General features: G+C 42.9%; 1 protein-coding gene across 3 annotated transcripts; it reads right to left on the reverse strand.

The window, feature by feature from the left end:
- Positions 1 to 25,485: 25,485 nt before the first annotated feature.
- Positions 25,486 to 38,899, reverse strand: LOC104154961 (annexin A8-like). 3 transcript variants are annotated; one of them, XM_009706442.1, is made up of 12 exons: positions 38,866 to 38,899; positions 34,645 to 34,735; positions 34,284 to 34,378; positions 33,034 to 33,147; positions 32,092 to 32,182; positions 31,391 to 31,470; positions 30,714 to 30,773; positions 30,082 to 30,175; positions 28,206 to 28,301; positions 27,901 to 27,959; positions 26,934 to 27,056; positions 25,486 to 25,542 (listed from the first exon to the last, which is right to left on the reverse strand). In XM_009706442.1, the coding sequence occupies exons 1-12, from the start codon at positions 38,884 to 38,886 to the stop codon at positions 25,486 to 25,488; spliced, it is 981 nt and encodes a 326-aa protein (XP_009704744.1). In that variant the 5' UTR covers positions 38,887 to 38,899. The 3 variants fall into 3 exon arrangements, with proteins under 3 accessions (XP_009704744.1, XP_009704746.1, XP_009704745.1); XM_009706444.1 differs by lacking the exons at positions 34,284 to 34,378; positions 34,645 to 34,735 and having other exon boundaries at positions 38,866 to 38,886; XM_009706443.1 differs by lacking the exons at positions 31,391 to 31,470; positions 32,092 to 32,182 and having other exon boundaries at positions 38,866 to 38,886.
- Positions 38,900 to 61,447: the final 22,548 nt, after the last annotated feature.

Below are 61,447 nucleotides of genomic sequence, written 5' to 3' on the forward strand. Positions count from 1 at the left end.
TATCCATCTACTTACATCGTTGCTTTGAGGCTTTAATGAAGCTGGGGGGAGATATGCTTTTTGGTCCCAGCAGAGGGAACAGGGCAGAAATAGCTTACATACATCTTATCCATTTGTAAATAACAAATAAGGTTCATATTTAAGAGGGATCAGGCATTTTTGTGTTCATTGTATACAGTGACGCTTTTGAGTATGCTCTTTATAAAGTTCTGCAACTGGGTTACAAAAGCAATGTTGGGGAAATATGCAGGAGTTGTGCAAACCATGAGTTCATACAGTTCTAAGACCTTATCCTACCTTTTTTTAAAGCTTTTTATAATCCCGCCTCTTGTGACATATTGTAAGATGATAGTGAGGTTTTAAGAGCAAGAAAAAAACCTGTTGTTGCGATATAAGAGGCACGCTATGGAGAGTCTAATAACAACAAATAAAATAATATTGCCTATGTTACTTCAATTCTCTGTGCCTGCTTCTGTAAAATGGCATAATAATATTCCAGTATAAGTATATAAGATTTAGTTCTCAACTAGTGTTTATCAAGAGAAAACAAGTTATACTGTATGATAAAAACCATTGATATATGAAAGATTAACAGCTTGATGCATTATTCCTAAGGACAGACAATGCTGCAGTCCAGCCAACTGAGGAGGAAAGGATAGGCTAAGTATCAAAAATTCAACATGGGACATTGGAATATTCCTATGCCAGGACTCTGCTCATCTTCACAGACTTCCCAGACTGCACAGGAAACAGGGTCCTGCATGGCATCTGTCCTGAACCCTGACCAGAACCACAACTGGAAAGTAACTGAGACTCCTGAGATGAAAACTAATGGGGGACATTTATCAAAATTTTATTGAACTTCAGAAATGCTTTGACTGGGTTAAAAGAATTGGTAAATTTCTCTGACCTGGGTTACCTGCCTTGACAGAAAGTAAACCAAGGTACTAGAGATGACTATATGTTGTGCTATAACCAGGTTATGTTTATTACATTTACACACACAAGGAAGAGTGTAATAACAGTATCTGCTACCTGTCTGGTATGTTGTTATACGTCATAAGTGTGATGTAATCATCAACAGGGGTTGGTAAGGATATTGTGATAGCAGTCAGTCAGGGGCTATTTGCAAATGCAGTGTACACACACATATAAAGCATGACAGTTTAAGAGAGCTTATTGTAAACTGAGACACCACATCCTAAGGACCCCTTAAGGGATTCTTTTACTTTGGTCCGTGTGTCTTCTCACAAGATCACCTGACATTTCTTCTATAGGCAATTCTCTTCAAATTTCTAAATTATTATATACTGGCCTGATTTTCAGTATTGATTTCAACTGAAATTGCTGTTGATTAGCACCATAGGGAATCAGGGTTTACATTTTATGAGCATCAACATCCACATAGCTTTTACCACTTTCCCTCACTTTCTCAGTTTGCTTTACAAAGTCACTTTGAACTCAGGAAGTAATAAGTAGAAGCAGCTTGAGATTTATAGGTTTGTATAATGCCTTTTCCTGCCAGATAATGCTCATTAGGCCTCAGTCAGAATTAGTTTGTTGTCCTTCCGATAAACACTTAGTAAACATGAAGCCCAGTACCAGCAGAGAGATTATATGATGGAAACCTGGGATGAACTTGAATTCCAGAGATTATCTTTTCTTAGAACTTAAATTGGTGAGACCCTACCACCCATTCATAAAAAATGCTCTCTTAAATAGTGCTATAGTATTCATTCCATATGACAGTTGCTATTGAACAGAGTATTTTCTATAATACAGATTACCAACCATAATACTAAAAAAATTTAGTCATAGTACACAGAAAATATAGCACTGCACATTTTTTTTCTACCTATTGGCAAAATATGATGGGTTATGTTAAACATGGTGACATAATAACAATAGTATAAGTATTTTTTTAGAATATCACAAATGCAAATACAGCCTAATTTTATTTGGCTCAAGATACAACCTCTGGCAGTAGAAAGATAGATTTTTGTCAGTCAGAAGCTATGATGACATACAGAACATGAAACTTGCATTTTAATTCTTAAAAATAGGGCTAAGCTTTGTCCTTAAACTCCCAGATAAAAATTTGTGTCCTTTGAATATAATAATTTTAGCTCATGAATTACTGTGTCCCTTATCCAGTCTATAAGAATACAAACTCTGTTGGCAGCTAGTGGACAAATACTACTTCATAATTCACAAATATTTGTCTTGATTTTATTTTATTACAAGGTGACTGCATGTAGAATGTGCTTGTCCCATACATGTCTGTAGTAAGGTAATGAACATTGATTCATCTAGTTGATAGGCTGACTTAATGACTAAAAGCAACTACATGTACCATGTATTTCTTTAATTTCAGGACAGATTGTAGAAAATTTCCTCATGTCCTAAAGACCAATGTAAGCACTTTCTGAAACACACTGCATTCTCAGTATTTTTCAACTGTCTGCTGTGAAGTTCTGGTCTCTTCAGCATGTATGTTAAACTCACAGGAGTTAATATAGTCAAGCAGAGATTGTTGTTTAAACTAATGATAAATACACAGACTGCTTCAGGAGCATAATGTACATGTAACATCTAGGCCTCTATTTTGGGAAGGCTCACAGGATTCAAAGATAGCAGAAGCTCGCTGGCACTGCTGTTAAGAATTTTAAAGCTGATGAAATCATCTAATGCCATCAGTTCCATTTAAAATTCAGTGTGTACTCAACTCCATTCGTCAGAAATACAGCTATACTGTCGCAAATTGTGAAGTGTCCTTTCATAATAACCCACACGTCCGCAAGCCACCACAGAAGTCCCACATGGCACATGACACAGCTTCACATCAAGCAAGTTAATCCTCACTAGCAGACCAAAAGGTCTGCTATTAAACCTACAAACTGCTAATATAGTTCCTTTCCCTCAGTAACAGTCTATGAAACACATGTCTTAATAGGATGAATATATTTCCCATGCATTGCAAGGGAAAGCTTCACAGCAGTGTAGTTGCATTTGTGTTTGGGTGAGTTGTTTACAGACAGCAGGGCAGAGAGGTCCTAAATAAGTAGTATCTTACTATGTGCAGGAAGGAAGCAGGGAATTATTTGTCTGAAACAAGAGGAAGTGTTCTACCTGTACTCAGAGCAACAGGCAATATATTTGCAAACAAACCCCTGATCCAGCACATGTTCAGTTCTTTGCACTGCAAAATGAATATGTTACATTCCAGAATTGCAAATTAATCTTTAAGTGAAGACTATATGAGGATTTATGCTTCAAGACATTTTCAATGATCAGTTTTCCACAAACCACAATCAGTTAGAACAACAATATGCAAAGCATTCCAGGATTAAAATATATTTAAAATTAATCATAATCTCACATAATCTCCCAGGATCTAGGCCGTGAAACAAGGTACACTATACATTTTTAAAATAATTCATTAAGAAAATCCCCTTTTTTATTTTGACAATTTCCAAGCAACAACTTACAAGGATGAAAACGGTCCCTCATTCTGCAAACAGGTTGAACGCGTTAAAAAAGTTGTTTACTTGAAATTATGTCAGGAGCAGAAGTAGCTTGGATTTAGACTTCCTACTCTGCAGTACTTTCTAGATTCACTTCACTAGAAAGAACATAAAGAAACAGCACAGTAATGATAAACACTGTAAAGTGCACATGAATGCACTGTTGTGACTGGACTATAAGTAAATGGTATGATTTGCTGCAGTACAGAACAGCTAATAGATTCTCTTAAGTATAGTAAGAAGGAATGTGTCTTTATTTCAACCAGCTTAACTCAGTATCACCTTTTACAAACAGAATTCACATGAAAGAGGTAGTAGCAGGCATCTCTGTGTACAGAGATAGTATTTAAGCATAAGGAACAGATTTGAGACATTAACTTTAATCCTCTTGTATCTAGGCGATTACCTGAAGTATTTATTAGTTTTTTTAGACCTGAAAACAAATCAATTGATGCTGTTGCTACGATTCAGCCATCAGTTGGACTGGCTGCATTCATTTTTGTCCCCATAGTCCGTTATTATAGTTAGAGAACAAAAATAACCACTGTGATGCTTATTTTAAGTGTGCTTATAAGTGGCAATCTCCTATTTTATACTAAAAGCATGATGTTTAATATTTCCTTTTATAACTAAATACAAATTAATAAGAAGTATGGGGCCAATAAGTAGTACCAGCTTCTAGGAACATCCATTCTTCAAACATTTTTTCTTAAAATAGCTTTTAGAATATCTATTCAGAAAAACACTGTCAGATGTTTTAACAGAGGTTTACAAATCACTGCCCTGTTAGGAAAGAATATCTGTGTTGCATCCTCTGTTAACATGCCTTAATTTTGAATAACTACCAGCAGCATCTGCTACAATGAGTTCCAGGCCTCCCAGTGCCATCATGGTACACAGAAATTAAGTGTAGGCAGCTACAGAGAACTTGATTTCCAGCTGCAGGAGTACACTGACTTGGACACCACTGGATGTTTTCCTACATGCCACAAGCACGTGCATGGGTACACACACACATTCAGGGCTGCGGGCACAGCCACAGAGCACTTGCTCTTTGCCACATGAGACAGCAATTATATGCAGATAATTAACTCCTGGGAACAGAATACACTGACAAATTAAATGGGTTTACACTTTACCTTTCCCTTTTCAGGGCCTTGAAGACACAGGTAGATAATTTGGCTTATCTACCTGTGCTACAGATACAGCTCTCTGCTACTGCAGAAGCTGTGCAGGGAAGAGGGGTCTCACATACACTGCCTATACATCAGCTACTCAGCAGTCACACGAGAGCATAGGTGAAGGGTATGGCCTTGCCTAAGCTGCTGATGCATACCTAATGGAGCAGGCCTCTGGGGAAGCACAGGTTGTGCAGCACCTCCTCTGCAAAGAGCAGCAGGGACTGGGAAGGTGAACAGCTCATTGGTGACATGACTAAGGACATTATGGACATAGCCAGAGCAGGATTTCAGGTGGACAAGGGAAGTAGCACAAAGCAGAGGTCTAAGGTTAGGAAGAGCTTTGAGGATACCATTTTGGAATTTGGTGACAGTCAGCATGGCTTCAGGAAGAGCAAATCCTGCCTAATAAATTTGGTGGCCTTCCATGACAGGGTTACAGTGTTGGTGGATAAGGGAAGAGCAACTGACTCCATCTACCTGGACTCGTGCAAAGCATTTGGCACTGTCCTGCACAACAGCCTTGTCTCTAAAATGAAGAGACAAAGATTTGACAGATGGACCACTTGATGGATAAGGAATTGGCTGCATGGTCACACTCAAAGAGTTGCAGTCAACAGCTCAATGCCCAAGCAGAGACCGGTGATGAGTGGCATTCCTCAGTGGTCAGTATTGAGACCAATGCTGTTTAACATCTTTGTTGGCAATATGGACAGCGGGATTGAGTGCAACCTCAGCAAATTTGCTGATGACACCAATCTGTGTCATGCAGTCGACATGGAGGGAAGGGATGCCATCAGGCATGAAAGGTGGGCCTGTGTGAACCTCATGAAGTTCAAGGTCCTGCACGTGGGTCAGGGCAATCCCAAGCACAAATAGAGGCTGGGAGCTTAAGGAGCAGGACTTGGAGGTGTTCGTTGATAAGCTGAACATGACCTGGCAGTGCATACTTGCAGCCCAGAAAGCCAACAGTATTCTGGGCTGCATCAAAAGAAGTGTGACCAGCAGGTCAAGGAAGGTGATTCTCCCCCTCTACTCCACTCTCATGAGACACCCCGCCCCCCATAATGCCTTCAGCTCTGGGGCCCCAACACAAGAAGGACATTGACCTGTTGGAGCAAGTCCAGAGGAGGGCTATGAAGATGATCAGAGGGCTGGTGCACCTGCACCTCTCCTATGAAGAGAGGCTGAGAGAATTTGTGCTGTTCAGCCTGGAGAAAAGAAGTCCCTGGGGAGACCTTATAGCTGCCTTCCAATACCTAAAATGGGCATACAAAAAAGCTGGAAAGGGGCTTTTTACAAAGGTGTGTAGTGATAAGACAAGGGGCAATGGCTTTAAACTGGAAGGGGGAAGATTCAGATTAGATACTAGGAAGAAATTCTTCACTGTGAGGGTGGTAAGGCAGCGGAAGAGGTTGCCCAGAGCAGTTGTGGATGCCTCATCCCTGGAACTGTTCAAGGCCAGGTTGGGTGGGGCTTGGAGCAACCTGGTCTAGTGGAAGGTGTCCCTGCCCATGGAAGGGGTGTTTGGGACTAGGTGATCTTTAAGGTCCCTTCCAACCAAACCATTGTATGATTCTATGAATATAGATGCCTAAGTTCCATCTAAATCTAATAGTAAGTTCAGCTCCAAAGTGACATGACAAAGTCATGCAGGGAGTTCATAGCTGAGCAGATGTTGAACTCAGTTCTACACCAACATGCTAATCAATAATCCACTTCCACCTTAACCATAGTTGACTCTCTGAAAACTGCAGCTCCAGCATCTTCAATCCAGAATAGACTTGGGGAGTAAGAGCACTGAAAAGGAGAAGGAGCTGTACAAGGTGACCTGAATAAAGATCAGCAGTCACAATTAGAACAATTCCCCTTCTTGGGGAGTCACTTGATTTTGTAATTAACTTAGTTTGAATGAGTTCATTTCTTGCAGGCTCTGTAGTACTAATGAGCCATCCAGCCCCTGAGACACATACCTGTGCAGAACTTGCTGGATATACTTTCATGAAACTTTAATTCTTATTTGGTTACCCATTAGACCTCCTCAACTGCACCTAAAGAAAGTGTACCTGGTTTTGTATGTTCTGGCTATCCTTGTAAGAGTACTCAAAAGACACAGTCAACTGAAGACAGAGGCCAGATTTTTCTAGTTAACATCAGGTAACCGGTATTCCTGCTTTCAGCAAGAAACAGTGTAAATCAGTGTGCAATTATACAATATGTTGGATCCAGGCATCATGCTGATCTCTTCCCAGCTTACTCCCTATCCACTTGTTAATCATTCCACATGCTGTGACAGTACATCACAGCAGAGCTGGGAACTGCATAGCTGAGTTGACATGCATTTTAAAATAACACTCAGTAAAACATTAAAAAAGAAAATTTGCTATTTTTAACCTTGTCTTATCATTGATAGTTAACGCTGCAACCTTATAAATAGTTTTATGACCATAAGTAAACAAACAGTGACCTTGCAGCATGGGAAAAAAAAACAGAGGAGCAGAAAAAAAGCCAGGATTTCTTAAGCCAGCTTCAAAGTCAACATTGTGCCTAACTAAACCCTCTGTATCTGGATTTGTTCTTTAACCATACTTACAGGAGCATGGTCAGAACATTCACAGAATCACAGAGCAGCTGAGGTTGGAAGGGACCTTTTGAGGTCATCTTGTCACAACCCCTGAGCTCAAGCAGGGTCACCATAAGCAAGTTACCCAGGACTATGTCCAAATGGTTTTGAATATCTCCATGGATGGAAATTCCACAACCTCTCTGGGCAACCTTGTTCAAGTGCTGCCACCTTGCACAAGCAAATGTATCACTGCTTAATCTCACTGTCTAAGCTACAATCTTCATCACATGAAGATCAGTATGTCTGCACCAATCATGATGGGATGTCACTGATTTAGATCAACTGGAAGTCTGTCCCTTACTTGGTTTTGTTTCACTCCAAGTTTCTCACTAGCATTTGAATTGCAAGTTCAGCCCTAGTTCAGCTGCAGACTCATATTGCCCATCTGGGGTCATGTTAGCTCACTGTCCAGGATGGAGTCTTAGGTTTGATCAGAGAAGGTGGTGCCTTTGAACTCCTTATTGAAGTTTAAGCCTAACTTGCATGATTTTATGTTTCCTTACCACAGGAGTTTTTGTTTAGTGGTGGTATCTCATTGGGCAATGCTGACTGTATAGCCTCAATGACATTAGCTTCAGAACCTAAGATAGAACAAATAGATTTTTTTACTAAAATATGAACAAAAGCTCAATGGCAAACATTTTCATTGGGAATCTCTATTTGAACAGCTCTCCTTTCAAGACCTGTTACTTGTCACTTTATTTCATATCCTTGCAAATACCTTCATGAAAAATGTGGTGATATTTTCTGCTTTGCCATTTATTTTGAGATATTCTTTTTCCCCCCCTGTTGAGTTCAATATGAAGTTCATGGGTCTCATTTGCCAGGGTATTCTGGTGTAAGGACACAGCAGCCAACAACAGGAGTGAAGGTCATATCTGGTACTTTCACAACAAAAGGATCATGCTTGTTTTCTGTTACATTAAGGAGATCAACCCTGCAGCTGCTTGAGCAGTGCTCCAATCCAGACCTTTAGGGAATGGACTGGATGCATGAGACAGCAAAATGTCAGCTTATCTTTTCCTCTGCTGGGGTCTTACTTTTTAAAAGCAAATTTTTTCCTAAGCTGCCTCAATTAAATAGTACTAATAACATTAAGCTAAATTGGTTCCTTGGGAGATGTCCCAATTAAATGGCTATCCTAATTAAGCACATCCTGATTAAGCAGAAGATCCTATAATTATAATAATAGCATGTAATAAAAACTGGTCCATAGTTTTGTTCAGACAGAAAGCATTTTGCAAGCCTTATTTACAGGAACCACTTTATCCAGAATTGAAACCCAAGCAGTTCTTGGGTGAAATGCTACATCTGTTTAACAGCGTTCAGTAGAACTAAACAGTCTTTCAAGAGCAGGAAATGAAAAATTCTGCACCATACTGAAAATGCAGACAATGTAATAATGCAGAAGGTACTCTAGCAAGTAATTTGAACAAAGTATTTTGACTATTCTTAGCAGAATTGCTGCAGTATTTACAATTGCTGCAAGTGATCACAAGGACATCCAAAAATGCATTTTATAGAAGCTTCTAACACAAAGGTTTAAATTCCATATTAAATGAGAGAAAGTATCCTATGCTGAACTTTTGCCTTCTAAGTTCTGAAAAAATATCTCATTTCTATGTTGACACCATGGACTTTCCTCAGCTTACAATACTGAGGAGAGTGCAGCACAAAACACCAGGTACAGTCTAGTAGAGGTACTAATGAGAATAAATTAGCAAGTCTGTTTTCTGTAATGAGCTGTAAAGCTGAGATCCTGACCTTCTGTAGTTATCACAGATATATGGCATGTTTTTTGAGTGCTACTGTGCCAGAGGGAATTCCTACTGTGTGTTTTGGATGCTGTTCATGTCCCCGTTTTCATAATTGTATTCAGCTGGCTCAGTTCCTTTTTGGATCACAGTGGAGTACAACAGCCTTATATTCAGTTCATCCTACGCAACACTGCAGAGAAGATGTTAAGTAACTCTCAAGTAAGTAACGACAGTTGCATAAACAAATCCGAACAAACATATTTAGTTATTAAAGTTTCCTTTTTTTTTTGCCCTTTAGTGACAAAAGAGCAGAAACAATGAGTCAACATGAAGCTCCAATGCTCAGAAACATCAGCTGATAGAAGTTGAGTGAATACATATGTAAGCAGCCACGAGCTGATAAATTATCATCAAACAAAAAAATTGCTAAAGTCCACCACAAATCATTATTCCCAGGAGCAACTCTCTACATCTCTCCTAATTGTCCTGCCATTGTCATGTCTGAGCACTTGAGTGCAATAGAGATATTGCAGTATTTGTTTATTCAATATTAGTTCAATGTTGTGTGGATGTGAAGTCTTTAAGCTATGCATTATAACCCTGAGGAGCAAAGTCTGATCCCTGCACAGACTCAGGTATATTTATAACACAAATGCACAAGGTGCGTTGTGGTGGTGCTCTCCACAACATCAAGGTCGATGCCTGAGTCGGTCTTCTGAGGTACCATTATAAGATACTATGGTGTCCTTTGAAGAAAGCAATGGTTGCTGGTACTGCTAGACCCTGACATAGTGCTGCCCTTCCAACATTATAGTGATCTCATAACATGAGTCAGCTGTGAGAAGTGCAAATGCAATCCAAGGATGCATAGAGCAATATAATTGCAATACCTGACAAAAGTATCATTGTGCAAGGACCTCATGCAGAATAGAGACCCCCACTGAGGAAAGATCTACAGAAACCAGAACAAGCTGCAAAATAAGATTACTAGCATCAGAGAAACAGCCAATCTATATACCAAAAATGACTAAAAGACCTTTGTTATTCAGGCTGCAATTGCCATTTGTATCTGCATCTGGCAAATGAAAACAGAAAGAAAGAAAAAGGCAGTTCAGGTAAAGGGGCAGTGTTAGCATGAAAACAAGCTAATGTAGGGCTTGAAACTGGAAGGCTTTCATTGAGGTACCTCCTAACCATATTACCTTTAAGAGTAAAGCCTGGTTAGCCAGTAAACAAGCTTACCTGGTGCTGTAGCAGATGATAACTGTGGATCAGCTCTTACAGTCCTGTGCTCTGCTGCCAGGTAGCTGTGATATCAGATGGACCATTGCAGTCTCAACGCCAACCTTGCTTGAAGTCTCCTTTCTTTATCCGAGCCTGCCAAGTCACTACCCTCTCCATGCCTTGATACATTTTTCTGTGATGCACAGTAAAAAAAATAACAACTTTGCAGAAGCTAACTGTGGACAAACTTCCCCAAGATGGTAGGTTAGCCTCCCTTTTCAGGAACTAGCATAAATCTTTCAGCAGTTCACAGCAGTACAACAATCACTCCTCGTTCCCTTCAGGTAAGGGCAGGAAATTTTTCTTTTTGGATAAAAATACACCTTGAAGCTTCCAGATCACCAGATTAATATTTCTATAAGTAACAAGTGTCTCAGAATAGGATATCTAAAAAAGCCCAAACAAACAAAAAAACAAAACACAAAACCAGTAAAATCTTTTAATTAAAGCTCCAACAATAATTACTCTATGGGGAAATACACTAGGCTTCAGCAGTAAAGGCTATACTAGTTTTCTAATTCTTTTCAGACTCATCTTCCCCAGTAACTCAGCTGATAACCCCATGTCCAGCCTCTTAAATAGCATAAACGAAGGACAAGGCTTCTAGGCCCCTCCCTAGCAATTAACCCTCATTCAGTTATCTTAGATTGGAATTACATGAAGTTTGATTTTCTCACCTCTCCATGCCCTGATGTCCCAGGTGTTCCCAATAAACTGCAATCACTGTGTTTTCTGATTTTATGACCTCCTTTCAGTATGGAAGATAGTAAAAGTGAATCATACTTAAAAAGCTACTTTCTGCGAAATATAGGGCAATTTTTTGTAAGCACTGATAAAGCCTCACAACAATTGAAAGCAGGGCAAAGGTTATGATAAATGAAGCAGCAGCTACCCCAATAGGGGAGGTTGGAATAGTGTTTTATTTTCTAAAGCCTATTTCCAGGCAGTCAGGACTTGCTCCACCTTTGGGAATTAACATCTGGTTGAATTAAAACCAGGTTTTCAGGTGCTGTAAAGCAGCAGAACACCATCAGAGTCAGTGAAACAGGCTTCACTTGTGTGAATGGAAATGGTTTCTGCAACTCTACAAAGTCATTATCATGGGGGGAGCTGGGCCAAAGCTCAGTCCCATCCAGGCCTATCCAATTTTGAACAATCCTGACGTACACTTATTTAGCAGATTATTTCATTTTTTGTTTCGTTGAGGCATCCTGAATTGGGAGCTTAGGCATGAACAAACAGGTTATTTTTTCCACATATACATCATTGAGTGCATCTGTGTTAGGAATTATTTTTTTTCTATTAAAATAGTGATCCTTTTCCACCTACTGTAAGTTAAGATCTGCCCAGATTTCCGTTCCTAAGTCATTCTGTGATTGCTGAGAATTTTGTCCTGAAATCAGGATTTTGTTTTCAAAGGGACCTCATAATTTGGAATTAACCTTAATAGTCCTCTCCACTATTCATGTGAACCTGCTGGTTTTTTCTCCAAACAAGATTTTGTCTCACAGTCAAAAGGTCAAAGTTTGCTCCTAACAGCACCACTCTTGTAGGATGGGCAAAGGCTAATGTTTCCATTATTATATTACAAAAGACATTGGGCAGGCCCTGTTTTCTTCAACAGGCCTTCTATTAAATTGTAAGAGCTTCAAAATTTGAGGTGAATTTTCCTGCCTGCCTTGCACACTTTTGGAAAATGGGGCCCCGTTCCTCGATGCACGGTGACAAAAATATTATTACAGTGGTTGTATTGGGAAGAGACATGAAAGACTAGAAGAGGCTTTACTTCTGAACTGAAACCTCAGCCAGCAAGAACTGGGCTTTCTATTTGTTTTCCAGTGACCTGGGTTCAGATTTTGGGAGGTCTGATGCTAAGCGTGCTACAAGACGCAAAGCTGGCTTTGTGCTCATGGTTCTGCTCTTCTGCTCATGCAGACTGAGTGACTGGGTGCTGCTTTAGTTTAACTGTCTTCAACTCGTGTCATCTCTGTGGATAATCTCTGCCAGGAGGAGTGAGAGACATACAGAGTTTATGAACTAGTCACAGTATGTACATTACCAGTATTACCAATCTCACAAATGAGACTCTAAGACACACTTAATTAATTTATTCGTTTTAAAAAAATAATCTGGTGTACCCAGACAATGCCAAAGTCTTCTGATCACATAGCCTGGGCTGTGTTAGAGCAGAAGTAGAAGCAGACTTCATACTGCATAACAGTCCAGCCTTTGCCCTAAACAATAACACACAGGAACCACAAACAGGAGAATCTGAGCTCTCAGAGCATGGTCAAGACTGCAGAGTGGGAAATCACCCTTAGGACTATGTCCTGGTATTCACATGCAAATCATTTAGGCCTTTAGAAATAAAAATAGTGTTACATATGTTTATAGGGCAGACATATAACACAATCTATAGGAAAAGCAGGAGCTAGGTAGTGATCTGCCAGAGCTTGCACTAGCAGATCCTTCTGGAGGGTCCCTTCACGTTGCTGTGATTCAGCATCTACTTCTGTCCACTTACTATGACAAACACTTTATACACATACATTTATTTATTATTAGAGGTGTTTAGCCCCCACACCTCTTATTAAAGTCAATGGGAAAAGAAATTTTTGTGCAGCTCTCTGCTCCAACCATAGGTCACGATCTTGAGAAGATGTCAATTGGACCTCAGCAATCCAAGAGAACTGCAACAAAATCCATAGTGCTTAGTCCTAGCGTTCAATCTGTCCAGACAAATCAGCTACCAGGATTAGAGCCCAGACAAGCTGGGATGTTAATAAATCCTTTTAACGTGAGCTACTTCTAGGGTAAGGTTTCAATTTCCTTTGCGCACAACATCAAGGTCTCATTGATAGCCACATGCTAAAATTAACAAGAAACACGTGTGTGTTTTTTCAACTGGCTTATTCTAGAGGAAAATGGGAATAATTTTAAGAGCTATTCTGAAAGTTCAGTTTGAATTTCTTGACTCCTGGGATTATTTAGCCTTAAGCCTGGATGTCATAATTTCACCCTGCCCTCAAGACAGAAATGTTGTTGTGCTTGGCAGGATGTCCGTCTCAGCACAAACTTTTGAGACTTCAGAATATAGTATCTCCACTGATCATCAGGTGAGGGAAGTGTCATAACAATGATTAGTGGGCCAACCTCCCTCGTTAAACCGACTCACAAACAAGTATTTTTAAAAATAATTTTGGCTTCTCTTTAAAAGGCTGGTGGGTCTTGCAAAGTAGAACGTGTAGTGGTGTTAAATCCTCAGTTCCTCGCCTAGCAAGTCACAAAACCTGGAGGTTATATGCAGACATACAGCTATTTAACTGGTGTGTGGGAGGGAGGACTTGCAGGTTATTTGTTATATTGCCATCACATCAGGTAGCTTCACAAGTCAGGTCCTTACAGGTCACCTTTGCACAGGAGGAAAACAGTAAGCATAACTAACTTTGTTTATACATTATACACAAGTCCTTGAAAAGGTTTGGTTACAAACACAGATGATTGAGAGTTATGTGAGACAGTCCAAACATCAAAACTCAGTTCCCAGAAAGCAACAAGCCTCAAGAGCTGCTTCCAAGTAGACAGAAAGGCAAATCATGCCACAGTTCTATCCAACAGGGGGGCAGGTTCCTTTAGAGCTCAAACTCCATTGCCTGGTTCAGGGAGCATCATAAACCAAAGCAAGCTGTACCACAGGGTGAATTCTGCCCTGTATGTTTTATAAAAACTGCTTACCTTTCAGCAGACTTGGTGTCTGTCAAAACCTCCAGTTCTAGGAAGTGAGGCTTTCAATTTACCCAGAATACAAAAACCACAGGGAGAGTGACAGCATGAACTTCCACTTTCCTGACATTGCTGCTGTTCTTACTCTGGGAATGGGACATAGACCTACCTTTTCTTGGTCCCTTTGACACTCAAGTCACCTTAGGAGTGACTCTGATGAAAGTTGTTTAAAGACTGCAAATATTTACCTGGATCCACAATAAAAGAGGGAGATGCAGTTGGCAGAGTAGCAGCCTTGGACCCAGGAAGATGCGATTTTGTTCCTTGCAGCATCACAGGTTTCCTGTGTGACAACAAGCACAGCCAAGCCCTGCTGTAGGGAGTAGCAATGGTCCCCATATTCACTCAGTTCTATACTCTAAAACAAAGGTGAAATATAACACGATTTTACACACACAAAGAAGTATTCAGACACCACAATAAAGGTGTTGTGTAAATACCTCCAAGTGACAGCAACAGATGTTTGTTGTGCATGATTATCATGACATCTAAAACTCACTCTCCCAGATTTATTTATCAGCAAGACACAATCATAAATACATGATGTCTTTCAAGCACTGTGACATTCCCTTCCTGCAGATGGCTGGAAATGTTCTTAGATACAATATTTGCAATTAGCTTGCTGATGAAATTAGTGCTCTGAAATGGTTAGTTTTATAGATGCCCATGTTGCTCCCTCTGTGGCTATTACTGCTTTAACCTCTTTGAGACCTTGGCTGAGAGCACGTTCTCGGTACTGCAATATTGAGAGTGCAGGCTAGAAAGAAACATAGCCCAGCAAAAGCAAAGGGAAGAGGTGGAGTCCCAGGTGGGTGATTTGCCTGGGGCTCTGATGAGCTGCATCCTAATCCCTGCTCCACTACTGACTCGACACTCACCTGTGTTTCTGCCTCAGCAACATAACAGTGTTGCTTACTGCCTTCCAGCCCTCCTGCCCCTGGCAGAGGACATGCCATGGTAGAGCTCAGAGTCATCAGCATTTCCAGTGGTCAGTTCTGGAGCCTCCTTTTGTGTGTGTAATCATTATTCCTGACGTGTGCTGCCCTACTCCTCTCATTTACCTAGCAGGAGGGTTTGGGGCACGTCCTGGTGCACACATGGCTGAGGACACCTGCCCTTTGCCTGCAGACTGGAAGCACATCAGTGATGGAAAAGATTCATTAGGAATACAGGGACTTCATAGGTTACATTAGGGATCTTGGGGGAGTTCCATACATCCAGGGCACAGTTGCTTCAAACTACTTTGCCACTGTTCACTGCTTTGTGCCATTGGGATGTGTGAGAGCAGAGTTTCTTCCATAGGAAGCAACCAGGAAACTCAGAATTTAATGAAGCTTGGATTCCTACTGTCTTTGCACCTAAGCCCATAAATGTCTTGGACTGCTTTTCACCTTTCACTGACAATAATTTGCTCATGACAAACAGCTTCTCATCTGAAAGAGGACTGGCATGAATCCTAGTGGAGGCATGAATCAAAGAGGACTGGCATGAAAAGCTCATGCTCATTTTTGAACACTGCATTATTCCCTGATTAACTGGCAGTGGCTTATGGCTCTATCAATAGGACAAACTCCCTGGAAGAATGACACATTTCCGAGAAATCCTTAACAGACCTAAGCATGTATTATTGATGAGCTAGGAGAAAATCATCTGGGTCTTGTTACAAATCTGAGGTTTAAATCAGTTTTGCTGGAAGGTCTGCCAGTCTTTTTGATCATGACTTCCCTCTGAAATGAAGTTAATTTCCCCTGAGGCAAAGGATTTAGTTATGGCACTAGCCTGCAGCTCAGAAGACCTCTACTCTCCCCTTGGTTCTGCTTCAGATACCATGGGTCACCCTGGACAAGACAGGTTGAAAAGGTTTCCTATGCCTGCTGAGCTGGGGTCCCATTTTTAAAAGCACCTATATGGGTGCAACGTCAAAACTCAAGAAAGGCAAGCCAGTGGGCTGACTGGCATGACCCTCCCCTCCCCACTGTCTACTCCACCAGCTGCCCTGTAGTGGTACTGACAGTCTGATGATCCAACCAGGGCAGGAAAGGAAGGAGGCAGGTTTGTTATTACCAAGCTGAAGTAAGAGCTGCCTGCCCACCAAAGGGGATTTCTCCCTTGCCTTGGCTATGATCTAAAGCTATGCTGATGCAATTCTCTTTCTAGGCAAAGAAGTCCTAAGCTAGTTTTTTTCTGTTAGGGCTGGCATGTGGTCAGACAAGGCCTGGGACCAGCGACAGGCAAGAGTACGTAGTTGGGAGCAGGGAAGAGGGAATGGAATAGCTTCCTTTCGCCATCAGTGAGTGTTTCCTTTGGTTCAGGCAACCCCTTGAAACAAATTTACAGGCTCAGGCTACAAATACTAAGGTAGGTTCTCTGCTGATTTGTCACCAGAACCAGCTCATCATCAAGTCAAGTAAATGCCAGAGTAAAGGAAGTACATCAGGTCTGCTAGGGCAGCACAGCCCTAGCTAACCTGTGTCATTAAACCACATTTTGCCCTTGGCTAGATTTACCACCTGTCCCATATGTTGTGTGATTTTTCTGTTTAAACTCAGCCTTTGAGCAGGAGCTTCCCCTTAACATGCACTTGTGCAATGCCTAGCACCATGGGGATCCGATCTTAATTGTGTGCCTAGAGATCATAACTACTCTTTAAGTAATCTCACAAAAAATGAAAAGATTTCAACTGCTGCCAATGATCCTGGCTATCCAGTAGCACTCCCTCTTCACTGCAGTATTTGCAGACCTACTTTGGAGAACTTTTCCGTCTTCTCCTGCTTCCTGCAGGGGTATTATCTGTGCTTGTGAGGATTCAATTAATGTCATTGATGTGGAATGTTGTTCCATTCATCACTGACCACTGCACCTAATGAATGGGATAATCTAATTCTCTCCAAATAAATATGACACCAAATTAAAAGAGTCCATAAACAGCCTCCAAAATGGAGTGAGTTTGTTTCAATTTATTGCCATTTAAATTACACTGGATCCCTCAAGTATCAACCTAGCTATAAACAATTCAGTGACTGAGTTTGAAAGTTTATTATCACTAATGCTTACCTTTATTTATACTAGAATTGAGTATTAGTATTAGCTGGAAGAACAGCAAAAGGAAGGTCATCCAAATGCCAACATTTTTAACCACAATTTTCCTAAACTAGTGAGAGAGCTTTAAGGCACAATGTATTCTAGACAATTATTTTTGCTGTGTTTACTATCACTGAAACATTTAACAAAGTGGTTATGACCTATCTTTAGAACCATGTGGAAAGTTCACCAGGAAGCCAGAAAAAAGTAGTAATGCCTACTAGGTACTTGGCTAGTTTAAGAAGAGACTAGTCTCCCTATCTTCCACCAAAAACCAAACCAACAGTTCTTCCAACTTTTTGCCTGGTATAATTTTATTTGGGAATCACCTGTTAGACAAATGATAATGCACATGAGGCCAGATGATCTTGTCAAGCTCTTCTTTGAATTTAGCCTAGTGTTCAGTATCGTAGGTTGTCTGATCAGCCTTTCCAGAATACTTGGCAGGAAAAGAGGTAATTAGTGTGGCTGTGGATTTCTTACAGGATGATCTAGATGAAAGAGGAAGAGAAAGGAACTACAGACTTAGTGTGGTGCTTACAAAGTATATCATATTGGATCACCAGTTTAACTGTGGACAATATGTGTTGCTTCAGAAGAAAGTGATCTTGTCCTTTACTGCTTGAAAACTCTATTTATTTAACAGATTCTGTCATGGAATCTGAACAATTTCCTGAAATTAATTAATTTAGCCTCATTACAAACAGTCCTAGGAAGTAAAGATCTATCTCTAGCTGGCTTTTACAGTTAGCACATTACTCATGGTAACACAGCTCTGGCTTAGAAATCCGCAAAGCAAAAAACTACCTTGTGCAGGGATTTTGTTTCAGTCCCAGGAGCATGACAAGCAGTGAGGAATAAGTGGATTTATCATAGAATCATAGAAAGGTTTGGGTTGGAAGGGACCTTTAAAGGTCATCTAGTCCAACCCCACCCCACTCCCCCCCTCAATAAGCAGGGACATCTTCAAGCGGATCAGGTTGCTCGGAGTCCCTGACCTTGAATGTTTCCAGGGATGGGGCATCTACCACCTCTCTGGGCAACTTGTTCCAGTGTTTCACCACACTCATTGTAAACAGTTTCTTCCTTATATCTAGCCTAAATCTACCCTCTTTTTCTTTAAAACCATTACCCCTTGTCCTATCGCGACAGGTCCTACTAAAAAGTTTGTCCCTGTCTTTCTTGTAAGCCTCCTTTAAATGTTGAAAGACTGCAATAAGGTCTCCCCAGAGCCTTCTCTTTTATATAATGATTTTCAAAGACTGCAGGATATTTTCATTTCAGCCCTAGACTCACCTTTTAATACTTCATGTGTGTGGCAGGGACTCTGAAACCTTTTTCTGCCTTGCCTGCAAGGACAGAGATAAGGCTGAGCTGGTGACTGCATGGGGATAACTATGCAATCCTGTTGTATTTAAGCAGTAATTTCTTGAATTAATATGAATGATTGATATGATCTTAGGGAAAGCAGTAGCTCTTTTTATTTAGTAAGGCATCTTTTTTTTTTTTTTGAATCTAGCATACCAGAGTATTGAATGAGTATTCTAGTATTTTAGGTTAGGGAAAAAGAATTCTAAATAGCTAGTAGACTTCTTAACAATAAGCTGTGTTTGGAATTATTCAGCACAGAGTGTGAGTAAGTTTCTGCACCTTGCTTTTGCTACTTTTCTGCGGCAAACTAGAAAGTTGACCATGACTTAGCATTTCTTACAAAGATGTTTTACGTTCATGTGTCATAGTTGCTTCCTAGCAAAGTAACGAAGTAAGGTCAAGGTGAAACCCTGGAAACTGTGGAAAGGAAAGGCTAAGTGACTAATACTAAAGGTAGCAAAGCTGTTGGGTGATTCTGATATGCTTCATAAGCTTTGAACAGGAAGTTCTGGCAAGGTTAGAAGTTGACATCAGCTGTAGTCTTCCTATTTCTTCTTGTCTAGACCTTTGGGATTTGTTTAAACTCAGAATTTAGCCCCCCCAACACTGATCCTTTCTGATGGAGAAGATTGCTAGTGACATGTAAAGCAATGACTCTTCCCTCCCTTTTGAAGAACATCAGCCTTTGTTATGGCTAAAATAACAAGGGATCTTTCAGCTCAGTAGCTAAACCAAGGAACTGGAAGGGAAACTGTGGTTCTTTGGCTTAAACTAAAATAAAAATTTAGGATGTTTTGGAAAGTGAAAAAAAAATATTCTGAGGCCAACTTAAATATTCAACTTTCTTCCTTTCAAAATGTCATGTTTCAGCTTCAGATTAATGAAACCTTTCAATAATTGTTTTTCAGCTTGAAACAGTTTTAAATAGAAAGTTGCCATTTTAAAATCAATCCATGAAAATATTGACTTTCATTTTTTTCCCTATTTTTCTGCTTGACATTCATTTATAAGCTCAGTTAGATTTCATTTATGTCCACCAAATGCTATTTTTCAGTGAATATACTACTGTCAATAACATTTTGCCTAGTGCTGACTGTGATTCTATGCTTCCCTAGAACATTACCTCACATGACTCAGTTCCTGCTTGGACTGTAACTCAATTTCAGAGCTCACTGCCATCTATAACTCCAAAGAGCAATTTCAGCTGAAATCCTAAATTGAATTACAGATTCATACTGCATTGCTCACTATTTATTAATAATATTGTGCCTACAACATATCCTGTTTTTCATTACCACAGAGAGAACAGTACTGGTTCTTCTGTGTGATCCAGAGCTATTTATTTCTCCAAATGTTAGATTCCTGCATCTACAGAATCTACAGACATGTGCATTTCTTTAGTAATAAGTACTTTTATCTAGCCAGTAGTACAGAAAAGGTTTCTCAGGAGTATAAAACCACTTGGATATACCCATGATTTATATGTCATAGAAAAATATCACCATATGCATTCTTCTAGTTTCAAAGAAATACTAAGTATTACGAGATGAAGTCCCTGGGAGCTTTGAACTCCCATACTAATGACACCTTTAAGTGTCGGACATACAACTTTTGGTCAGAAATGCCAGTCCTAAGCCTTCAACAGACACGAGCAGTCCAAGGCATGATGCTGACACACCATAACTAATTGAGATTTGGAACAGGAAGGGATATTGGGAAAACAGAAGCACAGCTTGAACAAATCATACTTTCCTCCAAACAGACAGGAGCCCAGGTCCTCAGGGCTGACTGTTTCTGTCATCTTCTGGGAGGACAGTCAGATATAAAAGCTAAAGTATGATTTTTTTTTCCTGCAGCCTAACATAAAGTTTTTAGTAAATAACAAATTCTCTACTTGTAATTTCTTAGAACCTTAGGGATGAGTCCTTTGGGTTCAAATGGGCGACACCAGAAAACTGAACAACAACTACTTACAAGGCCAGTATTGTTTGTAGTAATGGGAGTGATGGAGAATTAGAGTGACTTTCTTGTTTACATGTGGTCTGAGGAGAAGAGCTCAGTGCACTGTGTCAAACAAAACATCTCCGTGCTGCTGCAGTATCCCAGGCACAGGGATATGCTGCACTTATTGACTCCAGCCACTGAAGAAGTGAAGAGTCTTTGGAGTCAGCTGAGTCATCCCTTTGTACTCTGCGCTGGTGAGGCTGCACCTCGAATACTGTGTTCAGTTTTGGGCCCCTCACTACAAGAAGGACATTGAGCTGCTGGAGTGTGTCCAGAGAAGAGCAACAAAACTGGTGAAGGGCCTGAAGAACAAGTCTTATGAGAAGCGGCTGAGGGAGCTGGGGCTGTTCAGCCTGGAGAAATGGAGGCTGAGAGGAGACCTTATCGCCCTCTACAACTACCTGAAAGGAGGTTGTAGTGAGGTGGGGGTTGGTCTCTTCTCCCCGGTAACTAGCGATATGACAAGAGGAAACGGTCTCAAGTTGCACCAGGGGAGGTTCAGGTTGGACATTAGGAAGAACTTCTTCACTGTAAGAGTCATTAGGCATTGGAACGGGCTCCCCAGGGAGATGGTGGAGTCATCGTCCCTGGAGGTGTTCAAAAAACGTTTAGATGTGGCACTTCAAGACACAGTTTAGCGGGCATGGTGGCATCGGGTATACAGTTGGACTTGATGATCTTTGAGGTCTCTTCCAACCATAATGATTCTATGAATCTATGATTCGGGTTCAGGGCAGAAGTTGAAGGAAAACCTGTTATGTCTTTGGCACAGTCCCATCTTAACATCTTACAGTTTGGTATGATCTTCCCTGCAAGGTAGATACCAACCAATAGGTCCCAAGTAAGGTCTACAATTTCATCATCAAATGGCCACTTTGCCAGCAAAACAGGCTCCTTCAAGAAAGCCAGTCAATAAGCTACAACACTAGGAGACTCCATTATCCCATCTGGATGCCTGTAGCAGGCAGTATTTCCTCACCACGGCACATTACATTAACAAATCAACACTAATTTACCATTAATTTATTAATTTAAGAATAAAAAATAATCAGCAGTTTCCATTCAGAAAGGCTGCCATCTGCCCAGCAGTAAGGATGCTCTCCCCTCAAGCCTCCCTTCAGCACCCTTCCAGAGCAACTAACGGGGCCATCCATGCTAGCAGGACGCACCTCCCGTTCCCCCCTCCTCGGCCACACACTGTGCTGTCCTGTGTTTTGGTGAACCTACCCTCTGCTCTGAAGAGAAGTGCTGCCTGGGCTGCCTCACAGATGCCCCAGTGCCAGCTCTGGTGCCTCAGGCAAGGCTCATTCCCTGCCTCAGTCCAGCCCCAGCTCAACAGCCTACACCACCCAGGAGTGCCTCTGTACACTGCTCGGGAGACCATAGGGAACCAGGAAGATCAAACACCCTTCTCAGATGATTTCCTCCCCCTTAAAAAACATTTGTAAGCATGGGAAGATGGGAAAGAGATCTCCCCCTTTGCCCAACTAAGATATTTGCTGTTCTCTTCTTCCACTTTGCAACAGGAACAATATTCTTTTTAACCTTAGTTTGAACGCTTAAATGTATTTTATCCAAAAATTACTCCAAACTGTTGCAAAACAGAAATGCAAGTGAAGCCAGACCCATCCAATCTTTTCTTCTTCTCTCCAGAAGTTGCAGTGATGAGATACGTCATGAGCAGAGCCTTTGCCTGCCTGTAGCTGGCCTCTGACTGGGAATCCTGCGGTCAGCCTTCTGGGTTTCAGGCCACATCAGCACTGGGGTCCTAGGAGAATTAAGCAACACTATATAAAGTCATCTTTCTCTGGAATGGGAGCCTTCAGGTGTTAAACATGGTTTATGTGCATTGGCATCATAGATTTTTGTTAGTTTTCCCGGATGTCAGGAACAGAGCTAGTAGCTGGAGTTGAATATTCCTATGTACACCTGGGTGTGAGTTGAGCAGAGCACTAAAGTACCTACACGCCATCGTGCTGCCAGTTAGCACAGCTCCTGCCATGTGTGTGCTGAGTCCAAGGACACAGAGCAGCCACCCAGGGAGGGACAGCGAGGTGGCATTAATGCAGTTCCTGGAGAGTCTGCACACACAGGTCTTCCCACAGCACAGGGGGTGGAAAAGGCTGGCACACAAGCAGCAGAAGGCCTGCACCAGTCATAGGCATTTGTTACGTTGCTCCTGTTACCTTTTCCTTGCTGAGCTTTTATCTTGATTTTTGTGCAATAAAATCACATTAATTAAACTGTGAATGAATGAATAGAAAGGCCCTAAATCAATATTAACATTTGGAAAAGACTGGTTTGAACAGCTTAGGAATTGATTCCACTTTATTAAAACATCTGTTCTCCCAGGGAATGTTTTAGTAGCAATCAATATGTAATTAAGCCTTTATTACAATTGCTTTGTTTCCCAGCAATTGTGGTCACAGAATCAGCTTCCCTCAGTTGTTCCTCCTTCCCAGCTTTACTACTGATCTTCTATGAGCCTATTGGCAACTCACCACACTTCTCTCAAGCTGTTATTAACAAATTGGGACTACAATCACTCTGAAACAGCTCTAATCCTAACCCACTGTGCTAAGCAAAGGCCAATGACAAAAGCCAACCTCTGACCTGAATAAGGTGATAATAATAACAACAGGAGCTCCAAGATGATATAAACACAAACGTTTCAGTGAAATCAACAGACAACTCTCAACTAAAATATCTTTGGAAAGCTAAGCTTTTGTTAGGCTTTTCTACTCAGATTCTAAGTCCCTCAACACTGGGATTACTTCTCACTTGTTGCCTGTCCAGCCTCAGGAAATGCAAATGTCATGGATTCAGCCATATAAATCATTCATGCTCCCTGCTTAGGCAGTTACAAATTTCCATTTGGCCTTTCCAGAATAACACTCTAAACATGGGGGGAATCGCTCATATTTTCACTAAAATCTCATTACACAGTCAGAGGAGAGCATTTCTGCAGAGCCTCTTAGCCACACCAGAGCTAAGGGGCTGCAGGGTGAGAGTCCCTAAACTGAGTCACGAAGGGGACAGCTGTCAGCAAATGCGCCGCTTCATTACAGATTTTTAAGCAGCTGGGAGGGAAAGTATCCGTTGTTTAAAGGGGAGCAAACCTCACCACCCCACGCCTGTCTTGCATCTCTCCCGCTGGAGCCCTGCCCTGTGACCAAGACGTTTGGGCACCACTCGGGCAGGCGAGGGGCGGGGGTGACCGGGATGCTCGCTCACCCCGCCCTCTTCGGCGGACGGGTCTCGGGGTCCCCCGCGGGTCCGTGAGCTCCCCGCCGCGGTCCCGCCGGCCGGGCTGCACACAGGCTGTCACCCACAAGATGGTGGTGTAAGCACGGTTTTCCCCGCAGCAGGCATCCCATCCCCGGTCCTGGCATGCCTCTGGCTAGAAATCAGCGCCTGAATCTGCTCTTAAGAAAAACCGGGGGAAGGCTGATCATCAGTGTCAATGAGAACGAGTGGCTCCTCGAGAAATCAAGTGGGTCCTCTAGCCAGCAGAAGGGACATGTGATTCCCTGTTCTTTGATGCCTGGAGTTGGCCCACATCCCCCAAAAACTGAGTGAAGAACCTCCCCTTGATGCTCAGTTTAGAGACATATCTCCGACACATTTTAGCACAGATGAGAAATTGGGATATCACTAAAACCACAAGCACTTAAAGGATCAGAGATTGAAACCCCCTCCTTTTCATGTTCACATGAGGGATGCAGATACCCTGACCCCGGGTCTGGGTCCTGGACTCCCTAAGACTTTTTGAACTCACCACTCTCGCTGCACTGGTTCGTGCTCATTTCAGGAGTGCAAGGGAGGAACCACCCCTCTGCCAGAAAATTCACCCACTTGATCAGAAAAGCTACTTCTCTGAACACAATGGCTTTTCATAATTACACATTTAAATGAATTGGTTTAAGTGTGGAGAATCATTGTTCAAGGCAGACCCAAGCTTCTCAAAGCATTTTATCCTGTTCTCTTTGTATCATTGTCCAAATCTGGGGCCTCACTCAGCTAGTGGTAGGCACAGTCATGGCAGGGGGAAAAAACTTCAGAGGGAGACCGCTGACTTCTGTGAAGGTACTGTGAAACGAGGAGCAGAAACAGGTCTGCTTCCAAGAGCAGGATATGCTGTATTCACCAAAACCAAATCATCTGCACCAGTTTTGATTTCACCACAGCCTGACACTGACATGAACTTGTCAGTCTCCCCTCGCAGACACTCACACAAGCGAGAAGGAAATCAGGCACATGGCTTTCAACTTTCACATGCCTACAGCCAGCTTAGCTCTGCTATTCCCTTGGGCTCCTTGGGGAGCCCCCACTGATGTTATGCAGATAAGGCTGCTAAACCAGCCCACCTGGGACTGAATTCTCCATTCTGACCCATGCCCTAAAGCCTCATTTGTATCTGCCAGTCCTTCCAGACTCACCCTGCTAGCACCAAATGGTCGGTGCTGTACCAGCTTGTCCTAGTGAAGTTAGCAAGACTTCAGGAGAGCCCAAGTTTTGTAGGGTTGTTCAGACTTGTGAAACAGCTACAGAGAATTTTAAAAAGCCTTTAATTTCACTTCCAAGTGCCACCCTTCATAATGTGTTAAAAGAGAAGGGAAATTGCACCGAACAAAATGGAAACAAAAAAGAAACATTCCCACTTGTGTTTGAAAAACTTTTGCAGAAGTGAGTAGATTTTAATGTGTAATAAGCATCCGCATCCTTCAGAGAGCTTTGGAAATCTTGACCATTAATTTGATCTTCTTTTTCTCCCCAATTGGATCAATGGAAAGATTTTCTACATGTACATTTTCAGACCCTTGTTCACTGTTAATTTTCTCTCTGTATCCATTTCAAGATCTTCCTCCTAGATTTTGTCAGTCACTGCCACAGAGATTCAGCAAGGCTGTCTTGTAATCACCACTGGTGTCGTCCTGACAGAAGTAAAAATAAAAAAAAGGGTAAGTGTGGAAGTTCCTCTGCGTACTCCGAGTGCTGATTTTGTCAGTTTATGGAATATGTCCACACAGGAAAAGGACTTTGGAAAGAGCAAGTCAGACTTCAGCAGAGTTATTGCCAGCTGACACACCATCAAAAGTGAATGGAGAAATGAGACTTGTAGCTGCCACCTGAAATAACATTTATTGAGTCCAATTCTTTTCTTTGGAATCCAGGTGAGGAATTGATCAGGGCTCCACACCACAAAGCAGTACAAAGTCAGCACAAATAAGAGCAACGAAGCCTGTTGTGTTCAAATTTTGTGTCCCTGCATATTTGTGTAGCATCTCTCCCCTACAGGAAGTGAAAGGGCAGTATAGTTAGCCCTGACACATGATGTTTTTTAAAGAGCCACACATATGAGCGTTTTGGTCTAGAAAAGCACTACAGGGAATATCACTAGATAAAAAATTTGCTCCCTTTGAATCTTTTGTGATGACAGGTGTAAAGCCAGTTCCACTTCTCAGTGGAATGAATATTCCGTACAGACCCTTGAAGACTGATCATTAATCAACATGACAGACACTGACAGTGTCAATTAGAAGAAAGGGCCTTCATTACAGAACCTGACTTCCCATGGGGACTGTTAAGGATAGGGCTTCTGTGCCATTTGCACTGGGGGAGACGAATGTCCCAGAGTCCTTAGGACAAATGGTAAAAACCAGCATTTCAGCCCTAATAGGGAAGGGTCATTCACTTAGACCTGAGACTCAAACCTCAAAAGCTACAATAAGCTTTGACAAGGTTCAGTTTCTAAACCTATCTCACCACAGTATAGACCAGGCCTTCATCTGAGATAAGTGAGCTAAAAAGAAGAAGAAGAAAGAAAAAGAAAAACAAAACAAAACAAAACAAAACAAACCCAAAACCCAAGAAAACCCAACCAACAACAAAAAGAAAACAAAACAAAAAAACCCAGCACTCTTTTAACTTCTGTGACACTGGCTTGAGGTAGTTAAGGATAGCAGAGAGAGAGGAGAAAACGGCACAGCTAGTGGGAAAGGTGCAACAGGGAGGATTAAACAAATTTAGATTCATCAAGGAGACCAAGATGTACATAGATACAGAGTCTGCTCCATGAAAAACGTGGAGCAGTCTCTCCTTGGGTTTGGTTTTGCCTAAGTCACTTACAGAGCATACAATCTGGCTCACCTTTCAGGCACATGTGTCTCAAGGAGATGATTGGTAATAGGCCTAATGAAGGAGAACTATGATCTTAGCAGAAATGACATTTTTATTGAAAACAACCATGGAAGCATCCCACAGTGCTGAACAGGTTAGGAATGTGTGTGAAGCCTAATAACTATCACATCAAGATGCTGCTTACCAGAATCATGCTGGAGAGAGACTTTCCTGCAATATGCTTGAATTCAGCCTTTATAAGATTTAAGTCAACTTCACTTCGAGAAACGATCACCCTTATAAGAGTCCCATCATCGGTGCCAGCCCCCTGGAATAACAGATATATCAGTCTGTGATGTTAGTGGGTGCTCAAGGGATAAGCTGTTGTAAACTGGTCCAAGACAGGAGGACTCAGCTTTCAAACATCACTTGGCACATGTTCTACAGCACATCTGCTCCTCTTTCTGAAGGGCCAACCCCCACCCCCCTCCCAGGGGCCACTCTCAATACCACAAGCCCACCATGGAAGTGTGCTGTAAGTCTTTGCACATGTCAAATGCAAAAGCAAACGTGTTACAGAGTTGGAAGCTGGCACTGAATACATACTGTCCGTCTGCAGCATCACTCATGCAACAGTTGGCTTAAAACAATATTGTTTCATCGCTCACAGGAAAATTAAGATCAAGTAGATAACAAAAATAATCAGTCAGCTTTCCACAAAGCTGGGAGAGCTGACATCTTTTACATATCAGTTAAGAGTTACAGGGGGACAACCTGCACATGCCTTATGTGTCCTTGTTTGGAACTCTTTCATTTTATACTGCCATTGAGAGAATTGCTTGCTAAAAAGGAAATTTTGTGGTCCGGTCCGTTAAATTAACACTATGGGCAAAACTCCACCATGATCAACCTCCTAGAAAAGCCTCTTCCAGAAGTTTTGTCCATGTTCCAGAAGGTAGGACTGGGGTCCTTGCAGACTCCCCTGATATCTCAAGCTTAAAGGGTACCTTCCTAGCCAAGGTATTTGAAGGGATTCTGCTATTACTTGCAACAATAGCACTAAACTTGCCCGATTTCACTAAAACCTTGGCTTTTTGAGTTTGAATTGGTGGAAGCCAGGTTACCAGCTAAGTCCAGTATCAAAACAAGTATGTTACAATGAAGAGTCTTACCTTTAAAGCATGGTACAGCCTATCTGCAAAGTAGCAATGGACATTCCTGGTGCATTTCACTAGGCATACAAAAAGGCTCAGTAAGAATCAATGGTAATTCCAGTCCAGTGCAGCAGATAACAGAGATCCAACATGCTTTCCGTTAATTCAGTGTGCCCCTGGGGTCTGAGTTTGTCTTACATAAGAATAACGCTTTACTTCCTACCAGATAGCTTTGTAAAGTAGATCCACCTCATAGCAGTTAACTGCTGCAAGAGAAAAGGCAGCAGCTTGGACAAAGGAAAGGGAAACATAGCCACTCTTACCAATAGCCAGCATGGCATCCTCAAGTGAACCATGAGTTTCACTCTTGATAGAGTCTTCTATGCTCTTACCGGCCAGTTTCTGGTATTCTTCAAACACTGTTTGAAACACAAAGAACTTCAATTTTTTTACCAAGCAACCGCTCAGGCATTTTGTGCCCAGTATTCACAAATATTGCTTGTGCGGTGATATGAAAACACAGATCCCTCTAAAACAATGGCCACATTTGCACCAACTTCAGGAAGCTTTAGTCAAGCCCAGAAATCAGCTATAAAAATGGATGGTAACATTCACAAAAACCCAACCCATCTATGGGTCTTAATTCCTTGCCTTCATTTGAAAATGCAAGTTCAGTCACCTCATATTCATTTGGAAATCTGACCCTTCATTCCTGTCTTTAACTACAGAAATGAAGCAAACAGAAGGTTAGGCACAACTCTATAATTGCATCTTGAGTTTGTTGATGTCACTAGCTTCAAGAGTCAAAATAAAATCAAATTAAATGTAGGGCTATGCTGTTCATGGCCCTTGGACTTTTAAATGTTGACAACAGTTCGGGAAAACTTATTATTTCAACCATAATTTAAAAAAAACAACTGAGAAAAGATGAGCAAAACACAAGTGCAGATTCCAAGATATTTGAACTCCCATGTTAACAAAAGCTCAGCAACAGAGTTGTTCACATTATACAGTCTGGATGCTCTGGGGTTCAGAATTATAGATCTCAGTTTTGATTCCTAGTTTTCAGACTAACAAAGAAGGAAAACTGCGATGTAATGCAATGGACATGTTAATGAAGTTTGCTCAGCATTCAAGATCAGATACCTAAACATTAACACTCAGATACTTTGGGAAAGGCAATACCACAGAATAGACAGATGTAAACAGCCTTATCAACTCAGGCATACTCTCCATATTAAAAAAATAAAACCAAAACAAAACCCCCCGAATTAGCTGCAACTATTACATTCAAGTTTTGAAGACAGTTACAGGCTGCTGTAGCACAGAGGAAATTACTTGCTTGATGATACAGTAATGGTGATACCAAAGACTGGTCACAACAACTAGTTGAAATTCAGTTCTTAAAGGCAGACAGCCAAAGACTAGAGACCGCTTTTTTTTATTTAAGTGACACTGGGAGATTAAATTTAAAACACAAGGGGGAGCTGGCCTCCAGGGCCTAGAAAACAGTCTCAGAAGACCTCACCTTGAAAAAGCTCAGGCATACCCAATTTATCACCAACTAAATTTATCAGTTTAGGTCCAGCTGGTTTATACAGTACTTGATAAGCTTAGATTCAGCTGACATAACAAAATCTGTTAGTCAGCCTTGGACTGTCTCAAAAATCTTGAGATGACATGGCCAGGTCTCTGCTGCATGGGGCAGTGGGAAGCTGAGGCCTCCCTTAGCTGGAGCTGGGTTCCTGTCTTCCCTCCTAGCAGCCTCTGATGCTCTCAGAAGAACCTGGTGCAGAAACGCAGGGTGTACTCCAGCACTGAATAACCTTCTACACTTTCAGTGATTTTTTCGCAGAGGAAACCACACCCAAGGGGTTGTGGTTCTGTCCACTGCACGCTCCTACCTGGTTAGAAAGGGACTCTCTCTCGCTCCTTGGGTTTATAAAAACAGCTATACCATCCAGCCATCACCACTGTATAAGGACTCCTAGATAAGCCACTTGATTTTCAGCAGTACTAGGTCTTCATAAGTTTTCACAAAAGCTGTTGGCAGTTTTTGGTCACTGAGTGACCAAGGCTTAGGAGACAGACTCAAGTACTTATTTCTGACCACCCATCTCTCTCATCTATAGCCCTGCCTCTTCTTTTTGGCTAGAGTGATTTCTCATTTCAGAAGCTTGTATGGGCTTTGCTCCATACCTTTCAGCAAGTGCGTGGCACTCCTTGTGCACAAGATGGTGACGAACTGTGTCTCATCAGTGCCCTGTATCTTCTCCCCAGCAGCATAGAGAGTCTGTAATTTAAGACACAATTGTTAGAGATGTTCAGTGTCTGCAGCTGGTAAAGGAACACAGTTTGGCTTAAGGCACTGCTAGGATAAAGGGGTTTGAAGTAACGTAAAACACTATGTGAACTAGACTCTCCTAGAGTGGTTGATTATGAAAACCCTTAGGCATGTCTTCTAGTCAAACTGGAGCAGCCATTAACTCCACCCTTTTGGTTCCTCCTACAGCAGCTGGAGCAGCCAACAATACTCTTGAGGTTTCTTCCCTATTCTTTGCTGTCCCACTCCACCATACCCATATACTTTTACGTATCAAAAGCAGCTAAGTCCAAGTCCAGCTCTCATCTCTCCTTTTTGGAACAGCAAGGCCCAGCAGTGCAGGCAAAATTGAAGAAACCCAAGTTGCTTCTACTTGAATATCACCCCTCTCCAAACTATTGTGGCTCCAGCCCTCTGCTGAACAGGACCCTGCTGCCTACTGAAACACTCTGAAGTTCAAGACAGGTGGGATGCAGGCATATCACTGATGACAGATATTTAAGAGTACCTCTGCATCCTGGAGAGCCAGTGCTGTGTCCACATAGAGAGTGGCATTGTCCCTCTCACCCTATGAGAAGAAAAAGAAAGGTAACCATTTTGTTTCATGAAGATTCTTCCATATATAAGGATCACAGCATACTTTCTGGGAAAAGATCAATTATCCTCCTAAGCTATTTCTGCAGAGTACTCAAGTAGTAATGACTCAGACAGCACAAGTGCTAACTCCTTCACTGAAAGGCACGGAAATCAGACATATGAAGTAGAATCAAAAAATTGCTAAGTTCTTTGCTACTAGGCAGGAAAATTTGGAAAATGTGGTAGAATAAATGCATCCAAATGCACTCAGCATTAAGGCACAGACCCTGGAAAAGTGATGAATCATAGTTGAGGGATATTGTTTTCAAAGACCCTTGTAGAGTGCAAAGGCTTTACGCATATGTAAAAGTGAGATGTTTCCCTGCAGCAGAGCTGACTGAAAGTTCCCATACTGCTGCTAAGGGAGGGAGGGTTCTGTGCTTCAGTCACATTGAAAGTGAAACACAAATCCAGTCTAAGTGACTTTTTTGTCTCTGCAGTTCATCTGGTGATCATGACTATATGGCCTCTTCTGTTGCATGTCTCCTCCAAAAAGGAAGAGAAAAATGTGAAGACCTTTACACCCTCATTTCTCTTCTCTAGCATTACCTGAAGAAGGCAAACCAGAATCCGTTCAAAGTAGCCACTTGTTTCCGATTTTATGTCTTCTTCGAGATCAGAACCATATTCTACCCAAGGGAAAGGACAAGGGGAGGTTTTGTTATTTGAGTGGTATGACCAGGATATTACCACTCACTCAAGAACACACAATAGCCTCACACTAGTCAAGAAGGTTGCTAGGGCAAACAAATAGGGCTGAGATCAGCTCACACCCTCAGTGATACCCAGGTCGGCATTTGCATCTGACTGAGTCACTAGCTCCACTGATGTCCAAGGCATAAACCCAGAGCTAATGTTAGAGGTACAGTTTAAGGGACCAAAGAGATACCAAATATTTACAAATACATATTTGATAAATTCCCATCTAAAGTGTATTTAATGGGGAGAAAAAGCCAAGTGCATAGCTATAGAATTGTTTGCATTCTGACAATAGGCTGTGACCAAACTGATCCAAATCTGTGATTTGCTGACATTTTCCTGTAGCTGGATGGACATCCAGAAAGGTATTTTCAAATTTTCTCAGCATAGCCATGTTCTGTTTGCCAGGCTGAAAGCAGAGTTAGGTTGCACCTTCTTGCTCTTAAAAATCCCATTTTCCTTCTGACAGTGCTAGCTGGTAACATCATTCCTAACAATCAGGCAGTTACACATTGCTCTGGCCACACAAATCAGAGCCCCAGGCACTTTACCTTCTTTGTAGGCCTTGATTATCTCTTTGATTTGTGCTTTTGTCCGGGATGCAAGGATCTCTATGATAACATCTTCACTTGTTCCCACACCCTTTAATAGAAAACATAGTGGAGAAATAAAGGTGGAGAAAGGCATCTAGTCATGGAGTATAATTTATTGCTAGAGAAGTACAGCCAAGTGAGCAGTCGGGTGGCACCAAACTGTTAGGCTGTGTGCTGAGCTGTGCAAAAATGTCTTGATGAAAGCTGGAGACACAAAGCACATTTGGTTTGAACACAGTTTCTTTTACTGAGGTGCCTAATTTGTAATAGATGATTTTATGTAACCCTGCACTCCTGTAATGCATTTCTGGATTTGAAACTGGATTTGAGGCCAGATGATGTTATAGGGATGAGAGGAGATCAATGCTTGCCTAGTCAGTCCATCTTTGTACCATTTAGTAGACCTCTCTGCATCTGAAACTTGAAAAGATACTGTATCAATAGGCAGTATCCCAGCCAACCCCAGCCTGGCCCTCACACCACCACTCCTTGATTTCTTAAAGGCTTCACGTCTCAGGTGGGGCGTCAGTGCAGTAGCTTTGTATTATTGAGCTCCATTTCGGAGGGGCACTGCAGAAAGCAGCAAAGAGATGTTTAACTGGAAACTGTAATCTGTGGACGTTCATTCCTTGCCAAAGCTGAATTTGGTTTTGCTGTTGCCTTCCCCAGGCTCTGTGAGACACATACATAGAGAAACTCTCATACAGGCCTAAATATTAAAGCAGAATTTTCCCCCAGAATATGTATTAATAGTACAATTCACTATTTCTCAAAGGCTGCCACTAATAACAAACTTAATCATGTAACAGTCCAGTTATTACCACTGGCATTAATAAGCACAGTTACAGGAAATTAGCACTGTATCTGTGCTACTAAAATATCAGCATGCAATTCACTTACCTTCATGGCATCATAGAGCTCCTTGGCATCATACTTGAATGGGGAGTACATGAGAGCTACAATGAGCCTCTCAAAGTTGCCACTCAGTTCAGACTTCAGGCTTTCAATCAGATCCTATTAAACATATATCACACGGTTGCATAAAAAGCCTCACAGGATCTTTTTACTGCCCAGTGCTGTTTCCATTCCCATGGCCTACAGCAATGAAGCGGAATGACAGTATTGTGTTGATAGTTTATTAGAAAGGGTCTTGGAACTGAAAAAGGCACCTAACTCCAAAATGGGATTTGTCTAGGTCTTTCCACATTCCCTGTTGTCCCAATATTCAGGCTTCTCCCAGGTACTAATTAATTCTGCAGCAGAGTAGGAAAGATTAAAACCTTCCTCCACTATGCTTCACTTAGTGAGCGGAACTAGGCAGCTGAAGTCCTTTAATTGCACAAGGGATGTAGCTTCAGACAGAGCTGATTCCCAAAGCCTGCATATAAATCCAGGACTTTTGCAGAATCAGGCAGGCAGTCTGTTTGAAGATAGGCTTCAAACTTTACTTTCACTATAATGCAGGGTTTTTTAGGGTACGACTCACCCTGTTTTAGAGGGATGCAAGCAGTCTATTCATTGTCCCATACTTGTCCCCCTCCATTTGCTTCCCTTTCTGAGGCCCTTTCATGGCAGTCCCCTGTCCAGCAAGAGTCACAGAGACTCCAGAGTAGGGGCTGGTGGCAGAGTTTGCTGATGGAAAAGTTTTCCCAATGAAAGTAAGATTTTACCAAAGACAGAAAGATAGCTACAGGAAAAAACGGTTGTCAATAACCACAGTTTGTTTTCATTTTCAGAATTTCCAAACAAATGTAATTAAATAAGTCTTTAAATTGAACTTTCTTTGGCATTTAAAAGGGCCCCAAACAAAGCCAATATTTTACTCAAAATGCCACTTAGAAAGGTATCCTTTTTTTTTTTTTTACAGCTTCGAAAACAATAAGAAGTTACAGTTTAAGTTAAAATAGATTTAAAAAAAATATTTCTAGTCAAAATGCATTTTACAAAAATTACAAACCAGTTTTTCCAACCAAAAATTAATTTCACACAGCACACTGTCACCCCAGGCCTTATAAATAAATATTAATCTACATATTTGTAGAAGACCTGCATATTGTTTGCATCGTGCTTGCAGGATGAACTGTATACCCATTTACTACATCCTGCATGCAGTGAAAGAGTGATTGAATATGGCTTTGTTTTGGAAGAACCTTTCCAAACTGTCCTTTGAAGGATTTGGCAATCTGTTGACGCTGCATATTACTCCTCTTGGTTAGGACATCAATTATAGCTTGTTCATCAGTCCCTGTGGAGAGCAACAATAAGCCATAAACACAGTGCACAGAATAAGTTGAGACTAGTCCAAAATCCTAATTTGAATACTCAGATAACCTTCCCTAGTTCATTGCCTTCATGTAGAAGTTGAAGGTTGTACTGAGGAAACATAAATTTCTAATTTTCCACATTAAAAAGAGTGATCTCTCTGACTGCAATTGTCTTAAGGAATGGTTTTTCAACTTGGCAATTTTTATCAGAACATAGAATTTGCACGTGTGGTTGAAGTCAACTCACCAAGCCCTTTCATGGCCTTGTACAGAGTCTGAGCATCAGGTGCAGGGTCAAAGTTTAAAGCACCTGTCACGGACTTGCCCTCTGCTTCACTCTGAAAGAAGAAAAACACAGGACTTTCTGCCACTGCTTTTCATCAGCTGAAGAAAAAGTAGTTTGAAAGTACATTAATATTATTGATTGCCATTGGAGGGGTTGGTTCAAAGTCTCTCAGCAGAGCAGAGCTCCAAAGAGAGCACAAGTTTCCTGCCTCCACCTGCCTGTACCAGCCTTTGGCTCCTGGCAGAGGCATGAAGTGCAAAGCATGACTGACACTGCTACAACAGTCATTATCTGCAGGCAGTCCAGCAGAAAAAGCTGTGTAGGCTAGACTTTCCTATTCACCTCTTAAATAAAATGCTTCAGAGCATCTATGCTATTGTATCATTCTGCATTTCCCAGTGGTTTGGTGCAGGGTAGTTTACATACAGTTTTTCCTTTTCTTGGAATAGTCATGCTCTTACAGACTGTTTTTCTAAGTAGCAGCTTTATTCTGCTGCTGCTGTACTTCTGCACATCTGTTTTCAAGAAGGAACCATCTCCACTGGAAGGATTTGGGCCAAGAGACCAAGACGACCTTGAAGGAAGAGATCCACCTGGAGGGGTGCAGGTTTGATGTTCTCCCCTGAACCAAGGGACAACTACACAGGAATCTTCCAGACAGACCTCCAAGGTGTTGCCAGTGCCAGGGTAGAAAGACACGCAGAGACTTATTCCAGTCACTACAAGGTAGTAGGGCCATCAACCAGAACCCAGGCTTAAGAGCTTCAACTCAACAAAAGCTGTTAGTCAAGGGACTGGCTTGAATATATTGATGCATCTCTAATATTAAAGTCCTATCAACAGTGGAGTACGTGGATGGTTAGGCATAAAGTCATCACTGCTTTATTCCAATAATGGACACAATTTTCTCTTTCTTAGTAGCAGAGAGATTTAAGTTGAGTTGTCCCAGGAAACTACTATATTCTCATTAATTTAATTGCAGGGATAGGGTTAATACTGAACTAATGATATCAGTATGACCTGATGGATTCTTCAACGTGGGTGGTTTCACAGTCAGATAAAAAGCACCTTCAAATCAGAGCTTACAGACCAGAAGGAATCCCCATGGTTGCCCCATCTGACTTGCATAACACAAACCACTAAGTGCCAACCAGCAGCCTTCTGCTATGACGCAAATCCCTTCTGCTCTTATTTCCTGTGTGAAAGAGGGCTCTATCTCTCTTCTTCTAGAGTCCTTCCAGGTTATCCAAGTCCTCCCCAGAGGAAAAACCCTTCAAGTGACCATTGCCAGGTAAAAAAGCTTGTGGAAATTCCCCTCAGGACCCTCATTCCTGGTTTTTAATGAGAGACTAGAAGGTTAATGGCTGTGTGTTCAGGAGTGTCTGTCAACAAATGCCAGGTTTAGCCTAGCACCGTAGCTGAAGCACGCCCACACTGTGCGGCACAGATGCTCAGGCTGGCTGTGGGCAAACCAGCTCAGGCATCTTGTTGAGTGCTTTACCAGTAGATACAGCTGGCATGTGTTTGCACGCCAGTCCCTTTGCCAGCCAAGCTCTGGCAGCAGTGACAAGCACCCAAAAGGTAATGACAAGTACTGAGAGAGGCAGTATGTTCATCAGTCAGCAAGATCTGGAGAAGTTTGCTTTACAGCCAGCACAGACTCCTGTGCTACCACAGCTTGTTCCCAGCAGAAATAGCAATTGTGAAGTGGATGGTGTCACCAGGAAACTTCTCAATAGATGCAGCTTTGAATCCCAACGATTACTGAGCAGCAAGTTTAGGGCTGTGGTGAAGCTGTCACTGCAGAAAGAGCAGTGACAGACTAACACATTGCCACCCCCAACAGTTTGTCATCAATCTGGAACAGAGTTTGATTGAGCTGGCAGGACCATTGCAAGTGCTTCTTTTCTGACTCTCTGTGAAGTCAGCCAACACCGTTGCAACTGCCCTGGAAAGCAGGTTACACTCATGCACCTGATTTTGTTCTGAAAAAGATGGACAATCCTCCCTAGGTGCATGCAAGAACCATGTGAAACAAACACTCTGGACCCCTGCCTGGTGACTCAGTGAAAGAGGGAGTACAAAGCTGAGCTTTCATTTGGAGGCAGTGGAAACAAATTAAAGAATGGTCTTTTTTGGAACTAACTCCAATAAACATTTACAGCCTGTCCTGGTTCAAGTAGCACACTCATGACTCACTCATACATCTCATTCTCTGTGTACTTAATTGTTCCAGCACAGGTACAATCACGACAGGTTTCCAGAGAAACTCTGTTCAGTTTACTTTTGTTTCCCAGGTGAACTGATCCTACAATTACCTGATTGAAACTACTCAAGGCATCTGTGTAACACTCATGTGAAAATGAGTAACTGGCACAAAAACAATGGAATCAGCATACCTTACAGCTGATGCTCTGAAAATTTTACCTACAAATGAAGGGGATGGGGATTAAAAGTTTTCCTACCAAAATATTTTCAAACCTAAACAGTAGTTTATTGAAAATTTGGAATTTGGGGACAGGTGGGGTTACCATTTTTTTTTTTAGTGGAAAATTTCTCAAAAAGTTTCACTTTTTTTTTTTTTTTCTTTTGAACTGTATTTTCTATGTAGGCTTAAGAAAATCAGAACTATTTTTTACCATCCTTCCTTTCCCCTTTCATCATCTTCTCATGCCTCCATTCCCTACTATACTGACAGGTAAGAGATCACTGGAGATTTCAAGGGCTTTTCTCCTCACACTACATTTTCAAAGTATTTCCATCTTGGGGGGTAGTGGGGAACCGGTCAGCAGAAAGTGAAAAATTAAAGTGAGAGCTACTCCAAGCTATGGAAAAAAAAAAAATACCCATTTTACCATACTAAACTTCCAAAAGGAAATAGGGAGGCAGATGGAAGTTAGCAGAAAGGAAGATTACAATTTTAACCTCAAAGGGGTGGTGGGGGTGTGAGTCATGATACATTTTGAGATTAGGAATGTTTCCTATCTGAAGTCCACTGAAGGAAATTAGGAATTAGCTTGGTATTCTCCACCCCATGAGGTGTTTTGGTTTAGTTTGTTTTTTTCTCCAGTTCCCATCCCTCAGTTACAAAATTGTGACCGAGAACCTGAAAAATGGTCATGTCCATACAAAGTGGTTTCTCACTCCTTGATGAAGTATTGCACTCGAGATAACATGATACGCTGCAAGACAGCTCTCCTACGCTTCCCGGGTAGCTTTGCTGGCATATGGCAGAAAAGGCCCCTTACACCCTGCTCAACCACCAGCGCCAGGACTGCCAATGCCCCAGCTGGGAGAGGAGCAGCAGAACTGGAGCCTCAGTACAGTAGTGCTGGACAGGAGGCAGGACTGGGAAAGAAGACTTCTCTAGCAGTACTTCTCCATCGCATGTCTCCAGCAGGTCTCTTCTAGGCTTTGGCTTGTAGTTATCTGGACACAAAGTCTGGCAGCAAACCTGGGCTTCCACAGAGGCTAACGGGAGAGCTGCCATGGATGGCAGCAGAGCTGTGCACATCACCAGAGCTTCCTGCTGCCAGGCCTGAGCTGTACCCTGGAGGCTGCCTCAATGCACCCCCCATGAGCATCCCCCCATCCTGCCACATTCTTCCCAAAGCCACGAGAGTTTAAAAGAGAACATACACAGCATTTCTGGTTCCTAGCAGACAGACAGGGTGTTCAAGTCCACATTGCCATTGCAATATTAAAAACCCACCAAAGAAAAAGACATTGTGGCTTGACCATATCTCCCTCTGTGACCACAGCCTGCCAGCGCAACTGGGGACCAAAAAGGGGACAGGCCAGTGCCCTGAACCCACTGCCACAAGAGAAGGGAGGGACAAGGAGCCCGCAGCTTGCAGACCTCAGCTGTGTAACTTTGCTGTTCCCTGGTACTGTCTCCCCATATACACGGGCATACAAACATCTCCCTGCACCACTCTCAACCAAATGACCAGGGAGAGTCTGCTGCTCTTCTTCAAGCCAGCAATCATGTTGACACCTTCCTTAATCAAGGTTTTTGAAGTGCTGAATGCTATTTTATAGCCAGAAACCCAGTAAAGAGCTCTTGCTGATTTTTAAAGGGAAACGTTTCATTTCCACACAGTGCCTGATGCAACTTACAAGTTACCTTATTATGGTGCCAAAAAATTCAGGTTATCTGACTTCAATATTTCCTCTACTTACCCAGGCCTTCCACCATGCCATTGTAGCCTCAGTAGTGGTACCTGGATCTGTTGATGAAGAAAACCACATGTGTTACACCTCACAGTTAGGGAATCTGAGATTTGAAGGGGATGGAGGAAGAAGAGGAAGAAACAAAAGATCTTTTCAATAAACTTACCACAAGAAAACTGGAATAACTGTATGCCTCAGGAGGCTTATTCCCTCTGGAAGCTGCAGAATGTAACTGGCCTCTCTGTGCTGCGAACACGGAGGTATAAATCACCTTTATCTACAAATTCCATGGGGCAACGCCCTCAGACATGGCTCAACCTGTTTTTCACATATGATCTCACAGGGAGAGATCGAGTTGCTTAAGAAATGAAGCTTCCCTCGTGAGGAGCCCTATGTTCAACCCTGTTGACTAAAGTTCATTGTAATTTTTCCACTGCTTCTCCCCACACGCCCTTCCCTGCTAACATTTTGGCCTCTGGCACAGACACCACATGCAAATTACAACCAAGTAATTTCTCAGCATAAAACTCCATTGAGACTTGGTGAGTTCTGCTACAACAGAATAAGCCACTCACTCATTATTACCGACTCTTTCTATCTCTACCAATCTGGAACATAGCAAAATGGGAATGCAGAAACTTAAACCTTCCCCTACCTCCCTTCCTTCAAAAAAAGCTTATTGAAAAAAACACCCAAAACACCACACCACAAACACATCCACATCCCACACTATACATGTCCTACACCTTACAGTAAAGCAGCAGACTGTACAGAGACTTGGGAGGTCCCCCCATCCTATACCTAGACTTGTATGGCATGAGTCAAGAAGCAACTCTAGACTAACATAGGACTAGCACATTTAAGGCTAACAACTTTCAGTAATGTTAACCCCAGCAAAGTTGTCATAGGGCTTGCACTAACTGCTGTGCCATGTTAAGACTTAGGAGTAGAGTGTGAGATGTTGGGGGTTTTCTCTTTTTGTGTTTGTTTTAAAAAGAGATTAACAGCTCTTGATGCCTTAATTTGGAGAAATGTTTCTGTGAAATCAGCTGAAATATCTTATGGTTGTAGCAATATTTTCCTGTCTAGACCTTTGTCAGAATCCACTTGTGCCAGCATTTATTTATTTATTTTAAATGGAAAACTGCCCTGATGGAATCATTCCCACCCATATCTTAACCCTTGCTATATAGGAGCTTTCTCCCCTCTCACATTTACAGACCCACATGGGATGCTGGGTAAACACCAAACTAGGGGCCTCTCATTTTCTTCCCACACATTGCTATTTCACTTAACCCAGCAGGGTCCCTGATGGTCTGGGAAGCTGCCCTGGCTATTCCCAAGGGAATGAGCTCTGCCAGCTGCTTCTGTCTCAAACACATCCATCATCTGGTGAGGGCAAGTTGTGAAGAAGGAGGCATTGCCTTTGGCATAATAAGCATGCCGTCAGGATCTACACTGGCTTGGTTTCTAGCCATGTTTGTGAGGAAGCTTCATTAACAGCACACAGCAAGGAGAGGTCAGGAGGAGTCCTTCATTCCTCCTGCTCCTCCTGGGGGTAAGGTGGATTTGCTTTTGCTGGATCCCAGGGCTGTGTCTGGTTGTCTACATATGCCTTTTCCCTGTACTGGGATTTAATTGGGTCAGCTTGCCATGGAGGTCAGTTCACTTGAAGACTCCAAGGATAAAGAAGCCCTTCTAGACAGAAGGTCACAGAGTTACAGCAAACAGCTGTAGGTCACAGAGGGGAGCAGACACCAAACCAGATAGAAAACAGGAAAAAGCCCAAATGGTCATCCTTGCCAGCATGAACTAAGAAAGCAGTGAAGGGACACAACAGGGGATTTTAATGCAGGGAAATACTGGCCAGGTTTTAGGAAATCAATATGGATGGGCTAGGAAAGGTCTGAAGAACCTGAATCTCTGCAGCAAGGCTCACAGCAGCCCTGCACAGTCTTAATACTGACCAGAGCAGTCGGCACTCACAGGCCAGCGAGGCAGGAGGCAGACACTATGGTCCAATATCTGTTTTGCTTGCTCAGATGCTGTTAAACTGAGCAACTTAAACATGAACAGACTCATCCTCACACACTTCTTGTCCCTCCCTTAACACACATACTATGTATGTGAGTGAGCTTATCCGTGGTTCATGGACCTTACTGCTGTGTACCAGAAACATATACACAATTTTTACAGCACCAGTAAGCTATGTAAGGCACAACCTCACATACAGCTCAGTGACTACCATCAGGAACATGCAAAACTTCAGAAATTGGGCAGAAGATGATGCACAGGTTCTCTCAAGTCTCACTGTCTCACGCCCCACAAGAGGCCATTTTTGCATCTCAGGTGACACTCCTTTTTGGAAGGTGAACTCCAAATGCACTAACAAGACCGTCAGTAGAAACTCTGCCCAACACCATATTAAGGTGGTTAGAATTTGACTCAGACAGTGATCCTGTTTGCTTGTACTGTAGGGTACTGTGGTACCCCAGAAAATACACTTATCCCTCAGCAATGTGCAGGAGGAATACCCAGGCAGTGGGTCAATCATGCTGTGGGTACAGACACCCATAGAGTGTCTGCACAGTGAATCTTTCTCAAGCCTCATCCACGGGACTCCTCTAGGCTTTCAGAGAGTCCCTGTTTCTGCTGGTATGCCCGGCACAGCCATCAGCCAGCAAGAGTGGGCAGAAACCTCCAGCAAAAGAAGAACATGCATCATAATCAGGTTTGGTTTGTGCATTTTTAAGCCATTTGGTCCAAATCAATTTTCAGCTAGACAAAATGAAGCAGCAGTGTACTTGGCTTTTCTTGACTTTGCCCTTGGGACTTTCCAAGCTTGAATCAGTGACATTGGAGCTGCCCCTGATACATACCAACCAGCGTAAAGAAAGTTATGAAAGAAATCACAAGCAGAAGTTTGCTCAACTTTTTTTCAAACTCCCAAAATGTTTAAGGCATCACAAAAAGGTGCTGATAGCCTTAGAAAGGTGCATTACTAACATTACTTCAAGAAGCTTTCACCACCCATCAAGCTCTGGCTGTTCTGTTTTAGATTGAATGACAGCAGTCTAAAGAATGTTTTAACTTAGATTGAGGATGACTAAAGTCTTCTAGGGTGCAGAGGCAGCCCTCTTCTCCCCTTTCCATCTGTAGGTTTGTAAAGTGTGGCCCTACGCCTGGAAAGTTTCAGGCCAGGAGCTGAGTGCTTTGGAACATGAAAACTTAAGGAAACCAGCTTCTCAACTGCTCAGCAATTTCACTTACTCCATGGTTTTCACTTCTAATAGAGGTTTTTCAAGCTGATATGAACAGCCCAGCCCATTGGGAATTTCACCCCAAAGTTTGTATTTGTTTGTTTTTTCAGCCAGGAACTTGGAAATCAAATGGAATCATTGTGGAAACAACAGACCGATCACACAGATATACTTTTATGCAAAGCAATACTCTGACAATTGTATAACATAACTACTTAAATTTGAGGAAATTAGAGCATACCCCTCAGACCAAACAGGATAGAGGTATTCTGCTGCAAGGCTAAAAAATGGATAACTTTCTCCAATCCAGTCTGTACGCAATATCATCTAGAACTGTAGCTTTGATGAGGACCCAGTTCAGCAAACTGCAGGAGGTTTTTTTTTTTTAATGTATAAAAGAAATCACCAAACTCATGCAGTACTATGCTTCCCAGATCTGGACATTCCCCCATTACTTACATGTCTTTTAGCTCTACACCCATTATTAACAACACTTTGCCCTACCTTCCAGTGACTTACACCAGTCTCTTGCCCCAGCAGCTGTTATGTTTGCAGACAGGCTTGCACCCTCTCACTGTGCAAACTACACCAGTTTCATCCTGCAGATTTTAAGTCACTATGTAAACAAGACCAGGCGCTAGCTTCTGCTCCCTTTTTTTTCCCCTTTTATTCCTGTTTATCACTACTTAAATGGATACAAGCAGCTGAATTCCCTCACAATTCTTAAGAGCAAATGCCCTTACATCTACTAATCAGCTCAACATCACCTGAAATCAGATCATTATATGGGAGAGCTGTGTAAATTTGCCAGCAAGTCAATTCAAACAAAAAGTTATTGTCTGTTTATGAAAGAGGTGTGAGCTGGGGAAAACGAGCAGATGGGGAAGGCAGGTTTTGAGCAAGGAGAGCATCTGTAATGCAAAAAGAAAGTCACCAAAGACTAAAAAAATTGTACTTGCCTACCTGGTAGCTCACTGCTCACTCTGCCCTTTCCTCTTGTGCCTTTTAACTATCTTTAACAGTGAAAATGACCCCCAAATAGGATTATTTCCATTTGAAAACCACTAGCGCAGCTTAATTTTCCAAGTTTCCTTTATTACCACAAGCAGCTTTGTGCCAAGTATCATAAGAGAAAATTCATGTCTATGTGTTGTGGAGACTGTTCAATCACAGAAGCAGCAACAGAATAAAAATTCAGGGCTTGATTCCCCTCAGGACCTTTGTAGCTCAGGAGGACGAGCCCTAGGGTCAGCAGGGACAGCCAGTGCTGCAGGGGTCCGCACAGAGGTTTGCAGGGGTTACTGAAGGGCCTGTGGACGTCGCCTTTCCCGAGCACCTTTGCTGCACAGGGCCCCTCTGCTGCTGGTGGGAGAGCCAGGGTGAAGCACTAACACAAACACAGCAGAGCTCGTACCCTTGGCTTGCTTTGCCTCTGCTCTATTTCTGACTCTGGCCGAGCATTTTTCTGCTCATTCCTTTCTTGTGCTAGTGCTGGTGCCAAGGAATTCCTCCCAGTCACCCTAACAACTGTTCCCCACACAAAGCAGGCAACTGCTGCTCTTGTTTAACCCCAAAGGCCAACAAAGAAAGCATCCTCTGAATCAAAATGGGCAAAGGCAGCTCACTTGGGTCTCATGGGGACTTTACGGATGCCAGGAGTTTACATGCCAGCAGTGGGTGGTAGGCAGCATTCAGGAAGCCTTTGGATGCTTACAGCTGAAATATTTTGTGCATGTCCCCACCTACTGCTGTGGGGATTGTTTCTTGCGTAGTCCTTGATGGAATAAGTACAGGTGTCTGTACACAGCTAAAGACCTCCTGCTGCTTGAAATGACCCTGCATTGGAGACAGACTGATACTGAACAGCCTAAGGGAGAAGAGAAAAAGTCTCTGGCTGTGTCTGAAGTCCAGCTGTTTGTAGTAAGGCAGTAACGTACCTGTTACTGCTTGCATTAATTGGCATGTCAGACAGCCTTTCTTGGTAAGATATGCTTTTTTCCAGGTTTTATACACTTATTAGTAGTGATGGAGACATAAATTACTTTTACTAAGGGTAGAAAAATAGCAGGTTTGTTATGCTGCTAGCATGGTGTACAATATAGGTGTCCAGCCTCCTTGATCATCCAAGGAGTCTACCAATATCATTATACGGCCAAAAGCCACAAATCACACACTACTTAGCTCAGAGAGGAGAGAGAAGCCTTTGGTTAGGAACAGGAGACAACAATAACTCTTCAGAAATCCTGCTGTCCTTCTGAGGGCTGCGGTAAGCTGGACACAGCTGGGACCAGGGGCCACCACCTGATGCCATCCTTTGTAGCCCCTACTGACTTGCTTCACTGCGGCAGGAATTGAGCCAGCAGCCCCTGTCACAGGCTCATCTTGATGCTGATCATGCAGTACTGCCCCAAACGTAGCAGCTGTATCTGGATGACTGGAGATCCACACAGAGTTCAAGCATTGTGGAGTGATCTAGGCTGAAGAAGGTTAAGGTTAAAAAAGAAGAGAATATGGTGTCAGTTCTGATGTCCTGGTAAAATTAGAAGTAATACTAGTGCTTCAGGGAACATCCAGCTTTGGCGTTGACTCCTTGTCTGCTTATATATTGCTTTTTGATTGCATTTAGTGTTCTTTTTCACATCCTTCTCTACAGCTAGATTTGCCTTGAGCTTTGAAGTGGTCATATTCCAGCCTAGAGCTGGGTACACTGAAGACGGCATCCTGGAATACACTCCATGAGATGCTACTAGTTTGGCTAGGCTAGGAATGATGGCTTCTAATTGCTCAATGGCACAACCTGGGAACACTGCATGGTAGTACTGTGTCTGGGTACTAGTACCAAAGGCCTAAAACACTTTAGATCATGGCCCTGTCGAGTCTGAAGAAGTAGGAGGCCAAAGAGCAACCGCTGATTTAAAGATCTCACAGACTATTAGGGAATAATGTTATCACAACGTTGCCATCAAAAGAACCACATATAGGATTGATACGCTAGGAAGAACTTTTCCATCAGGTGCAGATGTTTCTCTGTGTTCCTCTGTCACCTGTAAAACCAGTGGAAAGTCTACCAATTATTTCGGTGAGCACTGAGCCAGATCCATGGCCTTTTGGTTGACTTTGGTTCCCCTCCCACTACTGCAGAATTGCAGTGACACTACTGAAGTAAGTGTGGCCATGCCAGTTATAGCAGTAACACTGTAATTGGTATCCAGACCTCTATTTGTGTACATTCAGACATCTTGGTGGACATAGCAAAGGCATTTGTGTCTCAAAATCTTGACAAAGGAAAACAGAGGCAAAGAAACATGACGTATTGCTTTCCTTTCTTGTGGTCATGGCATTCAGTCTCGACTCAAGTACCTATGAACTTCATCAGCTAAGCAGACCACTGGGGACACTTTACATGACCACTCAGCTGCGCTCACAGGCAGGAGCAAGGCTTTGATAAATGGATCTGCCTGTGACAATTTGTCGTTCAAGGTATAGACAGGTCGCTGAGCCAGTTCTCACAACAATGTGGACACTTATACATCCTCCCCCTCACCCTGATGCCAGCTTCTAGGACCCATTGAATAATTCACAGTTACTGGGAATGTGTGAGGGGAAATTGTTTATTTTTGTAGTTTATTGTGTACTTACACAATGGCTGCTGCTTTCTAAGAGAAACCAACGTATTTCACAAATTGTTTTTGTAGTAACAAGAACAGAAAACAGGGCAAATAATCTTATAACAGAGAAGACTTTTGCATTAAAGGCACTAAAACCAGCACCAGTGCTGCTAAAACAGCCAGCTCTCCTTAAGCTGAGGGCTGTGGTCTAGCTGTGTTAATTGAAAATTTTCCAAGTGTTCAAGTTTTTTCTTGGACACCTCTGCCAGATACGTGTGGGTGATCTAAGACCAGCCCCCCTGTGATACTGAGGTGATTAGAGTCCACTGGGTCAAACCAGAGAGGATGTGTTGGGGGTTACAGAACGAGCAAGAAATCAAAACAAGCTCTCCCAAGAGCCAGACTCACTGTGCCACTGTGTCTCAATTGCAGAATGGCACAAAATGTTCATTCATGTCTCAACAGACTACCTTGTGTCCCAAACTAGGAGTTATTTTCAGTGCCAATTTTTGTCACAAAGGTGATAACTGAGGGCTGAACGTTTCAGACATGGAATCGTCATCATCAGCTCATAGATCAGCTCAGTTAGGTGCGAAAACAGAACAGGACTGATAGTCAGGGCTTATTTACCTGGAAGATTTTACTCAGCCCATGTTTCAGGGTTGATCTGTGGTTTTTTGATAGCGATACAGGCAACCAGGTCACAGCTCACCCGTGAGTGTTCCTGTACAAGTGCAGTGTAAAAAACACAGCAGGAGCTCATGCACTCTGCCACATTACCAGCTTGGCTCTGCACGGAGGCTGCAGGAGGCAGGGGCACGGCTAAGGAAGGAGTGGCTCTGAGGAAGGTGAAGGAAAGAGGCTGGAAAGAGAGACTGACCATGGAAGGAGTTGAGGAGGGACCAGTTGTGGCAGAGGTCTGTGAGTGCTGGGAAGAGGAAAGATGGCATCCCCAAGGCCTGTCCCAAGCTTCCTTCATGAATCAGTCTGCAGTGGAAACAGAGCACTGAGCAGTGGGTTATCTACAGTTATCTAGCTGGCGTTCTGCTATTGAGTGGCCCAGAAACGCTGAACCCTTCCCGGTCCAAGAACTGAACTTTAGTGGGAGCCTTTAGCTATCACACCATTTTAATTGCAAAGAGCTAGTTTGGTACAGGATGCATAACAATAAATGCTGTTGGTTTAGGAGACAGTCATCTTCTCCAATGCTGGGCATTAGGAAAAGCATCATATTACTGCAGAAGCTGTGTGATGTCTGGAGGATTGCTTTTATTAGGTCAGCATGTCCGGTTCTGGTCCTATGAGCTTTTGGGAATCTCGGCAGAGATTCGGGCAATTCCTATACAAGCAGCAAAAGTACTACATTGCATCCCAAGTCAATGGTAACTGGGAAACAAATGAAAACTCTTATTCCAGAGGACTTTTACAATTCCCATTTCCATCAAAAGGCAATTCTCTCTCCTAATGTGAGCACACGTGTGTGTGTGTCTACGTGAAGCAGTTCAATCACATAGACACGCATCTGCATAAACTCCCATCTAACATTACAGGCATGCAGCACTACGAACAAAAGCAACCTGATCTACCAGGGCGAGCACATATTTCCAGCAGCAAGTGGCTCCTTGCTCAGTAACTGTGCGAGCCCCAGCCGAGCATGTGGACCTAATCCTCAGGGTAGCTCAGATAGATGCTGGTCAGTGGTGCAGGTGAGGAGGACCAGAAAGAGAATGGCGGTGATGTGGTCTACAGGTTTTACAGCTGGGGAGTTGCTCCTGGCAGGACTGATGAACAGAGGGCACCTGGAGAGCACATGCATTTTGTGGGCAGTAGAAGAGGTCCTAGAACTGCTGGTTTAAGCAGGGTTTTCACAGTAAAACCAGCCAGAAACAGACTCTTTTTTGTTTTAAAGCAATGTCGATTTCCTAATCTGCTCTGAAGAAGTCTGAGTGGGCTGCTCTGCTGTGGGAAATAGGCTGTCAAGTCCTGCCCTCCAGCAGCAGTCTGGCCAGGCCTGCCTCCCCAGCCACCATGGCTGCCGTCCCCCTCCTCGGCCCCAGAGAGCCCTGCACTGCCCTTACCAGAGCACTGAGGGCTGTCAGGGGTCCGCAGCCCAAATGCCCACTCTGGGGTGGTGCCATGTGCCATAATGTCCCTGTGCCTGTATGCAGTGGTCTCCCTTCCGCAGGTGACAGCCCTGCCAAGGAACGTCCCCTGGCTGGCATCGGTTTGGGTCTCACAGCATCCGTGCTGGGAAAGGCTCTGCCAGCCTGCACTGGACAAACCCTACAATAACAAGCCAACAGGCTCTGGGGGCTGATGTTTGCCCTCAGCCCGCTGTCTGAGCAGCAGCAGACTTGTGGAGGCAAGTGCTTCTCCACAGCTCGTCCTCTGTGTGCAGCTCTCCAAGAGCTGGTTAGGAAAGTGGCTGCTCGGGCCAGATCCTGGCAGAGAGACATCATGAACCTTGCTTGGCTGCAAACACACTGACAGGCTATTTTTACACTTACTTCCTGCTGTTGAGTTGGGGCTGCTCCTGAACTACCAAAAATACTAGAATGCCAGATGTGACTCGTGCATGGCCAGCACCACGAGCCTCTCCAGCCTCTTCCCTCTGCCCCAGGGGAAGCTGCAAACGTACCCAGAAAGGAAAGCTGGCAGCTGGTGAGTCTGACAGGAACCACCACAGCTGCAGCTGCAGAAACTGCCTGTCCGGGAGTGCTGAGCTGTACAGATCAAGCAGCCAGAGCTGGGCTCCATCCTTACAGCAAGGGAAGCTGAGACACAAAACGGAGGGCAGAGAAACAGCCATAGCCTGATTTCCCTGCAAAAGCATCACAGGAGGGAAGGAAAGGCTTCATGCTGGCTGTGCAACCCCACAAAAACGACTCTGCAGAGTTGGTGAACGCAGGTGCGCTCCGTCAACTCCTTGAAGCTCCTCTTGGCACCAGCAGGCTGCAGCTCAGGACCCCGGGGGCAGACAAGCACCACCTGTGCATGTCTCTGTAAAAGGAGAACAAGATTCATGAGGGATGCAGAAAACTCATCCTCCAGGTATACCTTCCAGGAGACCATGGCAGAACCTCTGCCTGAGGCCACCTGGGAAGTGTCCCACCTGCTCTTCCCAGGGCAGTGCTGGGTCTGCCTGCTCCTTCACTCCTGTGCGTGGCCAGGAGGGAAATGAGCTATTTCCTATCTTGACCTGTGAGTCACTTTGGCAATGCAAACCATTAGTATTGGCAAAAATAGACAAAGGGCTGGGAAACTCCAGAGCCCCCAGAGAGCTACAGTTTCTCCCTGCCCAGTTTTTCCCCTAGAGAAGGACAAGTACTTTGAGGCACCAGTAGTACCTGGCCATACCTGCTAGCGCTAGGGAAGAGACAGACCCCCCAGGGTCTCTATGACTGTCCTGGTAGGTGGGCCGTCACTTGTCATGTCTCAGGCACAGGCTGTGTGTATTCCTAGAGCAGGTGGTTCCCGGTGACCCACGGTAGACCCACGTCTACCATCATGATGATGATGGCTTGTAAGGGTTATTAACTACCTTCTGAAGGCACCTGTGTGCTGAGGACATTGCAGCCTTTCCCAGTTGGAACCAGGCCCAACAGCCTCACTGCTGCATTGGCATCCCCTTATCACCGAAGTTCCCAACACACCTTACACAGGTGGATCCGAAATCCAGAAAAGCATAGAAAAAACCCTAAAGCTGACTAGGACTAACCGCTGCCTCTAGGCATGTTCACTTTTAACTAAGCTATTCCTGATGCACAAGGAAGGAGAGGCACAAAGCAGCCACAGTTGTGTTTTTGAAGAAGATGAGCTGCCACATATGCTTGCCATATTTTCCCACTGGTTTTGGTTGGCCAAATATGCCTTTGATGATGAAGGGGAATCTTGGGACTCCTGTTTTCAGCTCAGAACATATTCTTCCTATGTACTGAAAAAATGGAGACTAGAAAACTTTTGAGGGCAGTTGGTATTTTACCCTAACAGTGCATGAGCCATGATCAATAAGGAAACAGTTGCTTTATTTAGTAACTTGTGTCAAATGCGTGCATCTTTATTACATGTAGATATGTCTTGACTGCTATGTTCCCCTGTGCTCTCTGGGAAGACTTATGCCCTAAATCCATATCCCTCTGCCATCAGAGGGAAAACTGTAGACCTCCAATGTGAGGTGTTCCGTGTCACAGGACCTAGGACATTTCTGCAAGGTCCCTATTTCTATAATGAAGAAACAGTCAGTCTGCACCCAAGAATCATGGCCCAGAGGCTCAGCAAGATGCAGGAGGACACCAGCATGGACGAAGGGCAACTCAGCTGCTACACAGCAGTGATAGGCTGGCATGTGGAGAACTCACTTCAGTGTACTCCATGGCAAAGACACAGATGATGCTATACAAGGACCTTCAGTGAAGTATTTATCCATGCATGACAATCCTGCATCTCTGAAAGCTTAAAAGGAAACATTTCTCAATCCATGTCATAGGCAAAACCTTTCAGCATGATGCTCCCTTTCCTTCAAGGAACTCTTTCATCTCATCTCATTGTCTCACAGTTCTGAGCTGCAGTCAGAAACCGGAGCAATACCTGGCTAGGAAACTTCCAGTGTGCCCTCCCTTGCAGTGAAATGAGGGGTCCTCAATGTGCAGGGAGGGTGAACTTTGGTGCAGAAATCGTTGAAGCTTGAGATGAGTCCTAACCCAAAGGACAAAGCACGTTCACAGGGTAAAGATCAGACAACTTCTATCACAGGCAACGTGCTCTGCCTGTGTTTTCTTAAGGAATGGGAGGATAGGGGGAAAGGGCATTTTTTCAGTTCCTGGCTCAGATTGCTGAAGCCAGTAAAATTCTTGCCACTGACTTCCATGCAGCCAAATAGGGTATGCTGGTGTATGTTCACATGTAAATGCCATGCCTAAGACTGTGAAGTATGTTTGATGAAAGATGCTAAATCAGCACTAGAGGCTATTTATAGACAAGTCCATAACCAAAGCCCTGGATCTGCACATTCCCAGTCTCTGGGGAAGTTCAGGTCAAATCTGAATTTTGTTGTCTCAGGCATGCATAAACCTAACCAGCCACAGCTGCAGCCAGTGTCGGGTTTTTGTTGATGCAGAACAAAAATGTCCAGAGCCTTGGCTCCAGGACCACTTTTGTTTATTTGATCTCTTTCAAGAGCCTGACCCTGCTTTTTGCATAAGAAGCAGATGGAGGAATAAAAAAAGAGTGAAGGCCACAAAACCATTCTGGGTGAGTATTGTCTTGACAGCTTGGGGAGCAGAGTGAGAGCAAGCTGGGCTCTTTGTCAGAGCCCCTGACTCCGCGAGGGAGGAGCACAGCTCCAGGCAAAGGATTTCCGCTCCCATTAGCAGCACAGCCAGTTGGAGCTGACAAGAGGGAGGGGGGTGCCTGGCTCAGTCACCATGCAGCTCCCACCTGCTTTGCCATGATGACTTCATGTGGCTACTAAACCCCTAAAAATCAGTGCCCACCATTTTTGCGGATGAGGCTGGCATGGGCTCAGGAGGCTCCATGTGTGCAAAGACCAGCTTCCTTTGCCCTTGCACACAGGGCTGTGGCTGCCATACTGGGCAGATTGAGTGCGTAGCACAGCTCAGCAGCTTTGCAGCAGCCTTGATTACCCATAATTGCAGCCTGCTGGGTTTGGAGATTTTTGTGGTCTACCCCTGTTGATCTTCTTGCCTGTCTCATGATTCCACCAGCATCCCCTCAATGGGGCTTGAAGAGACACAAAAGAAGCATTGGAAGCAGGGAGGGAAGAAAAAAACTAGCTTCAGAGACAGTGAGGGAGAAGGGATCTTATGATCCACTCCTGCATCCTTCAGGCAAGACTCTTAAAAATTGTGTTTGAAGCCTGGTGACTCCAGTGTTTTCATAGGTGTAGGACTGGCCATAGAATTTGTCTTTGCTAAAGTCTGGAGTTTTAGCATCTTACCTTCCATGGCTTTTACTTTGTTTCTATGTATTAGATGACTTCAAGATAACCAGCAGTAAGTTCAGATCCTGACCCATGTGCTAATCAATGTTTGAGCACTAACTCCAGTGGAATTTACTCAGCATTTCTACCCTGCTATCTGACATCTAAAAGGGTTTCCAACAAACGACGGCTTACCTTTGAATTAGGCACAGATTGAAATTCTCAGGCTAGGAACAGGGAACTGAGGCACAGAACACACCCTTGTTTCTAGTCAAATAATGAATCAGTAGCAACTTGGGAATGGGAATTCTGACAGCCCAAACCCACATTCTCCTCCTGACCATTAGATGGCTGAGCTGATTAGAAACCAGGTACAGACAAGCTTATCTCCCCTTAAAATGACCTGCGATGCAATTCTCTGTAGTGTTTAACCAGTAAGCACTTTTATTGTTGATTTTGAATCCATTAAGACTACATTACGTTGGATTATAAGACTTTGGCTACATTTCCCACATTTGCATGCAGGCATTACATTTGCAAGATTTTCTCAGAAAAACGGAGCAGGCACATAAAATGAATAAAGGTTATATGATTATAACATGGAAGCAGCATGTCAGTTACAGAAATTTGTACCACATGTACCAGTAACAAAACCACACCCCCATGTAAAACTTCTTTGTCCCTCAAAAATTGAACTGCTTCCTCTGTCCCTCATCTCCATGCCCTGGCTGTCTATCAGCCCCCATCCCCACTGTTTCTAAAAACACACATATTTTTCTAAAAAAAGTTTAGTACAGTACATTTTTTCCCTTAAAAACTAAAACATTTATCCTTCACCACCCCCTCCCCCCAATGAAAAATCTATCATAATCTACACATCTGTTCAAGCACTGTTACATGTTAGGAATCTCTATTGCATTATTCAAAAGTATCAGATCAGTAACAAACTTCTAAACAAACTATGATGACCCAAAAATTCCCCTTCCCCAAAAACTACAGAGAACTGAAAATGCTATACTGCATTATCACACTTGCATGCATATATCCTGAGCCACCTGTATTTATTCACCTTAAGCCCCTTTTAATAAATAACTGTCCAGCAGTAACATCCAGAAGTGTGCTGTCTCCTCCAAATTAAACTCTATATTTACAGAAGTAGGGCTGTTTTCTCAGTGAAATGTGTTTTTTTAAAAAACAAAACAAAATAACAACAATAAAACCAGCAAATTATTAAAGAGAGAAAGCATATTACTGATCATGTTGTCTAAAGACCAACAGGAGTAAAAAGCATTCGGAGCACCAGGTGTACATGCATTTGAACTGGTACAGTTCATGAAATAATGTCATTCATTGTTATGCTCGCTCATTCAGATGAGGAGTTGATTCTTCTTTCTTTTTTTTTCCTTTTTACATTTAGGACCGTCTGCTCTGCAGGCTACTCCCACAGATGGCAATACATGCACTGAGGTTGAAAGATGGCCATAAATATGCTTTGATCAATGTAGTTCCGTATCAGCTTTAAACACATGGGGTTTCCCTCCTCGCTGCTTTGCACCTTGTGCCATTTCACATCTGTGCTAAGTGTAAGCCAAAGGTCCCCCGAATCCACTTTTTTCTCTTGGATTTGGGGAAGCATTAGATACTCACTTTTTGCAGGTTTCAAATGATGCTATATGCTGGAAAATACAGGGGAGTCATCCCACATGAGAACATCTCTTAGCAGTGTAGGTAACTACTGTAATCACAACTGACATACAAGCATATTGAAACAAACATCGAAATACCAAGTCAGTTAGAGGGATTTTGTCCATTTATTTTGAGCCAGCTCTCAGCTGATAGACACCAGTATTATTGCCTTGATTTCAGTTGGCCTACTTTGATTTACACCAGGTAAGGATCAAGCTCAACAGACAGTAAAATAGCAACTAGTTTCTCCTACTGCATTGTTATAGTGCCTGAGATCACTGCAAACGGGTACGTTTCTCCAGAACCAAAAGGCCTTTCTGTAGCCAGTACAGTATATTCACTGCTCCCATCTTTGCAAAGTCAATTCATTTCAGGTTCACTTTTCTTCCCACTTTACTGGCAAATCAAACCTGCAGTGTTCCCATCACAGAAGCTGCAGCCAAAACTTCGAGTTACACTTCAAATGCTTACTTTTATATAGTGAAAATGCTGAGAACTCCATTTACCCTGAATCTAATTTTCAAATTCATGGCAATTCCTGCTTTATCATATACTGATCAGATCACCTGGAAGCCCAAACCACTCCTATCCTTGCTGCACTTACAAGTTATGCAGAAATTGTTAGCATCTGTAATCTCTGCAAGACTGCCTATTCCAGCAAAGAAGAATATTCCCCTCAACTGCAACTGCAAACAACAGGCATGTTGGATGTGTGGTTGTGAGAAGCCCTCCCTCCGCAAACACCTCCAGTCTCACTGGAAGTGAGTCAAATTGTACCAACATTAACATTAATGCAAATCTGCAGCCACTCTACTGACTTCTCAGGATCTGTACAGGTGCAGGACAACACAAAATCTGGCTCCCATTTTTTTTCACCAGCTAAAGTTTACTCCTGACCTATCAATTCAACTTTATTGGCGGATATGAATTCTGTAAGCAAGTTCACCCTTTTATTATTACATTATTTGTGAGTTACACCATTGTTTCAATCTCATAATCGTCTGCTGCTAAGAGACTTGGCATCTATAGGGCAGTGGTCTGCCCCACTCCCACAAGCAGCTAAACCTCAAATGCCATGTTTTACCCTGGCAGGGGAATCGACTTTATTAACCTCTGCCATTTAATTCCTGGTTAGCATTTGTTGGCTAATTATTCTTAGACAGCCAACATGAGCGGCTGCTAGGTTCAGCTGTACGTACACATTACAACTGGTCTTAGACCCAGCAAGTTTATTTCACATAGGCTTCCATACGGCCAAAGTAATGTCAGCCAATGATCTCTGCTTGTAAAGCACCTTTCCCCACATCCAGGTCCCTACCCCCTCACTGCAGTCACCCAGTTCCTTTCACTGTTGTTGAAAGTGGAGCTTCATCAGAACTGCAGTGGAAAATTGGACATGTCTTAGTTTCACCTTTCAACTGAAAGAAATAGAGATAAGTAAGTGATGACTGTGTGTCGTACTGGCTGCAAAAGACCTTTCCATTCACAGGACTGCTACTGTTCGAGCAATTTTTGTAAAGGAAGAGAAACCAAACAAAAACCTATGCAGTTCCCACACACAAACACACGCACACACATACACACACACTTCTCTCTCCTCCAACAGAAATGCATTCTTATGGACCAAATTATGCAGACCCTATTCAATTGACTAAAAAGAATGACAGGGTTGAGTGCATCCCAGTTCTCCTTTCTGATCACAATGAAGTCACAGCTCAGCAAAATACTTCGGCATAAGGATGTTCCTCTTGACCTGCAGGATATTTTAATGCATGCAGAAGTGCTTTGCTGGCTCAGGCCTAAATTAGGAACAGCTCCAAGGCCAGCTGGCACCCACAACTGTGATTCCACTACCTGCACCAATATACATGAGGTAAGAGCATAACTCAAGAGAGCAGAGCAGTGCAAGAGGAGAAAGAGGCTCTGTGGTTCTTCTGAGTTTATCTTTGACAGCCTCAGCTGCATACACACGGCATGTCACAGTGATCAGCATAGACCAATGAGAGCTTGGTATAGTGTTCTGCAAGTGGGACTTCCACTGGAAATAGTAAGCCTGATTTCTATTTGCAGCAGTGCAAATTTATATGTCTGTAACAACTGCACAAAGAGGTCTTAAATCTAGAGTAACTGCATGATACAGTTAGTGTTTTATGTTGGATTTATGCGCCAATGACTACTGTGATCTGCTACACACCCACACTTACATACAAATGGAGAGATAGGTATATGCTGTGTCATAATGCAACATAAACATTATTTCTACAACTACCCTAAAACTGCAGCCAGTGCCAAAGCACACCAGCACAGGGATTTGCAGCGAATACAGTATGATACGCAGTGGTGGAGAAAAAGCAAGCTCAGGTGTTATTTTCGTTCACTAGGGAATGATCTGGGCACAACCCACTCAGGTATTGCTTAGTGAACACAATCCATGGGCTGTCCCACAGTCCCGCGTCATAAATTTCCACCTCTGGGTGGGTGCTCACATCACTTTCTGATGACACACAGAATTGAGGTCATGGGCGAGCAGTCACAATGTTTGGGAAATCTTCTAGCCAAACATTATATAAAAACAGGGATAAAAGCTCATACTGACACCTCATGCCATGCCTCTCAAACACAGGTAGACTGCAAGGTTACGTATTAGTGGGATCTGGGCTGTCTAAAGAAATGGTTACTCAGAGGAAGTCTTGTTTGAATCACAAGAGGATCTAGCTCTGCTAGGCAGAAAGATCAAAAGGAATTTTATCTAATTAAATAGCAATGGAATCAGTCCCTCAATGCTGTTGATATAAATAACACATGCTGTTTTCATATTACAGCATTCATGCTCAAATTGCACGTATGTTTGCTTCATTTTGGACCATGTTTTCTGTAAATCAAAACTAAACATCTAACCAAAATGTTTTTCTCAAAATTCCTCTGAACTTTGGAAAAATCTGAACCCAGGTCTTGTTCAAGATTTGGATTTCTAGAACCAGTATCTGGCCTTCAGTTGCTATCCTATGCAACTAAGTCTAAAGATATGCAGAGATGGCAAGCACAAAACTGATTTTCTCAGGAGAAAAAGATATCCCTCTCCTATGCTAGATTACTGTTGCTAGATTATTGGCACATAGTCTCATTTTAGCTCAGTATTGTTACAGCCTTCTTATAAACTTTCATGGAAATTCCACCTGCAGAGCCAAAGGCAGAAAGTTATCTTTGCAATTACTGTTCCATATTAACATCTGGATGCAGTACTGTTGGGTAAAAGAAAGCAAATTCCTAAGTGAACTATGTTTAACCAACTTGCAGGTGGCAGCTATCAAAACAACTGATGCACACGTACCAGCTAAAGTTATTAACGAATGATCTGACGTATCAAGTCAGACAAATGTCATATGTAAATAGATCTTCAAATGTATACATACAAAAGCTGCTACTGTATCTAGATGATTGTTTTGGCTTGTTTTTATACCCCATAGCTCTGAATCTATCCACTGAATGTTTACTCAGCACGTGTGGTATAAATATATTCATACACTAAAATTGACACTTGGCAATTTTTCCTTTTTTTTTTCTTTCTTCTTTTTTTGCTGACCAGCAACAAATTCTGATATCTTTAACTGTAAACCAATACTCAATAAATATGCTGTGTTCAGCAAAGAGACATGTTTTGTCAATCAAGATTTTGCTGCACTCTAAGCCATGGGCTGCGGGGGTGGGCGTGAAGGAGGAGGTCCAGGAGGGGCTCGGGATGGGGGTGGTCCGGGAGGTGGCTGCCTGGAAGGGGGCTGCAGAGACACAGGAGAAGAAGGATTCCTTGGAGCATTGTTGAGAGGAACATCATCGCGCCGTGGCAGCTTCGGTGGTGGGCTGTAAGGGGCAGAGGTTCCATCCGATTTCACCCGAGTGAAGTTTATGCATCTCCCCTAGAGGTAAAGAAAAAGTCATTATTGATAAAAAGCAGGTGTTCTGACTCAGCAGCAGCTAGTCAAAGGGGCTATAAGCAGAGGGGCCAGGCTGCATCTTCATCAGGTATCATTCACTGGATCCAAGACATGACATTCAGACCATGCTATACTAAAGATCAGCACTAGAAACCAATGCTTTCCTTGGGTTTCCTGCCTACAGAGAATAACCTAGGACTGGTTTAAACCAAAGGGACCTCAGTGTGACTTTGTTCACAGGTGCCCTCTGCTCCACTACTAGAACCGTGCAGAACATGACTAAAGCCGCAGCTCCACCAAAATCATGACTGCCTTGGTGAGATCCCCAAATGACAAAGCTGTGCTTGAAAAAAAACTCATAGCAGAGACAGGATTATACTAGAGGAACAACCTTAGCAAAGACACCATCTGCAGCTTTCCTTTTCACAGTGAAGCTAGCCCAGCTGGTGTGCGTGCTTTGAACACTACACTGGGATAGTACATCTGTCTTCTGTGCTCCAATGTAGATGTGGTTTCCCTCACAAACACCAACAAGGTGTGGGACTTGCACAAAGGGTTCTCCAATGAGTGTGTTTTCAGAATGGATGTGGGACGCAGACAGGCAGAACCTGATGGGAGAACTGTGGATGGAGATTTTAAAACAGAGGAGTAGCTTGCGGTTGAAAAAACAGCAAGCACTGGGGATGTCCTAGTCGACTACGGGCTAAATGCACATATATCAAGGTTTCCTTTAGCCAAAACAAAGTTTTGCATAGGTTCCCACTAACCACATTCCAGACAAGAAGAGAGACAGACAGACCCCAAAGACCACCTAGCCTTTCCTGTGGGTAGCAGCCAGAGGCTCTTGGGCACTTCAAAATCTACATGGCAACCTCAGTCAGACACCAAGATCCCTGCTGTGTGCTGTACTGGTTCCTCCCCAAGACCCCTAAGTTTTGTAACAGAACTGCCCCACTATTTCTGCAGAGGCCTCATGAAATCCTGCAGACACAACCTTGTGTGAGGAGATGCAACACTTAGCATCACCATCTCCACCTCCTCACCTAGGGAGGTGGGAGGACACACATGCAAGAACCCAGGTGCCACAAGCTTGGCAGAAGCCTGCGCCTGGAAGTCAAAAAGGCCTTTCATCATCATGTACAAAGGCTGGAGAGGAAGGCTGCCTGGAAATGCAGGAGTGACACTGCCAACAGCTCATTTACAGGAGCTGGGATGTGTTTTCCAAATAAGTAACTGTGGGCTGGAAAGTACCCATCCCATCAGTAATGAACTCCATTTGCCAGCACCTTTTCATTTGTGCAGCAGGCTTGTTTTGTTCCATGTAACCATCATCCTAATGAAAATGGCCTCTACAGTTTAGCAGAGGGGAATGTTACCTGTTTCCCTCTTTTTAAGGCAAACACTAGCTGGGGGAAAAGGAAAAAAACCTGTTTGGTTCGTTTAGAAAATATCTGTCCCAGAAGGCATCTTCCCTCCATTGTTTTGAAAGACCTGAAAAGTCAGGATGCTGATGACAGCCAGAGGTTTAGGTTGCAAGCCGGTATCAACAAACCAAATTCAGCTCAAGGTTATGCTAACATCCCCCAAGCAAAACTCAGGAGAAGGACTCCAGATTTAGAAAAGCTTATCTCAGAGCTAAGCAGCTGTACATCACGATCCTCACAGCTACCAATGGCTGTGATAACAGGGAAATAACAAGCACCCACACTAGTGACAGATCAGTGCTAGGTCAGTGCTGACTGGCATGAGGAAACTAAAGGCGTTTAGGGAACCGGCTGAGTTTCTGTGGCAACCCCACAATTCACAATTTCCCCTGGAATCCAGGCAAAGGCCATCACAGCTGAACCACAACTATTTGTTTTGTTAAGTGACTTCCAATGCCTGCATCTTTGATCATGAAAACTATTTCTTTAAAAAGAAGGGGATCACTCAACTCTATGGTTACTCTGCAAGAAAGGCACGCAGCATATCAAGAGAAGCTTGTGTAAGTTCCAGAGAGCTCAGAAAATGATTCAACAAATGAATTAACGCCCAAAGGGTACCACCCTACCGCTCACTTGGATTGGATGGCTCAAGGCTTCAAGAGTTTAGCTGCAACTAAGAGTTATTTGAATGGGCATGTTTCTGCCTGTACATGAGACATACTCGGTAGTTCTCAGTCTCAGATTTCACCATCACAATTTACCACTACACTTAAACAACAGCATCAATAAGCAGAATAAAATCCCCTTTTTAAAAATCCAGGCTTGTTACAGTAGACTTTAGTTTTGAATCAGGTTCAAGGTCATACTATACTGGGGCCAGAGCATCTGCATGGAGGAAAAGGGCAAAAGTCAAGGTCTTGGTTATTTCTGCAACAAAGATAAACCATTGGGTCAAAAAAAAAAAAAAAAAAAATAAAAAAAAATCGACGCTTTGCTCTACTCCATCACAGAATTCAAGTCCTCACCAGCACTGCAGCGAGCGGCCATCCTTGTCAGCTATTTTTCTTTTGCTGTGCTCCACTGTATTCAGAGCACACTCGGAAATTCAGCAATATTTACTGTCGTGCAATGAATGTTACAGATGTATTTAACAGCTGCATTGCAAATACATTTAAGAAAACTCAGCCTTGATATTTATCAAGTTATGAATTTAGAACAGCTAAATAATCACCCAGGACCAAAAAAAAAAGAAAGAAAGAAAAAAAAAGGTGTTCAGATGAGATGCACTATATGGAGAGGGACAAAATTAAGGACAGAACAATCTCCCTCATAGTAAATGTAAAGCTGCAAACCCAACACTAGTGCATTTGCCTACAAACCTTTCCTTCCTCCCTGTTTTGTCTCTTTCCCAAACATCAATTCCAAATATATTCATAGTCTATAATCAAAGGGGATCCCATAAATCTGTTTGCATTACTTTCACTTCAGTTAAAGTGATAGGCGACGTCAAACTGCTGCCAGTTTCTGCCACACTCACTGATTTGTCAGACAGATGGGTAATTTAAAGGCCATGCGCCGCATTGTATCATGAAAAATACAGTTGGGTTGGGAGAGTCTGACAGATAGAGGCTTGGATGATCGATGTATTTATTGTGACACTTCCTCACAAAAAATTATCAGTGTTAGCCTACAATCTCATATATCAAAGACTTCTGGTGAATACTGGAGCAAATCCTTCTGAGCACTTCATGCAGCCGTTGATAAAATGAGGCCAGACTCTTAGCCAGTGTTAGGATTAACAGCCAAAAGGGACAGGGAGGAACAAATAATAATAAAGCATAAGTTATAATTTGGAGTTAGCAAGCGTATTTCATCAAAGGATTTCTAGGTTAAAGAATTAAGCCCTCCACTCATCATGCTTTCCTAATAACAGAGTGCCACAGCTATTCTACCTAACATGCACACCCCTATGGGGTTAGTTTATAAAAAAATCCGTGATGTTTCTCAAATAAACATGATAATCACAGGATTTTTAATATTCTGTGTTTGAAAGGATTAAGTAATTTCCCCTCCAAAGGCATATAAAGGCTTTTAAACTATTGAGAACATGGACAGAAATCAGTTATCTGGCACACTCACCTATGCTCTCCCTGCACCGGGGAATAACAGGGATTAAGAGCCACCACCACTTTAGTAGTGCTAACAGTATTCTTTTTCCAGAAGCATTGTATACACTAAGTGTTTTAGGTAAGGTGTCAGTTTCAAGGTGCAGTAATACCATTATGATCTCAGGCACAACAGCTGTCTGTAGCTGCTTTATTGTTTTCCAGGAAGCAGATGATCTGTGTAAATCCAGTTCTGTCTGGTTTCAGCCCCTCTTCCAGTACAGCATCCCTCAGATGGTGCGACCCGCACCGCATACTGTCATTCAGGCACCAACTGACAGTCAGCAATGCGCCATATGGAGTTACGCCCTTACTTCAGCTCACATCTGCACACTCTTCCTTATGCACAATTATTTTGCCTCCCCATATGTCCATTCACTTGTTAGGCTCTTGTTATGCTGCTTGCCAAATTGGCTTTTCAAAAAGTACAAATACTGAAGCAGCGGGATCTGCCCTTGTCTCGACTCCAGCTTTTATCCCAGTGCAACAATCACATGTGCAATTCAGGCACTTTGTACTTCTAAGGCAATGCCTCCTCGACCACCTAGGATGTGTTTTTGTGTGTGGTTTAAGGGGGG

This window comes from Cariama cristata, unplaced genomic scaffold, assembly GCF_000690535.1.
Source record: "Cariama cristata isolate BGI_N322 unplaced genomic scaffold, ASM69053v1 scaffold3038, whole genome shotgun sequence".
In the NCBI taxonomy this organism is placed as follows: domain Eukaryota; kingdom Metazoa; phylum Chordata; class Aves; order Cariamiformes; family Cariamidae; genus Cariama; species Cariama cristata.

Bases quoted from the DNA above. Each gene is read 5' to 3' on its own strand.
- LOC104154961 (XM_009706442.1), bottom strand. From the start codon at position 38,886: ATGGCATGGTGGAAGGCCTGG. The intron at 34,736-38,865 runs GTAAGTAGAGGA...TTCTTCTTTCAG, and splicing joins TGGCATGGTGGAAGGCCTGG to AGTGAAGCAGAGGGCAAGTC. The intron at 27,057-27,900 runs GTAAGACTCTTC...CTGTTATTCCAG, and splicing joins GGCTGTACCATGCTTTAAAG to GGGGCTGGCACCGATGATGG.